General features: G+C 41.0%; 2 protein-coding genes across 2 annotated transcripts; both read left to right on the forward strand.

Annotated features, from left to right (window-relative positions):
• The first annotated feature begins 1,003 nt into the window (after positions 1-1,003).
• Positions 1,004-5,751, forward strand: LOC117400322 (C-X-C chemokine receptor type 1-like). Its single transcript, XM_034000117.3, has 2 exons — positions 1,004-1,087; positions 4,325-5,751. The coding sequence occupies exons 1-2, from the start codon at positions 1,081-1,083 to the stop codon at positions 5,401-5,403; spliced, it is 1,086 nt and encodes a 361-aa protein (XP_033856008.3). The 5' UTR covers positions 1,004-1,080; the 3' UTR covers positions 5,404-5,751.
• Positions 5,752-15,147: 9,396 nt separating this feature from the next.
• LOC117405583 (C-X-C chemokine receptor type 1) lies at positions 15,148-19,258 on the forward strand. The gene is made up of 2 exons (XM_034008754.3): positions 15,148-15,294; positions 16,981-19,258. Exon 2 carries the CDS (start codon positions 17,001-17,003, stop codon positions 18,054-18,056), a length of 1,056 nt encoding a protein of 351 aa, XP_033864645.3. The 5' UTR covers positions 15,148-15,294; positions 16,981-17,000; the 3' UTR covers positions 18,057-19,258.
• Positions 19,259-72,089: the final 52,831 nt, after the last annotated feature.

Here is a 72,089-nt window from a genome sequence, read left to right on the forward strand (position 1 = left end):
AATGGATGGAGACACAGATCGATCACATTAGTTTACTGTAAAGCTGCGTCTTAGTTGGTGCTTATCTTGAATTAAATTAGAATTTAATAAATTACGGAATGTGTGTCTTAATGTAGCCTATTTATTTCATCATATGCATTGTTTTATACTGTATATGTAGCCTACTTAACAAGCTAATCAACAAATCTATACATTGTTTGGATATGGATTTAAACATTACCATTGAGAAGGTGCTAACAAGTGTCCTACACCTTTGTGGATTGTACAGATGATATAATTAAAACAGGAGCACCCCTAATGAGTCCACAAAGCGCTATTAAAAAAAAAAAAAATGTTAATAGCAATAATTCAAGCACACAGACTGACTGACCTTTTTGGTTTGGCTCATTTGCTAAAGAAGGGTATTAGCACTGATATTAAGACAAATGGTACTAACGCCAACAAAGTATATTTTGTGAATCAGGCCCTAAATCTCTTAGTAACCTAAATAGAGAATTGTCTCCTCTTTAAATTTATGCGAACAATGCTAATAAAAAAATCATCCCACAGGCGCATTGGTACCTCAAATTTTATCGGTTTACTACCCATGCAGAATGACTTTCCATTTTACCCAACAAGAAGTGACACACAAAGAAAGTATTCAGAACAAATTATTAATTTCTACATGCAACCTGGTTTCCCTTATAAAAGTTTCCCATAGCACTGTAAAAGCCTAGCAAAGTGTAAAACATCATAGTGAAACCATGGTTAGTGCATAGGTCAGACTGTAAAGCATATTTTAAAACATAGCACTATGCCTAGTATAAACATGTGATTATTTTTACTCCTTTCTGATAATGTGGCTTTGGGTTTATAATATGTCCCAATGTAAAAAATAATAATTTTAAAAAACTCTACGGGGATCACGGATCACTTGTGACAAATTCCTTCATGTGACAGCAATCCTTATAGTTCCTCCTGTGCAATATGTCATGCTCCTGTGGCACAAGACTGAAAATGTCATCAGAGCTTTAACAAACCGTGTGTGCTAAGGACAGGATTGCCTTCAAGAGACAACAGCTTTAACTCCAGGGATCAAGGATGTCAGGTAGGAAAACTGGAAAGGAACCCCACAGTTATTTGACACATTTAAGAAGATTGTAACCTTATCAATTCAAGTTAAACGTGCCAGCTCTACTAGTGTTTGCTGTAACATAGTATGTGTAGTTAAAACACCATTCGGGCAGTCCTACCACTTTTTAAATCCAGGTTTGCTTTCCTGATGTATAGGAGTGTTTGCAGATGTCAGCAGGAGGGGCAGCAGTGACATGCTTTGTATGTCTCTTAGAATAGCAACAAGCACGTTTAACGGGCGGGGTGGGGGTGGCAATGCTTGCCTCTACAGCGCAAAGTATATTTGGGAGATGTAAACTTTTTTTTCTAGTGGTGGGCAACGATATGAAAATGTTATATATATATATATATATATATATATATATATATATATATATATATATATATAATGTAAACCAGCTGCACTCACTCGGGTTCGTGCCCCTTTAAAAATACGACCCAAAAACACAGAAATGGAGTTTTCAGCGCTGTCACGCTATTATTTTAATAAACATAAAAATAAAACAAAATACAAACACCTAACTCCGTTTGGAGCGCTTACTGAACAGGTATTTCCCTGACTAACTTGCAGGACGGCTAAGCCGTTTACCTGACACACAGAACAAACACTAACACGCTTAACAAAGCACTTACTCTCAGGACTGCTCGGAAGCAGAGCACCTTCCTTCCGCCTCCTTCTACTCAGCAGCCTCGAGCAGACTGACTGCTCTCCTTTTAAACACTGCACCTGGATCTAATTTTCCAATAACGCCCAGGTGCGGATGATAATTAATAATAAAACAATTAAACAATTAAACTAAACAATAAAACAATTAACAAAACTGATTAACTGAAAAAGCAAAACAATACAAAAAGGTGCATTTCTCTCTTCAGGGAGGCTTTAACCCCCTCCCTGCTGTCTCTCACAACCCGCTATCTTACAATATATTTTAACATAGATGTTAACAGATATTTACATATCAAAAGCACTAACTTACTTTAACTTAGTGGTGCTTTACTTTGTAATATCCATGGAGAAAAAACAAGGTCTTGTTATCTTTTACCATTCCATCATCATCCACTTCAAATCCGAAATATTTCCATATTCAAAGCGCACAGACTTTGGGAGAACTTCGAATGATCCCTCCATTCCAAACAGATTGCACAATAGTACATGTTGTCTACATAGCGCTACCGCCCACTAATGCAGTGCTTAATGTTCCACTGCCCAAATCAATGAGTCTTTGTCATTTGTCATAAGTTGCAAACCATCAATGTTTTTATTTTATTTTTTTAGTGCAGTTGTAAATGTATTTTTCAAACTTATCAGTATTATTTAAAATTATTTTTGATTGACATCAGAGCCTGATGTCAGTCTGACATCATTTTTAATTAACAGAGCTAGAAATAGCAATATTTTTATTAAGGTAACATGTATTACAGTGTGTCTGTAAACCTTATCAGAACCTGTTTTTTACCTTTTATAAAAATGACCACTAGGGGTGTGCTCTGGTAATTTCTTCCCCCCACCGAAAGAGTAAGTTAAAGATCTGCAATAGAAAATCACTTTCCACACTGAAAAATCATTTCATACATATGAAAAATACCAGGTTCTGTAATGTAATCACATTACATTTCTAGGCTTGCATGGTACACTGTATTAAAATCAGCCGTATGTGCTTGTTGTTGAACTGACAGATCGAGTATCGCTGTTACCTAATGCAGGGAGACAATTAAAATGTAATTTGAAGCTGCTCCTTTTTAATATGATACAATGCATTGCTCCATGTCATTAAGCAAGTTCTTATCTTCATGTGTTGACACGGTGATGTGGCAATGAGAAAGTCTGTAGTAAGTGTACATCACTGGATATGAATGTGGACCTGCCTCTTTGCATCCTCACAGATCCTATTCCTTTACCTAGGATCGGCTGACTGGGATGCAACATCTTGATGCTAGTGTAATTCCATTGCACGTTTATAATGCTCACTTCCTTCTGTAGATTTAATCATATCTCGTATGTTTTGTTTTTATAGTGTATAAACTTTCCGGGAATTTATTAGTGTTAAAAAATATAAATAAATAAATAAATAAATAATGTTTCCCATTTTTCTATATACACATAGTGGGTGATACTATAGGTGTTGTAAAACCCAGTCATTGTTTGGTGAACGTCTGTAATAACTGAGAATAAAGTGCCTTGCTCATGATGTATTGGTTTGACTTTCCTTTGGTTAACCCCTATAAATGCACCCTGCTGAGCATTGTTCATTTTCTTGGGGTGGGGGTTTACATTAGAGTTGCTTTAGAAATATAATTATAATGTACTTTATAGTACTTTTTTTATGTCTCAAGCCTACGATTCTAGGTGATGCAAAACTTTACTTGACAACAGACCATTTTCACCAAGTACCTTGGGGTATTTTCAGACTGAAAGTTTAATTGCATTCTCCCTGTGGTTTCCTTATCTGTTTTCAGTGGCAGCCTTCACTTGTTTAAACAGCTGGCCAACATCCTGATCACTAGTGACAACACAGGAATGCCATGATTATCTACAACATTATCAACTGACTTGAACTGGAAGCTTAGCCGTGACTTTCCTCATCACTCCCCAGTTTACAATGATTTGCTCGGCACCTGGTTTTCACAATGCCTTTAACCAGCCTCCAAGATATGGCTAAATCAACAATGAAATATCCCCTGAGCATCCATATATCCTCTGTCTATAATTTGGACATCCCTCCTCCATGCATTAAGTTGTCAAGTTTGATGTTGTGAACAGCTACCGTTGATCATTGTGGTTTGTATAAAAAATAAGGCCCTAAATCAGCATGAAGCAAGCAGAAACCAGTGGGGTGCAGACTGCATTTTACTATTTCAATCTGAAGTGACCATCCTTCTCTTTATAGCCATAGACTCATTTCGTATTTGGAAAAGAGTATAGTTAATAAAGGGAGTACTATCTACATTTCCTGTAAACTGTAAACATCATACGTTCAGAGAGGAAATTACAGCTGCACATCCATCCAAGACAAAGCATGATTGGACAGGATATTAAAAAGCCTGGAAAATAATAAACTAAGCTGGAGCAAAAATAAAGATATTTAAACAATGAATTTAATTAAATACTTTTTAGAAATTAAGACGTTATCCTTGATAGTTAAAATCCTTAAGATCCAAATTTGCACATTTGATTACATTTACTAATTTCACTTTTATTTTTATTTTACAGAGGACATGAACCTTTCCTTCTCCATCGATGACTTGGACTGGTCAGATTTTGAGAACACATCTGCATCATATGACTCTACCTTCATTCTTGACCCCAAAACAATCACCTGCCAACCACTGCAGATCAAGCAATCAGTGAACTCTGTCATTTGCGTCATCTATGCCCTAATCTTCCTGCTTGCAGTGCCAGGGAACATCATAGTAGGGATCGTGATTGGGTGGAACCACCGTTCACTCTCCCCCTCTGACATCTACCTGTTAAACTTAGCGGTGTCCGACACTCTCTTCGCTGTCACCATCCCCTTTTGGGCGGTCAGTACTGTCCATGAATGGATTTTTGGAGACGTGTTATGTAAAGTTGTCAGCCTGGTCCAGGAGGTCAACTTCTACAGCAGCATCCTGTTTCTAGCTGTCATCAGTGTTGACCGCTACCTTGCCATTGTCCGAGCAGTCCAGATGCGGAAGCAGAGACAGCCATTTTACAGCTGGCTTGCCTGTGCTTCTGTCTGGATTGTGGGAGCACTGCTATCCCTGCCAGTTCTCTTTCACTCAGCCTTTAAGCCATCCAACTCAAAGAAGACAGTGTGCTACGAGGAGTATGACCCGGAAACTGCTGCAGAGTGGCGCTTTGCCACAAGGCTCCTCCGGCACTCTCTGGGATTCCTCCTCCCGCTGACAATCATGCTGGTCTGCTACGGCATCACTATCTGCCGACTCCTGCAGACACGCAGCTTTGAGAAGCAGAAAGCTATGAAGGTGATTGTGGCTGTGGTGCTGGCTTTCCTCATCTGCTGGATGCCCTACCACTTGGTGATAATCGGTGACACTCTGATCAGGTTCAAATTGGTCACTTACACCTGCGAGGTCCGCAACTCCATCAGCCTTGGCATCTTCATCACCCAGAGCCTGGGTCTGCTCCACAGCTGCATCAATCCCATCCTGTACGCCTTTGTGGGGGAGAAATTCCGCCGGAACTCCCTCAAGCTGCTTCATAAATGGAGATTGGTGGAACGGGGTTCCAAGTCAGTGTTCAGCAGGTCAACTTCTCACTCCTCAGAAACGAACAATATGATGATATAAACAGGTGGTCCTCTTCTTATGGATGCGTAATAATACAAACCTGTATATTGCACTGGCTGGCAACCACTAAAGAGGAGTGAGAGTAAACTAATGTATTCTTCTTGTTGTTTTGAATCCATTTGTATCATTTTCTGTATCAGTCATCAAATCATGGTGACTTTTTAAAACACAGAAGTTACAACTTCTCTGTGACTACAGTGATGTCCCCAATTGCTTTTTGCTAAACCAGAACATAACTATTAATTTGTTCCCCAGTACAGTGTCCATTTTAGGACATCCTCAAACATCACCCCTCCTCGAGTCAGGCATTCCTCCTCAAGATAGTTGTCAGGTATCAGGCATCAGTCCTCCTCGAGTTTTTTTTTTTTTGGGGGGGAGGGGGGGAGTGAGGGGTTGGACGGAGCCGTCTGAATCACCCAATCAAACAAGAGCAAAAAAACCTTAGGTGCTTCTATTGGATGACACAGATGTCAGTGTAGCTGCTGATTGGTGCATTTTCCTTTCTTTAGCATTTAATATGTATTTTTTTAAGCATTTTAAAAAATACTTTAAAAGTTACGATGTGCAATTTCATTATTTGAATTTGTTTGGATTTAAATTTTATCTTATCAGCACATGACATCAGACATAACTGTTTTTTTGTTTTTGTTTTTTTAAACAGTTTTAATGTATTTTTTTATTTAATTAAATTTTGTTATGTGAAGCGCTTTGAGATGTCATACATGAAAAATGATTGATTACCCCGTCATTAATCATTTTTTGATGTAATAAAGTGTGTGTTTGTGTAGGGACTGGGTAAACCTTAACGACAGAACTCAGAATAAAAGTTTGCATTTTCCTAAAATAACAAAATCATGTGTTCATATTGTCTTTTTTATATTATTAATTCTTAAAAAAGGGGGTTTTACATGTAACAGAGACAATCTAAATTACACATATAAACCAGGTCTATTGCATTATTGAACATTTCCAAAGCTTTTGCCCCAGCACATAAAATCTACTCCCCGAAATAATTTCCACTTACTTTGATAGCTTGACGCGACCCCTATTAAAAAGCAGTAGTTTTGTCCTGGGGAATAATTCCTGAAAGTGGGATTTTTCAATCAAACTTTCCATATTCACTGTATAAGTATATTACATATTAGCTACTACTGTTCCAAAGCATTTGCCCCAGGTAATATAATCAAGTCCCCAAAATAACTGCAGTCCCTGTTTACCCAGTCCCTAGACAAACACACACTTTATTAAATCAAAAAAATGATTAATGATAGGGTTATCAATCAATCAATTTATTTTTAAACCCCTCACTCTCCCCGAAAAAAAACAAAAAAAAAACTCGAGGACTGATGCCTGATGCCTGACGACTGACTCGAGGAGGACTGAAGTCTGACGACTGACTCGAGGAGGACTGATGCCTGATGCCTGACGACTGACTCGAGGAGGACTGATGCCTGATGCCTGATGACTGACTCGAGGAGGACTGATACCTGATGTCTGATGACTGACTTCAGGAGGACTGATGCCTGACGACTGACTCGAGGAGGACTGATGCCTGATGCCTGACGACTGACTCGAGGAGGATTGATGCCTGATGTCTGACGACTGACTCGAGGAGGACTGATGCCTGACGATTGACTCGAGGAGGACTGATGCCTGATGCCTGATGACTGACTCGAGGAGGACTGATACCTGATGTCTGATGACTGACTTCAGGAGGACTGATGCCTGACGACTGACTCGAGGAGGACTGATGCCTGATGCCTGACGACTGACTCGAGGAGGATTGATGCCTGATGTCTGACGACTGACTCGAGGAGGACTGATGCCTGATGCCTGACTCGAGAAGGACTGATGCCTGATGCCTGATGACTGACTCGAGGAGGACTGATGTCTGATGCCTGATGCCTGACTCGAGGAGCAATGATGCCTGATATCTGATAACTGACTCGAGGAGGACTGATGCCTGACGACTGACTCGAGGAGGACTGATGTCTGACGACTGACTCGAGGAGGACTGATGCCTGATGCCTGACGATTGACTCGAGGAGGGGTGATTCCTGACATGGGAAGGAATGATGTCTGAGGATGTCCTAAAATGGACACCGTACCCCTGCTACACTCTGCCCCTACTGGATGCAAGAAATACATCAGTAAGAAATACTAGATTTTCTAAATGGTTCTGATGATCCCAAGCAAGCAAGGTAGCAATAGAAAAATAATTAGTGACACAACTAAATCCAGAATCCTTTTTTTTTGCAAAATCCTTTTTGTTGCCATCACATTACTTTTCCAAATTTTTATACATCTTAATGTTATTGACACATGTAAGATAGAAACCCTGTAAAAACAGGATTGTTTGCTTCGTAGAAAATATCAGAATGCAGTATTGTATGCATTGCTTGCGATATTGTTACTGTGTTCAAAGGACAGTTACTCAAAACAACAAAATAGCATTCAGAGGAAAATTCTGATAATTTGCCTGGATATGCATGGCAAAATTGTGGTTAGTTACTGTAAATAATACACGCTCTCATTTTTGTATTGCATAATTTCTTTCAATTGGCTGGTGAAAATGTTAAAAAAACTGCCTTACTGCAAGAGATAATATGGGGTTGTGTAAGTTGCCGGAAAAACGTGTTTCCATATTTTAAAAAAGGATGTGATCTGAGGTAGGAACATATTGTGCAACTCGCCTACGTTCTAATGATGAAAGAAAGGCCTGTAAATATTACCGTGCTAAATGAAAAATCCAGAAGTGATGGTTCAGCCAGGGAACTTCCTTTTAACCTTAGCAAATCACATAAACATCAAGCATATTTTAGGTGCTTTCAACACCAGAACAAATCATCAGTCAAATAGCTAATATCTTATTAGTCTTTTGATAAACAATATGTGTATTGATCAGCAAAGAAAGGATTTATATCCTAAATCCATTATGGCCAGAGTTCACCTACTCCTCCCCAGCCACCACCTGCTTTTTGGCTTTGTCTAATGGAGAGGGCAGCTATCCTGCCCTCTCCCCACTTACCTGCCAGCTAATTTATGGGTAGGTGTACCTCGAACGGCGGGGCCAAAGGTCAAAGAATGTTGTGTAAAAATCTGTATAATATAGTAGTGATGTCTAATCTATCGCATGAGTTTCCTGACTGAACCATTATCATTTATATTGATAGATATGAAGTAAGTACAAATGAGAATATCAGTGCAATGTTGACCCATTCAGGATTTTGTGGGGTCCGCAAAATAAATGTCCTTTTAAAACATGTCTAGAAAATAAATCTGAATGTAAAGACAAGTCTTTATTTGTCTGAAGAAACAATTTTGTCCAAATGTGTGTCTAAAATGCTGGAGAAAAAAGGCAGGAACCTGTAGTGTTTTATTGCACTATCTGTTGAGCAATACTGTTATAGCTCTGTAAACATTAAAGAGCCATATTTATCGTTTAAACATTTTAAAACAATACCCATGAGATTTATTAGACCTTGCTGTTGTTTTCCATAGAGGGTATGGTGGTGTTCAAGCTCCCCTGAGCTAGCTGTGCTGGCTGCCTTTGGCACCTGCAGAAGTGAGGCGAACAGCCTGCTACACTACACAGCTTAGTGCTGTGCATTCTGTTGCACATGTAAACATCCAAGGAGTTGCTGTTGCATTTGAACTCACTTTGATTTAAGCATTTTTGTTCTCGTTCGTTTTTTTTCCTGAAAATTAAATTTTTAACCATTATTCAAACCTTTAACAGCTGATCCCAGACCCCCCTCCCTTTTGATATCATGGTTTTTCAAATACAGCATTACAGATTAAAAATGGAAGCTGTTGTTTCCTAGTACCCAATCACTTCCTGTGCTGTATGTCACACAGTGAACAAGTGAACTCAGTGTTTTTGTACAGAATGCATGTGATGGGCAAAGTGCTCATAGTGTAGCAGTGGCCTTCCATGAAAAGTATCTAGACAGGCCTCAGCTAAGTCATACAGCAGTGCCTCCTTGTCATCGTGTGTAGGGTCAAATCAAATCAAATCCAGTTTTATTTATGCCATTCACACCAAAAGCATCTCAAGGCGCTGTACAGCAACAGCAATTTATAATCAATTACAACCCAAAAAACACAAACAATATACAGGAAAACAGTGTTTAAAAAGACAGTAGAGGCACACTAGGATAGAAAGGTTCATGTATAAAAGTAAGACTTAAGTCTAGATTTAAAAGCTGTAACAGTCCCAGCCTCCCTAACAAAGGAAGGAATGGCGTTCCATAGCCGTGGTGCTCTTTGTGAGAAAGCCCTTCCACCCGTTTTAATTTTACTCACCCGCGGGACAATCAAAAGACCTGCGTGCTGTTATCTACTGAATGACTGGGTGCATATGGGGTGGGTAACTCTTATAAATAAACAGGTGCCAGGCCATTCTAGGTTTTATAGGTTAGCTGCAGAATCTTAAAATCAATTCTAAACTCCACCGGGAGCCAATGTAAAGAAGCCAGAACAGGGGTAATGTGTTCCCTTTTCCTAGTTTTAGTTAGGATTTTCCATGTTTTAGTTAGAGAGGAGTGCATCACAGTAATCAATTCTGGATGAGACAAATGCATGCATAAGTCTCTCGGCAACACATATGTAAATGATGTGTAATTTTTTTAATATTTCACAAATGATTGTAAGTAACTTCTCTAATATGTTTCTCAAATGACAGAGCGGGGTGAAAAATAACACCTACACTTTTTATATCTGATCTAAGACCTGAAGAGAAATGACTAAACTCAAGCTCTTGTAATACCACATTATTTAATTGTTTTTTGGAACCCACTAGCATAACCTCTGTTTTTTTTCTGTTCAGCAACAGAAAATTCTGAGACATCCAGCACTTAATATCTGCTAGACTGGACGTAAGTAGCCCGCCAGCACAAGTATAGTCTGGCTTTACGGACAAATAAAGCTGTGTGTCATATGGACATCAGACCTTCCAGCTATGTCCTCCCCATAAGAGACAAACTGTCTGTAAGATAGGATTTAAACCACGAAAGAACAGTGCCAGACAGTCCCACAGTTTATTCAAGGCAGTTAAATAGAATGGAATGGTCTATAGCAGTGGTTCCCAAACTGTGGTCCGTATTTTTTTCTATTAATACCGAAAAGAAGGCGCCGGCGACAGCTGTAGCTGTAGAAAAATAGTGTAGCAAGGCAGTATTGGCCGACTGTCAATCAAACAAAAATTCACAAATCAGAGCTAACAGATTGCCAACCTGTAGGCGGAATGTAAAGCGAGGGCTCTGACAATAGGGCAGTGTTAAGGTCATGTGATCGCTCTGCTGGCAGATGTAAAAAGTGTGTTCAGTATTAATAAGATTACAATATGTCGAATCCGCTACCAAAGAATACATTTTGGGAAAGTATAAAGAACAAAACAGGCAGCGACAGGAGTTTGGATGCATTTGTACCGTGGGCTCAGCTTGAGGTGCTGGAATGGGTTTTTTTCTTTTGTAGAAACGTTTTCATACTAACTTTTGTACTTGATAACATTCATTTAAAAATTCAATTGATGCTATGATATGATAAATACATTTTTGTGACTAATTAGCTATTAACATTTAAAATATTGAGCACTTTGATGTATGTTAAATATTAACTAAATCAAGTTATTAATCAAACTGCTAAATCTTTTTTACATACCGGTAATTTTTTTGTTAAAATGTTTGGATATACTGCTATTTTATTGCTTACTGGCTCGTTCAGTCATCTTAAAATAACGCTAGAATATAATAATAAAAAAATGTTTTTGACCGATTCAAATTTCGCTACAGATAGATTTATTTTCATAAGTTTTTTTTTTTTTTTTTTTGGTTAAGTGATTTTTTTTTTTTGGGGGGGGGGGGGTGTTGCAAGTTGTATTTGGTTCTACAGAGTAGTGGCGAAAAAAGCAACTTATGCAAGGTCCTTGTTTCCTTCTGTTTTGTGCGAATTCGTCTTTTTTGTGCATGACAGTTCAGCGTGAGAGGTAACGGCAGGTCGTTTCAGTTACACAATTAGGAATTAAGAATTATGCTTTTGTGCACGTTGTACTGGTCTTACTCAAGTGATTCCTGTTCAGGTATTTGTGAATGGGAGTAACACTAGACATGCAACAATTGGTCCAAATTTATTTGATTATCCACCAAAACCAACCAATCAATACTTTACAACTACGAAAGCAAACCAAGACCGAGAAACCGATACACTGACACTTCACTAATATTTCTCCATTCATATATCTGCTACTGTCCAGTTCATTTCTGAAAGACCCACAGCAATAAGTGCATATTCACTTTTAAAACACTTCCATTAATTATGAAGTATGACATATATATGTATGCGTTTTTCAGAGCAGCCCTAAAGCTAACGAAGGCATGTTTCATATCACAGTTCACACAGCTACATTATTTATTGTTTAACTAAAATATATAGATAACATACAGTAGAACATTGTTTCTAAAAAAGTGCTGTTCCCTTTCGTAATGGGAGGGGCTCTGCTTGCATTTAAAAAAAGAACAAGTTATGCAGATAGAAAAGGACAGGGCCAAACAAAGCATGTCACCAAAATCGCATTACAAGGGAAAGGGAATTTGTTCATCAAAATCAGGAGTAAATGCATTTTCCCAGCCCCTGTGTGCATTGTATTATTTTGTATTATTATTATTAGTGTGGTAAAATCTGTTTTATTCGTATTACTGTTTACAGCCTGGCTGGGGTTAAAATGCCCCATCCAGATTTAATCATAAGAATACATGGTCAACAATGAGTGATTATTGACAAACTGGCTGTTGACCATGCATATGATTAAACCTGTGCCAAAAGTGGTCGAGGGATAAACTAGATAATTAATAGCCAGTTAACCCCTTGGCTACAATATAAAAACAAGCAACTTTGGCTGAACAAGGTTGGCGTGTTCAGGGTGAAAGAACGGGGGAGAGGAGAGGAAAACTAAACTACAAAAACAACTGCTACCTAGCTGATCATTGTACCGGGTATTTATTTTGTGTGTTGTTTGTAGTGTCTGTCTGTTTTGGCCACCGTGCCATTCTGTTTTGGAAAGTGTTTTGTTTTTGTTTAAATATTTTATTTAATAAAGAAACGGGCGCATTTGCGTCTCGTTTCGCAGGACTTGCATGTTGTGTGTTCCATTCATTTCCGGGTCATCCTACTTATTGGTATGTGTTTTCTGAGCTCTCTATACCAGAGCTGCCGATAGCAGGCCTTGTCCTCCATGGGCTGTATTTTTCCAGACCCGCTGTAGAGTAGACCTCAGAAAAATCAACAACAACAGCAGTGTGCTCCCCTGTAATATTATTATTGTATTATCGTGATGTACTCCGTCCACAGATTCACCCACCGCGGCTTCGGCCTGTGTGTCTCCTCTGTTGCATGCTACGCACTGACCAGGTGGCTGACTACACGCGGTTAGGGCAGGCACCGCTGCATTAGCTGCCCCCAGTGCTTCGGTACCTCGGTGCACTCTCAGCCCATGGTACTTCTGTGCGTACAGTACACAGTACACTCGGTGCGCACGGTGCTCGGTAGGCAGGTGTCTAGTACCTCGGTGCGCATAGTGCTCTCGGATGATCGGTGCACGAGGTGCCTCGATGCCCTCTGCCTGTAGACGGTGCTCCGTCGTGTGACTGCACATAGTCCAGGCTAGACACCCTTGTCCAGTTATTGTGATCGAGACTGTGTGAAACAGCTCTCTCGAGTTTTCTGGAGTTCCCCTGCAATTTCACTGCTGGAAGCCGGCTTGCCACTTCCCTGGAATCAGAAACCCCGCTTCTGTGAACTCAGTTTACTCTTTTTCTTTTCAACAGCCTACATCACTTTGCGATTGTAGTCTGCTTTTCTAGCCTTACAACACTCGCTGTCTTGTGTTTTCATATGCTATTGCAGTTAAAAAAAAAAGAAAGAGATGTGTGATCCGCTGTGGAGCTGACTCCGCTGGATTGCCTCAGCTCGCCCCCTCGGTGAGCTTAAAGATTTCAGTTTACCCGCGTTGCCATGGTGACTGCTATTTTATCCTCACAGCTTTACTGTTGTGTGTGTGTATGTATTTTTTCTTTACTGCCTTGCACTTATAAAAAAAAAAAAAAAAAAAGAAGTGTGGTTTCTCCACTGGGACCCAGCTCTGCTGTGCCCCGCTGTTGAGTTGCATAAGCAGGCTTGTTTCAGCTTTTCTGGTAAAAACAAAACAAAACCAAATCAGTTATATGCGTTGCTGTGGTGACTGTTATTTTTACCCACACAGCTTGCTGTGGTGTGTGTGTGTGTATTTGTTTCTTTACTGCCATGCAGTTTAGAGAAATAAATAAATAAATAAATAATAAGAAGGATCGAGAAAGGAGCTCTCGTTGTTAAAATAAGAGAAATAATTACGTGTTGTGTTTTGCTGTGTTTGTCTGTGTAATTTTCTGTGTTTTTCACCACCAGACAGTTAAAGCACTACTCCGGAGCTGTCGCCAAGGGTCAGCACTGTCCGGAGCACCACTGCACACCGCACTATCTGTGTTTAAACTAAACCACCATCACGACTGCACTCACCCAGGACTGGTGACCGTCTGTTTGTTTTGTTCGGGACTGTGCCCTGTTTATTGTTATCCTCGTGCGTTACACATTGTTGTGTATCGCCGGGGATTTGTTTATTTTTCGGTCACCAGACCTGGAAAAGAAATAAAGCACCTTTTTCACTGGAATACCGTTGTCTGCCTGTCACTCCTGCACCGCATCACCGCTACACCTGTTCCCCTTACCAGCCACTTTGCCACACACACTTACATCTTCATAGCGCCATTATTGTGATATTCAATAGGGATATCTTTGTATAGACAGCCATGGCAATAGTGTGCAATACTGTATCTCACTGACATATTTGTTTGTTTAGGGAAGTTGGGGATGGAAATCTATTATGAAATCTGTTTACTTTTTAGACCTGTTGAAACAAGTTGTTTTGGATACTGAAGCACCTGTCAACCAAGTACCTACAACAAGCACTCTAAAGTCTGTGAGATCTGCCCAATGAGACTGAACCATGCCATTTAGCATGAGGGTATGACAGAGACAGAATGATTCTTGGTGATAAATCTCTCTCCCGACATGTGAGGGCGCTGTGTAAAGGGAACAGAGTACCCTGGACTGGATGGCCAGACAATTAATTCCCAGGGTTAGAAGGAAGTCAGTCATCTAGAAAGGGGGCAGAGCTATGATACACTAAATCATCGACCCGGAAGGGAAACGACTTGGCAGCCGCGGATTGGAGGAGCGGTTGTACTAGTTAACCAAGGGGTCATGATTGACGGTACAAAAGAGGGTGTAGCGAAGTGATCTGTTCCTTTGTATGGTTAAAACTGAACCGGAAGGATAATGTGTATTGTAAATCGTGAGTGTTTTGTTTGTTTGTCGTGTCTAAGAAACTACTGTGTTTGTTGTTATTAGACGGCTGAACACGATCCGGAGCTGTCGCCAAGGTCCAGTGCTTATCCGGGCTACACTGCACTATTGTCCATGATAAACTGTATTTGCACCGCGAGCAAAATCACTCACTGTGGACTTGTGTTTGTGTTTTGTCTTACGTGTGGGTGTTTAGGAAACAGGACTGTTATTATTTCGGGATCAACCCATGGATTACAACAGAGCAATCGTGTGTCTTTGCAGATGAAGTAAGTACCCCAGAAAAGGAAGCAGATGGACATCCCAGGACTGATTACCATTATCTCGTCACTGTCATTACAGCTGCACTCCTGCTAGGAGGGTGGAACCTGCAGCATCGCTTTTATAAAGTAAAGGCAGTGCTAGTAGGATTCAGTTAGCTTAACTTAAGAGTTATGTCTGCTTCTCACCGTCCTTGACTATTGCATTTACTCAGAGAAGAGAAAATAGTAACAGGTAAGACAATTTGTAGTTTATTCTAGTATTTGTCTAGATTGGGTTCACAATATCTTTATTGGTTAAAAGACTAGACTAGAATTATATTTTGCATAGTGTAACAGGATGGGTGCCTCACCACTATCTAAAAGGATACAAAAATCAAGTCACTAGATCCACATAATAACTGATACTAAAGCACTGTGGGGTCTGAATGGACCCCAGGTTACCTTATGAGGGTTAATAAGCTGCATGTTGGAATTGGAACTGGAACTGGTTCTGCCATTTGGTGCTACTTGTGTTTGTACTTAATAAATGCTCAGTTAGTAAATATTCTATATCTTATGCTGAAACACCTGCCCAATTTTGTGGGTTTAGTTTTACAAAAACAGTAACTTGAAAACAAAAAATAATATATATATATATATATATATATATATATATATATATATATATATATATATATATATATATATATAAAGGACATTACATTGAAACTGAATTTTAACTATGAAAATGAAATTTTGAAATGAGTTAGTAATTATGAGAATCAGTACTGGGAAATGCCTGTAGTAGTATATTTGTTGCTTGTGCAATATTTTGTATTTTGTGGCCACATAGTTTCAGAATAAGTTAAAATGAAGTTATGCTATTATAATTGTTAATAGATCCTCTTAACATAAATAACATGTTTAAAAATAAAGAAAAAAAGAAGCATTATGTACTGCTTCATGGTTAGTTGCATTTATGTGAGACATCATTTAGCCTACAGTATGTCTGTCTGTGGAGAGGAATTATGTGCATTATATATACACTATTCTCCAAGAATACTGGGACTGATTACAAATTCACAAAAGGGAATTATCTGCCTATCAACAAAGTGATCTGCCAATAAGGTCAGATTTCTGACAAAGCACACAAAGCAGAGGACAATGCAGTAGTAAGACATGTAACACATAGTATTTATGTCTTGGCAGCATCCTTACCTTTCAGGAGAATAAAAAATATGGTTGAACATTTCCAATGGGGTACAGTTCCATTATAGTACTGCCAAAAAAAAAAAAAGAACCATGCGCGCAGAAAAAAGAAAGTGTTTTTACAAAATGTTTTAATTACTGTAGAAAACTGCAATTAGTGAAAATGAGTGCTCACAAATACCAGAGTTGCAACTGAGATACCTCTGAGTAAATGTGACAAGGTTTTAATTAATGTTTATAACGTGTGGCTTACGTTTTCTTTCATATACATTCTGAAAAACAATTATATTAAACACAATATCAATAAATGAAGAATTGTCCTTTGCAGAAAATCAATTTTCCTCTACATATTTCTGTAGTCCAAGAGTGTGTCTGTTTTACTTTGCTTCTTATTTTTTTTATATATTATCACCTCTTTACACCTGATCTCCTTTTTTTAAATAGTTTGTATCATTACTTTTTAAGTTGCTGTTATTTTCAATTTTTTAAAATGTTTAATAATTAGTAGCGTAATTAAGACCATCTCTTATCTCTTGACCACTAGGCTGCTGTTAGCTTCAGTCACTCAAAACTCCCCTAATGCTGAATTCATTTATACTACTGTATATGAGCCTCTAGGGGCAGTGCTGTATAATCAACGTTTGAACAGATATTAAACAATTGTGATGGTAGAGTGTCCACATTGTGGAGTGTGCCATAACATGTTCCATGTGGTTTTTTTTTGTTACAGAAAGTCAAGATTTTGAAAACATGACCATGGAGGGAGAAGAATTATATGGTACTTTTGAAAATTACAGCTACATTGAATTTATCCCAGGAGACAATGAGACCTCCCCCTGCTCTTCTTCCAGGGATGACTTCAACAAGATCCTGCTGGTCACCATCTACTCCCTTGTATTCATTTTGAGTACCTTCGGGAATTTCCTTGTGGTGCTTGTGATTAGCTACATGCAACGGCAAAAATCTTCCACTGATATCTACCTGTTGAACTTGGCTATTGCAGACCTCCTGTTTGCTCTCACCCTTCCTTTCTGGGCAGTCTTCAGCAACTCAGAGTGGATATTCGGTGACTATATGTGCAAAATTGTATCTGTTATGCAGGAGGTGAACTTCTACAGTGGGATCCTATTGCTGGCTTGCATCAGCGTTGACCGTTACTTAGCCATCGTGCACGCTACACACGCGGTCACACAGAAACGTCACCTGGTGGGTTTTGTGTGCATCGGAGTGTGGCTGGTGGCAGCTTTACTCTCCCTGCCGATCTTGATCTCTCGTAAGGCTTTCAGGTCACATAACATTATGGTCTGTTATGAGGACATGGGAGCAAAGGATAATAACGTATGGCGGATAAGTATCCGCTTCATCCGGCACTTAGTAGGTTTCTTCATCCCTCTGGTCATCATGCTCTTCTGCTATGGCTTCACCATCAACACCCTCTTCCAGACCAGGAGTGGGCAGAAGCACAAGGCCATGCGGGTGATCTTCGCCGTGGTATTGGCATTCATTGTCTGCTGGTTCCCCTACAACTTGACCATCTTTGCCGATACCCTGATGAGGGTGAAGGTCATCAGCGAGACGTGTAAGGTGCGGCTTCACATAGACACCGCCCTGGGAGTCACTCGGATCCTGGCTTTCTTGCACTGCTGCATCAACCCGATCTTGTACGCCTTCATCGGGCAGAAGTTCAGGAACACGTTCTTCAGGGTTCTTGTCCAAAAGGGGTTCATCAAGAAGAATTTCTTGTCAACTTATGGAATGGGCTCCTCTTACAAGTCTTCTTCAGGGAACACTTCCACCACGTTATAGGACACTGGGGTAGGGAGCAGGGACTCTCCTCCATCTGACTGCTTATGAACTGTAACTCATTAATGTATTTCTTTTCAAAAGCAGTTTTTAAATTGCAATTGACTTAAATTTGAAAATGGTGATTGTATGTATTGTTTGTTTTCACATCTTGGTTCAGCTCTCACTAATTATGTAATTAATGTGCACTTGTTTTTGTTATGTATTTGTCCTTTTGAATTTTTTTTTGTTTGGTTTAATTGCCCACTGTTGATGGTGGAGAGTTATTACATTTGATCAGAGATTTGTTTTTTTTGCACTGGGGATTTAATAGGTGAAATTAGTTATACATGCATTTCAGCTGCTTTCCATCTAGACCTATTGTGGTTAATTACCTGCCCTATAAATCCAGACATTCTACACTAGAGCAGACAGGCTGGAACGAGGAACAAGACTCGAACTAGACAGAAGCTGCAGTGGGACGGGAAGCTGGAGACCGACCGAAGGAAAGAACTGGGAAGCAAGGTGCAGCAGGACTTGGGCCGAGACACTGAGAGAAAACAAGAAACAGATTGAGGTGATTTAAAGCAAAGTTACTGCTGGGATGTGAGTTAAATCAAGACTTTGTTATTAAAGTCTCTACCGGCACCCAGGACCAAGGACCACTGGGAAGTTAGAGAGACGAGTGGCTGGGTGTGAAAATCTCTGGTCCCGGAGGACGAAGATGATTGGTAGCCACTTTCCAGGCTAAGGATTAATGTCTCCCGTTCTTGTGTGCTCAGGGCTGGGCTCGGTAACCATTGATTAGGACTGCGAGTTTCCTTGCTATAGTACCCGCCTATATTGGGCTCTGTGAGTGGCAGGCTTGCCCTGTCGTCATTGTATTTTGTATATTGATCTTTATTTTTAAGACTGTGTTTTATAGGATTTTATATTAATAGTCATAAAAAGCTAAAAGTTGTTACTGCCGCTAAGGGTGCTGTTTTGTTAGTTTAAGTATTAGTAAAGATACTGTGTTATTAATGCTCACATTTAACAATTGATTATCGATTCTGAATCATTGCATTTGCATGTTAGTCTCACAAAAATGTATTACTATTGAATATACTTTTCTATATGGGAATAATCCAGCATCGCTTATATTTAATTGTTGAATGTTTATTTTGAATTATGTCTGCCAAATGATTTGAAGTATTGTGTGTATGTGTAATAAAATATTAGACTTACTCACTTGGTTTGTGGTTCCTGTTCATCCATCCTGGGGGTTAGAGGTGGTGACACAGAATCCAAAATTCCTGTGCAGAGAGAGGACAAGGTTTAAATTGAGCAGTCAAGTTGCATCTGTAAGCAAATGATCAAAGCAAAAACAAGAATAGGGATTTTTACAATACACACATATTAGGATACTAAATAAGAAATTAAATATTAGGAACATGTAGATACTATACATTTTAAAGGTGTTATTTAGTGGAACTTCTTTCTTTTCTTGTAAATCATGTATGAATATGTTTTATGTTACATGATAAACAACGCAGTTGAAAGCATGCAGTGCTTGTGTTAAAAGTCTAATAGCGAGAGAGGTATATAATTCGTACCCTGAACTGTGAGCTCACAAAGCAGATGCGTCACCACCACTGCACCAAGCTGTCATATTATGGCACACAGAATCCTACTTTTTTTTTTTAAAAAGCAGTTGCTATCAAATCATCCTTGTCTGCTCAGAGACAGAATTGATTTACAAAAAACAATGTGTGGATATCTTTCACGTATATTCACAGATCATGAATTCTGATCATGCTTGGGTAAGCATATGTATTGAAACAAAAACATTAAAGCGAAAGGCATTTTAGTAAATTACATGTGAAATGCAATTTTAGAAGCAATACTGCACTATATCTATTATAAAATACATCAAAGTGTGTAAAGCTAGAAGGACAGTATGATAAATCTACATGGAAGATATGCAATACATTATAACAAGCATGGGTATAGAATTGTAAATGCATAACTACCAAAATTATGATGGTAATCTTTTTAAAGGTTAAATAACCTAGTATTTCAACACCATTGTTGGTATAATTTCAGTACATATATTCCCCAACTCTGAAGATTGGTTTTTCCAGCAGGACAATGCTCCATGCCACACAGCCAGGTCAATCAAGGTGTGGATGGAGGACCACCAGATCAAGACCCTGTCATGGCCAGCCCAATCTCCAGACCTGAACCCCATTGAAAACCTCTGGAATGTGATCAAGAGGAAGATGGATGGTCACAAGCCATCAAACAAAGCCGAGCTGCTTGAATTTTTGCGCCAGGAGTGGCATAAAGTCACCCAACATCAATGTGAAAGACTGGTGGAGAGCATGCCAAGACGCATGAAAGCTGTGCTTGAAAATCAGGGTTATTCCACCAAATATTGATTTCTGAACTCTTCCTAAGTTAAAACATTAGTATTGTGTTGTTTAAAAATGAATATTAACTTATTTTCTTTGCATTATTCGAGGTCTGACAACACTGCATCTTTTTTGTTATTTTGACCAGTTGTCATTTTCTGCAAATAAATGCTCTAAATGACAATATTTTTATTTGGAATTTGGGAGAAATGTTGTCAGTAGTTTATAGAATAAAGCAAAAATGTTCATTTTACCCAAACACATACCTATAAATAGTAAAACCAGAGAAACTGATAATTTTGCAGTGGTCTCTTAATTGTTTCAAGAGCTGTATATCAGTTTTCCACTCTGTCATGTAAAACCTAAAACAACCCCATTGCACTATACAGCTCCTTTTAGGAATAGTCCTCCCAAAGTGCTTAACAACGTAAATAAATAGTGATTAATAAAAAAAATAAGAGTTAAAAAAGTCAGTGCAGCATGACATCATATCCTAAATGGTCCTGTTGCCTTAAGGCCAAGAACGACTTGCATAATATTGTTAGGCAATCAAAGGCAGCTGTATTTATAGTAATCAGATGTTTTTTATCTGCTATAATGAGTGTAAAAGAAGGAAAATAGGGACTGCACCCAACAGTAGTTAATAAACACAACCGTCTTCACCATCTAGCCTCAGAACAGATGTGCAAACCAGCTGGAAAAAATACATATTTATAAAGGGGAAGAAAAAAAATCAATTTGAGGAAAATGGTGCAACAATGAAAAAAGTTTGAATGTAATTTTAATGTGAAAATTAAAGAAACTAGATACATTTAACAAATGGTTTACAACCAATTGTAATATTTAAGGCTAAAGTGATTAGAGCCTATACACAGTTGGGTGTTCACCATTTGTTGTATAACACAACATGACATTTTCACCACTGAGCCTTTCAGTTATGAAAGAGTCCATTCTGAAGAATTAAAAACAGTGTAATACTCGTGAACTTGTTCTGGACTGATTTTGATTTCTTTAACAAGTCTGGAAAAATATTAAATCTTTCAAGACAGACTTAAAACAGGCAGTATTTTCACTTAAAAAACTGCACAAACTCTCCAGCTTCCTCGCAGGGTCTGGTGTTACATTTAGTCACAAGCTTTTCAAAAGTCTGTCAAGCAGGCAAACGTTCAGCTAATTTCATCGCAATCAGAGTGATGGCTCAGATTCATGCAATCTCAGAATTATGATCAGTTTCTTATTTCTTGAATTTGTCATGTCACTGATCGCAATGGGATTATTTTCAATTTACTAACTTATATACGCTATATTCGTAAATTCGTAATTTTGTGTTATGTTACTTCGAGTACTGCACTACAACTTTTGGAAGTTATTTGTTTATTACATTTGTTTGTCTACAATACTCATTGTTGTTCACTGAAAAATGTTTTGCGAGAAAGGCTTGACTGTCCATGTGAAGCCTTTTTGTCAGAAAGCAGTTGTTTTAGAACAGGTGTCAGAATCCTCTCTCAGCTCTGCTTTATTAGCTGCTCCTTTATTGAGTAATAACAGAACAGATATCCTCTATAGAAAACAATGGAATAGCAGTGTCTGGTTGTTGTATAATCCAATAATGATTAAATAACCAATAACAAAAAATGAACAGCTTTTGTACATTCCAGACTTCATGGATCACGTTCTTAGTTTTTCAGATACAGCAGTTTCATCTACTGTACTATAATTTAAATCTCCTCTGCTTTGAGTGATATTTTTATCATTTTTAAATTCTCAGAAAATTATGTGAGGATTCCTGTAAAATACCTTTACAGAAGTCCTTATTTGTATAATTATATATATATATTTATACACACAGTATATACAGTGCTTTGCATAAGTATTCACCCCCCTTGGACTTTTCCACATTTTGTAGTGTTACAACCTGGAATTAAAATGGATTTAATTAGGATTTTTTGTCACTGATCTACACAAAATAGTCCATAATGTTGAAGTGGGGAAAAAAATCTACATATTTTTCAAAATTATTTAGAAATAAAAAACTGAAAAGTCTTGATTGCATAAGTATTCACCCCCTTTGCTGTGACACCCCTAAATAAGCTCTGGTGCAACCAATTGCCTTCAGAAGTCACATAATTAGTTGAATAATTAGTTGAATCAGTCCACCTGTGTGCAATTAAAGTGTCACATGATCTCAGATTAAATACACCTGTTTCTGGAAGGCCCCAGAGTTTGTTAGAGAGCATATCTAAACAAACAGCATCATGAAGACCAAGGAGCTATCAAAACAAGTCCAGGATAAAGTCCTGGAGAAGCACCAATCAGGGTTGGGTTATAAAAAAATATCCCAAACTTTGAACATCCCCCGGAGCACCATTAAATCCATCATTAAAAAATTGAAAGAATATGGCACAACCGCGACTCTGCCTAGAGGGCTGTCCAACAAAATTCAGTGACCAGGTAAGGAGGGCATTAGTCAGAGAAGCAACCAAGAGGCCAATGGTAACTCTGAAGGAGCTGGAGAGATCCACAGCTGAGATGGGAGAAACCCTCCATGGGACAACTATAACCCGGGTGCTGCACAAAGCTGGGCTTTATGGAAGAGTGGCGAGAAGAAAGCCATTGCTGAAAAAAGCCCATATCAAATCCCATTTGGATTTTGCCAAAGTGCATGTGGGAGACACAGCAAACATGTGGAAAAAGGTTCTCTGGTCTGATGAAACCAAAATTGAACTTTTTGGCCTTAGCGCAAAACGCTGTGTGTGGCGCAAAGCCAACACTGCTCATCACCCTGAGAACACCATCCCCACGGTGAAGCATGGTGGTGGCAGCATCATGTTATGGGGATGCTTTTCATCGGCAGGGACTGGGAAACTGGTCAGGATTGAGGGCAAGATGGATGGAGCCAAATACAGGGAAATTCTAGAGGAAAACCTGTTTCAGTCTGCAAGAGACCTGGGACTGGGGCGGAGGTTCACCTTCCAGCAGGACAATGACCCTAAAGACGCAGCCAAAGCTACACTGGAGTGGTTTAAAAACAAGAACCTGAATGTCTTAGAATGGCCCAGTCAAAGCCCAGACCTCAATCCGATTGAGAATCTGTGGCAAGACTTGAAAATTGCTGTTCACCAACGGTCCCCATCCAACTTGACAGAGCTTGAGCAATTTTGCCAAGAAGAATGGGCAAAAATTGCAGGATCCAGATGTGCAAAGCTGGTAGAGACTTACCCAAAAAGACTCACAGCTGTAATTACTGCCAAAAGTGCTTCTACCAAGTATTGACTTAGGGGGGTGAATACTTATGCAACCAACAAATGTCTTTTTTTTTGTTTAATTAACTTTTGTGTCACAATAAAAAATATTTTGTACCTTCAAAGTGTTAAGTATGATGTGTAAATCAAATGGTAAAAATCCCAATTAAATCCATTTTAATTCCAGGTTGTAACACTACAAAATGTGGAAAAGTCCAAGGGGGGTGAATACTTATGCAAGGCACTGTATATATATATATGCAGTCCGGTCCCTAGCTACAGTATGTCACAATACCTGTACATATAATTTTCCAGTGAATGTTTTATCTTATTAAGGTGTTATGTGAAAAGTTAATATATTTTTTAGGAATATTTTACAATGTAAATGCATGCCACAGTCTATTCAATTGATTTTAACAGCAACAGGTGTAAATGCTGCCCTTCGATGATTAAATAAAGCTATTTGTGAAACAAAGATATGAACATTGAACATCTAATAGTGCATTTGAGTCTCTTTAGCGGACTTCTGTCTGTATACATACACTGCCTTCTCACTTTATTCGAACCGGCTTACCTGATTGGATCTGGCATCACCCTGAATTTGAGCGAACACTATAAAGCTGTGGGAGCAGTCTGCCAGAATCTAACAGCATTCAAAGAGGCATGATAGTGAGTACACATCGAGCAGGTGTTACAGTAGCAAGGACAGTCAACCTATCAGCTGTTCAATTTAATAGACTCCATTATCGCATGTGTGGGGTTCTGATTTTGCCTACATTTAAGGGAGTTTCACAGAGCCCTGTTGAGCCCTGGCACCTCCAGCTATGCTTTACCCTACAGTATATTTCTGAATGGTAAAATATGTTTCATATATTTATGCTTACATTTAATTGGAAGTTAGCCAATGCGAGTAATTTAAAATATTAACTTAGTACTATTAGTATTGATTTGCTGTTTTATGGTTTAATTTGAATGTTTCATTGGAAGGGGAGGGAGCGATGTAATTCACTGATTATTCACTATATTATTTTAGTTAGCTAAATGTACAATATAGCTGTTAATTTTCTGATAGTTTGAAAGAAATACGTTGAATAAAAAGTCAACCAAAATATCAACTTACTTGTGACTAAGATAGTACCATAGACTTATAGTACTGCAGTGAAAGGAAAGAAAGATGAGCAAATGTTGCAAGTTGCAGTCTTTTTTAATTCATTATGAAATACCATGAAATATTAGGTATACCTTCAGTTGCCCTTTTGCCCAAAGTCTTAGAAACCATTTTGTAAGATTTTAGACAAGAAATCTTGAAAAAGGTAGACAAGATTAAATCAACCAATTATGTTTTAATAGATCAAAAACAATTTGCTCAGTACCCTGATGTTGAGGACAACTCTGATAATACGATTTACTGATAAGGCACATTTTTTTGCAGGTCCTTTGCCCCTTTAAAAACAGACCCAGGACACAGGAAATGGAGGTTATTTTTTTTTATTTATTTTTTTTAAATCACCAAAACAAAATAAAGAAAACATCTATCAAAAACCTAGCTCTTTCTTGAGCACTAACTAACCACAATACGGGAACCTAACTATAAAACAGGACAGCTAAGCTGTATACCTGTAACACAAAAACTAAAGATTCAAACAAAACAGGTTTAAACTACCTTTTCTTATCATTCGCTTGTGCACACAAACAAGCAAGCTCTCCACCCCACAGCCCAGAACAGACTGACTGCTTTCCATTTATACCCTGAACCTGGCTCTAATTTACAATAATCACCAGGTGCAGGGGATAATCACTAATAAAACAATTAACAAAACAATAAAACAATTAAATTTAACCCATGTGCAGATTTCATGCAGGGGGGATATTAACCCCCTCCCTGCTATCTTACAATATATATATATATATATATATATATATATATATATATATATATATATATATATATATATATTGTGATGATGTGTATGTACCAGACAGTAATTTGGAGGCTTTAGGACCATGGGGGGTAGCCACACACTGTGTTGAAACAAATGTAACAAGTGTTTAATTGTATAATTAATCGGCAAATGCTGATCAGGTGGAAGTGATCAGGTCGGGGTTAAAAAGGGGTTCAGTTTGTGTGTTCGAGAGAGAGGGTTGAAGTGGTGAAACAGCGTGTTGGACAAAAGGTTTTTCTGGTAACAAAATAAAGGTACGGCGATCCTTGACAACGAAGTTCTGGACGGTGATTTGGCTGAGGTGATTCTGGGAATTAGTTGAAACAGGGGAACAGGCTTACCCTGCCCTGCATTAGTTAGCTTTTCTGTTTCTCAGTTTAGTTAGCGCCTGAAGAAAGGCTAGGTTTTGTTTTGTGTGTTTTTGTTTGAACAGTTTGCTAAATAAACGTACGCCACGGCGTTTAAAGAGCACTACCCTTGTTTCGTGTATAATTAAAGTGACAGACACCTGTTGGAAAGAACAAAGTACTTCACATTTGGTACCAGAAGTGGGGCTTTGTTTTCTTTGAGAACCCCGCAACATGGAAGAATTACTTAAAACAGTTCTACAAGCAACAGCAGCTCAACAGCTCGCCACAGCGGCTTTGCAGGAGCATACCAAAGTCCTGGCAGAACAAGCAGCACAGGATCGTCGAGAGTGGAGAGAACTATGGAGCCAGATGAATTCTGGAGAACGGGGGGGAGCAGCTTCTGCGGGACCACGTCCTATAAGAGCTAGCCATGTCTTACAGAAAATGAACCCAGCAGACGACGTGGAAGCTTACCTGTTGGCGTTCGAAAGGACCGCCGAGCGAGAGGCTTGGCCACTTGAGCAGTGGGCTGGCATTGTTGCGCCTTTTTTAAGTGGAGATGCTCAAAAAGCTTATTTTGATTTGGAGCTAACAGAAGCAGCTAATTATAATCTTCTGAAAGCCGAGATTCTGGCGAGAGCCGGGGTCACCGTAGCTGTGAGGGCTCAACGCTTCCATTCTTGGAGATATGAAGAGGGAAAAGCACCAAGGTCACAGCTGTTTGACTTAATCCACTTAGCCCGTAGGTGGCTTAAACCAGAGACGAATAGCTCAGCGCGGGTTGTGGAACTACTGGTCCTCGATCATTATCTGAGGAACCTTCCAGTGGGCTTACGAAAATGGGTGGCACAGGGCAGTCCAAACACCGCCGATGAACTAATCGCCCTGGTCGAGCGTCAACTCACTGCCCTGGAAATTGCCCAGCCCACATCCCGTTTTGCCAAAAGCAACTGGCGCCCCACAAGCCCGAAACAACGCACCGCCGAGAATCCCGGTAAGAATGACTGGGAAAAAGGGGGCGCTGAAGAGCGGTCTAGAACCGTGAAGGGACCTTGGGCAGGGGAGAATAAATTGTGGAATGAAATGCAGAGTTGGCCATATCACAGGGTGCAATGTTTTAAATGTGATGGTTGGGGGCACATTGCCCGAAATTGTCCCAAGAGGGAGACGGTAGAGTCAATGGACTGTCATGTAGTGACTACGGTTAATAACTTATTTTCCTGCAGGTCACCAAAAACAGAGTATGTGGTTGCTGTTACAATAGGCGATAAAAGCACAGTAGCTTTGTTAGATTCAGGCTGTGGGCAGAGTTTAATATCCTCTGACCTGGTGGGGGAACACTTTTCTACAGACCAGGCGGAGGTACGAATAATGTGCATCCACGGGGATATTAAAACCTACCCAGCTACCACCGTAAATCTAAAAATAGGTTCCCAGGAGGTAAAGTTAAAAGTGGGAGTGTTACCTAGACTTCCTTATCCAGTGATTGTGGGTCGTGACTGTACCGAATTTGCTCGCTTAGTACAGTTGCGAGAGGTTTTTGTTGCTACTAATGAGGCAGGGCCATCTAGTGGCCAGAACCAAGAACTGTCTGAATTGTTTCCGTTTGACGAAGAGGTACTAGCTGAACCGGGAAAAACCAGGAAGACACGAAGTCAAAAGTATAGGACCCAAGCTAAACCGCAAAGGCTCCCTGGGGGGAAATATACAAGCAAAAGTGCAGACCCCCAAACGCGTGTAGGGCAGCCTAACAGGCAATCTGAGTCGTTAGGAAGTTTAGAAGAAAACCTCCCCGAGATGTGGGATGAGCTAGCAGTGTCTTCTTTGGACTTCAAACGAGAACAAATAGAAGATAAAAATCTACAATATGCCTTTAATCAAGCTGTGGTACCGGACGAACGTTATTGGGAAAATAGGGACACGGTGACTATACCACATTTCATTGTTAAAAATGATCTCTTGTATAGGGTCACTAGAACTGAATGTGGCGAGTGGTTAGAACAGTTACTGGTGCCAAGTAAGTTTAAAGGGGTAATACTACAGCTGGCTCACAGTCATCTGTTAGGAGGGCATCTAGGCATACAGAAAACTAGGGACCGGGTAATGATGCGTTTTCATTGGCCAGGAGTCTATAAGGATGTAGAGCGGTTTTGTTTAGCTTGCCCGGAATGTCAGCTGGTCACTGGCAGGAAACCTACTCGAGCCCCGCTTGTCCCGTTACCTGTCATAGACGTGCCATTTGAGAGAGTGGGAATGGACTTAATTGGGCCCTTGGAAAAGTCTAAAACAGGGTTCCAGTACATTCTGGTCATTGTGGATTATGCCACTAGATACCCCGAGGCTATACCGTTAAGGAACACTAATTCAATGAATATAGCACAGGCGTTGATACAGGTTTTTTCTAGGGTCGGTTTCCCTAAAGAGATCCTTACCGATCAAGGGACCCCCTTTATGTCCACAGTTATGAAAGACATGTGTAAGTTGTGCAAAGTAAAAAAAATTACTACCTCTGTTCACCACCCACAAACGGATGGTTTGGTGGAACGGTTTAATAAAACGTTAAAACAAATGATAAAGAAGGTAATGCACGTAGACGGCAGAGACTGGGATAGTTTTCTTCCTTATCTTATGTTCGCTATCAGAGAGGTTCCTCAAGCCTCGACTGGGTTTTCGCCGTTTGAATTATTGTATGGGAGACAGCCGAGGGGAATTTTAGACGTAGTCAAAGAAGTGTGGGAAGGAACGCCACCTAGAGGGGACAATTTAGTTGAGTATGTAATAAAAATGAGAGATAGAATGGACAAGGTTAGCAGCCTGGTAAATGAAAATCTGGTCAGAACGCAAGAGCGACAAAAAACGTCGTATAACGCCGGGGCTCGTCTAAGAGAGTTTAAAGTGGGAGACAAAGTGTTGGTTTTGCTCCCTTCACATGCACACAAGTTTTTGGCTAAATGGCAGGGACCTTTCCAAATAGCGGATAAGTTAAGTAATGTAAACTATAAGGTGTACCAGACAGGGAAAAGGAAACCATACCAGATTTACCATGTCAATCTGCTGAAACCGTGGGTAGACAGGGAACCTTTAGTAGGCACAGTACAGTGCGAAGATTTAGAACTGGGTCCTGAGTTGCCGGGTATGACAAGTGCGACTGAAATGAAAATTGGTGAACACTTGACCGCGGAACAGAGTAATGCAATTAAAGAACTAATTAATAGAAATGATGACGTGTTCTCAGACTTGCCAGGGAGAACTAATCTTATATCACATAGTATCATTACCCCTCCAGGAGCCCGAGTCAGAGTGAAACCATTTCGAATTCCAGAGTCTAAACAGGGGGATCTCGCTAAAGAAATAAAAAAGATGTTGGAATTACAAGTAATTGAGGAATCAAATAGTGACTGGTGCAGCCCGGTGTTGATGGTGCCAAAACCTGATGGAACTATAAGATTTTGTATGGATTTTAGAAAAGTGAACGAAATATCAAAGTTTGATGCATACCCAATGCCGAGGGTGGATGAATTGCTAGAAAGGTTGGGAAAAGCCAAGTATATTACCACACTCGACTTGACCAAAGGCTATTGGCAGGTGCCATTGTCACCAGAGTCAAAAGAAAAAACAGCATTTGTAACTCCACAGGGTTTGTTCCAATTTACAGTGTTGCCCTTTGGTCTGCATGGTGCCCCAGCCACGTTCCAAAGGCTTATGAACAGGGTACTCAGGTCACATAGTCACTATGCAGCAGCTTATCTTGACGATGTGGTCATTTTTAGCGTTGATTGGGAGTCTCATGTATACAAAGTGGAAGCGGTATTGAGATCGTTAAGGGAAGCAGGCTTAACAGCTAATAAAAAGAAGTGTGCATTCGCTCTGCAGGAAACAAAATATCTGGGATTTTCACTCGGACGTGGCTTAATTAGACCACAGCAAAACAAAATTGAAGCTGTTCTGTCTTGTCCCCGTCCAGTGAACAAGAAACAAGTCCGAGCCTTTCTCGGACTTATTGGCTATTATCGCCGGTTCATTGAAAATTTTGCCTCAAGAGCTGTGCCCTTAACAGATCTCACTAAAACATCCACGTCTAACATGGTAAAATGGTCAGCAGAGGCTGAACGGGCATTTTTAGATTTGAAATCAGCACTGTGCTCTGAACCTGTTTTGATAAGTCCTGACTTTGATAAACCGTTTATATTACAAACGGATGCTTCGGAAGTGGGTTTAGGGGCAGTGTTATCACAGTCCTGTGAGGGGGAGGAACATCCTGTTTTATTTTTGAGCAGAAAGCTCCTCCCAAGGGAAAAAGCATATGCTACAATAGAAAAGGAGTGCTTAGCTGTCAAGTGGGCAGTAGACTCTTTGAGGTATTATCTCTGGGGAAGGAGATTTACACTGGTTACAGACCACGCCCCATTACAGTGGATGTATCGTCAGAAAGACAAGAATGCGAGAATAACCAGGTGGTTTTTAACGTTACAGCCTTACTGTTTTGACTTAATACATAGAAAAGGTAAAGAGCACATAAATGCTGATTTCCTGTCTAGGTTTCCGCAGCCAGCAGAAGTCTTGTATGCCCGACCCCACGGGATCGTGCAGAGGGGGAGGGTATGTGATGATGTGTATGTACCAGACAGTAATTTGGAGGCTTTAGGACCATGGGGGGTAGCCACACACTGTGTTGAAACAAATGTAACAAGTGTTTAATTGTATAATTAATCGGCAAATGCTGATCAGGTGGAAGTGATCAGGTCGGGGTTAAAAAGGGGTTCAGTTTGTGTGTTCGAGAGAGAGGGTTGAAGTGGTGAAACAGCGTGTTGGACAAAAGGTTTTTCTGGTAACAAAATAAAGGTACGGCGATCCTTGACAACGAAGTTCTGGACGGTGATTTGGCTGAGGTGATTCTGGGAATTAGTTGAAACAGGGGAACAGGCTTACCCTGCCCTGCATTAGTTAGCTTTTCTGTTTCTCAGTTTAGTTAGCGCCTGAAGAAAGGCTAGGTTTTGTTTTGTGTGTTTTTGTTTGAACAGTTTGCTAAATAAACGTACGCCACGGCGTTTAAAGAGCACTACCCTTGTTTCGTGTATAATTAAAGTGACAGGCACCTGTACTTCACAATATATATATATATATATATATATATATATATATATATATATATATAGCCATCATTTTACTGCCCCAGAAATATGTTATTTTATTTTTTGTATATTATAATGTAATTTTTTTTTTGTAGGATATTCTTTATATGCTTTACTTAATAAATTCGGTTCAACCATTTTAACTTGTATAAGACATTCAACTTATTGCACTATTCAGAGTAGTTTTGCTGAAACAGCTGTGCTTCCACTATTTACAGTTATTGCAAAATAGGGAAGTGTACATATATATATATATATATATATATATATATATATATATATATATATATATATATATATATATATAAAAAAAATCAAAATGTACCCTTTTAGAGCCCTGCACTTCCTAGTTTCTCAGTAGCCAGGTGGGCAATATTTATAGTTTGATTAACCCAAAAAATGCCCACAAAGTAATATGTTTTATTGTTACTATGAAAAAAATAGAATTAAAAATAAAACACACGTTTAACATCACGTGCCTCTTTCATATAGGAAATGTGATATCTATGAAGTGATGGTAATACATAATAGATAAGATTACCTTGAATTATTTGATTTGCACTGTTGAAGCGTTTTTTGATTTCTATGTTATGCATTTGCCGTCGTCCTTGTTTTAAAAAATGTAACTAAAAGTAACTACGTTATTTTTGACATAAAATATAATGTGACACCACATTTTGTTGTCTGTCTGAAAAAGTCTGTTCAAAACATAGAGCATTTAGAGATATCCTGCACAATCCATGGAAACCGTCCTCCTCTGTAACTGACTCTCTCCTCTTTGCTCGGGCTGCCTACCCCTCCTCCATTCTAATTCTCCTTGACCTCTCCTCTGTCTTTGACACTGCCGATCACGCTATTCCCCTCTCCTCTCTCTCTGACCTGGGGATCTCAAGGACTGTCTGGTTTTTCTCTCTAACTGTTCCTTCCAGGTTTGCTGGCGTGGCTCTCTCTCACCTCTTCGCCCCCTCTCTACAGGTCTCACCTTTCCCTCCTTTGACTCCCACATCTTCTCACCCATCACAGAATGCCTCTCGGCTATCTCAACTTGAACGCATTCTCACCACCTAAACTCAACCATTCTAAATCTGACCTCCTCTACTTTCCTTCTGCTTCCTCTCCCTCCTCTGATGTCTCCATCTCAGTATCCCTTGACTCTCTCTCCATCCCCTTCTGCTAAAAACCTAGGTGTTACTCTTGGTGTCTCCCTCTCTTCTCAACATATCTCTTCCCTGACACACACGTACAGCTTCTTTCTTAGCCACGTCGACCGAATCCAACCTTTTCTCACTACTTATTCCACCCAACTCCTCTTACAAGCTCTTGTACTCTCCAGATTGGACAACTGTAACTCTCTCCTTGTTGATCTCCCTGCTTCCAGCTATCCGCCCCCTTCAGCTCATTCAAAATTCTGCTGCCCATCTTGTATTCTCCCAACCTCGCTACTCTCATGCTACCCCTCTGCTTCGCACCCTCCACTAGCTACCTATCTCTGCTTGCATTCAATTCAAGACCCTTGTTCTTGCCTACCGCTCTCTTCACCACACTGCCCTCTCCTACCTCCAATCCCTTGTGTCTCCCTCCACTCCTCTATGGGCTGAGTGGTCATGCCTTCCATCCTCTCCCCATCCTCCCGTGCCCGCTCCTTCTCTTTCCTAGCCCCTCTGTGGTGGAACCAGCTACCGGAGAAATTCAGGACTGTTCCATCTCACTGCCTTCCGTCGCCTCCTCAAGACCCACCTGTTTAGACTGCACTTGTAGATCTCTTGATCTACCCCTCCTACTATGCACTGGACTTGCCTGACCTACGCACCAAGTTACTGGATCCTCAGCTAATGACCCTCCGGTCAGGAGTCCAGAGCCCTAACCACTACTCCACACGGCTATAGTCTACAAACAGCGTGTATTTACAGAATAGGCAGAATGCTCAAAAATAAAAGTTATCATCACACAAGACTTCAATAGTGGTTTGCCTCTGAGACAAAAACAGTATGTGCTAAATACAGTACATACCATTGAACTGAATCAGTTGTTGGTTTTTTTTGTTTTTTAAGATGGTGCTGTGCATTTTTGCTTTGAAATATTAACAGTATATATCTTGATAAAGATATTTAAACAAAAACAACAGAGCCCAGAGATGTGTTTTTTTAATTAGCAATGCAACTTTATTTTATCCATAACAGAACTTCTTACTTTCATAGCCAAGCTCAGACTGCCGCTAGAAGCGCGGTAACCCTTATTTATATCCGCAGGTGAACCAATCACCAGAAGCCTAGCTCTGGCTACTTGTTCTTACAGCCATACAGAATACAACAGTTATTTTAAACTTGTGGCGTTCAGTACAACACAGTTAAGATCCACTGCTAAACAACTAGGCTAAAGGAAATTACAGAGGTCCAGAGGTATTGTTGAACACTTTAGCATTTACAAGAATTAAAGCAAGTGGACTTTACATGACCTCAACAACCCAAAAACCACGTCCTGGTCTTAAAATCCAAAATAAACTTGTAATTAACTTTTTTTTTTATTCAGTGCTGTACTCTGCAGTTCAAGTCCAGATCAGTGTAGGGTTGTAACCCTTTTCAGATACATTAATAGAATGTGCTCCTGCTGTGCCACTGTGAAAACTGAATTTGTACATTGTTCTAAAATCTTTTAATTTGTGTGATTTTTATTTGTGTTTAAATAAATGTGCACTTAAATCACACTTTTATTTTTATTTTATCTATTTTATTTATTTATTTATTTTTTAATTTAGTCGTTGCCAATTGTTTTTATTATTTTCTCCCAATTTGGAATGGCCAATTATTATTTGAAGCTCAGCTCACTGCTACCACCCCTGCGCTGACTCGGGAGGGCGAAGATGAACACACGCTTTTTTTCCACAGTGCGGACTCACCATGCAGCCACCCAAGTGCTACAGTTTCGGAGGACAACGCAGCACTAGGCAGCTTAGGGCTGTGTTGTCCAGTGGTTAGAGAAACGGGCTTGTAACCCAGAGGTCCCCGGTTCAAATCCCACTTCAGCCACTGACTCATTGTGTGACCCTGAGCAAGTCACTTAACCTCCTTGTGCTCCGTCTTTTGGGTGAGACGTAATTGTAAGTGACTCTGCAGCTGATGCATAGTTCACACACCTTAGTATCTGTAAGTCGCCTTGGATAAAGGCATCTGCTAAATAAAATAAAATAAATAAATAAATAAATAAATTAAAATTTAAAAAAGCTTACAGGCAACCCCGCAGGCGCCCGGCCAGACTAAAGGGGTTGCTGGTGTGTGGTGAGCCGAGGAGACCCTGGCCGACATAAGCCTCCCTCCCCCCGGGCAACACTCGGCCAATTGTGCGCCACCCCCTGGGAGCTCCCGTCCACGGTCGGCTGTGGAATAGCCTGGACTCGAACTCGCGACGTCCAGGCTATGGAGCGCATCCTGCACTCCACGTGGAGCGCCTTTACTGGATGCACCACTCAGGAGCCCCCTTTAAATCACACTTTGTGTTCTCATGTTACAGACTAAACTTGACCTGAGAGATACCAGTAAAAAAAATGACTATAATATTTTATTATCCCTCAACATTCAGTAATTAAATTTAATGACTTAATTTTAAGTTTGTTTTTTGATTTTCAAAAGATGAACAAATGCACAAAAAATGCAAAAATAAATAAAAAATAATACAAAATAATAAACGTAATAAAAAAGGAAAACCAAAGCAAGAGATGGAAAAGAGAGGACATTAACATGAAAACAGAGAGAGAAGATTTACATGCAAATCACCAAGAAACTTTGATATGTTTGAGTCCATTGACATACTGTACATTAGGGCTGCCAGGCAGAATCAAATTTATCAGTAGACCCGCACAGTTTAACTTGATTTTCCCCAGCTTTAGGAATGCATTACATCTTTTATCAGCTTGCTTACAATTAAACAAGAGGAAATGTCTTGCCAGAAGCAAAGAAGGTCAGGGTGCCAGACTGCAATCTGGAAAAAGTTGTCTCTCTGGGAACTACACCAAAAAAGTACTATGACTGGTGAGGGATCAATGCTTGAATAGGATCTGTGATCAAAGATGGAGGTTCAGAATGGGACCAGTCTGGGACAGGAGTGGTGCATATGAATAAGGATTACTGGAGCCTGTTTGTAATACGATAAATGGTTATGGTGCAGAATTTTAAATTGTCCGTGATTGGTACTTGATTTTGAAGCTTATGGTGACTGTCTGATTATTTTCTGGTACAACTGTGGTAATTAGATTCATTCTATTTTCTCTTGCATGATAAAGACCCAAGGTATACTTATCTGGTGTTGTTTCAGTATAGGCTATCAGATGTTCTTGTTCCTCAGTGGGAGATAAAGAAGAACTGATGTGGAGATCTCAGTTCTGCAATTTCCTTACAGAAAACTGAGCCGGATGGTTGATAAACAGCTTGCACAATGCAGAAACCTGCTGGGAAACCCTCACCTTTGCATTACCTCTTACAACACTCTCAGGTTTTGATGAAGCTAGAGTACTTCATCCATAACTAAAAACTCAATAGTATATTTTGAAATGCTGTAACCATGGTTTTGTTCAGGGGGCAGGAGTGGAGGTTATTTTGCCCCACCATTCCTCTCCATTATCACCTCATTTTCCTCTGGGTGGCAGGCAGGGCTCGTCACCTTGCCTTGCACCTCACATTCTCCCAAGGCAGAGGAGGACCCCCAGCCAAACCAATATAAACCACCCATGCAATCCTATCTGACATCTGCAGGCATCGCTTCTATCAAATGGGCAAAAAGAAACTTAATAAATTAAATGACAAAAGTTTTGACTAAAATTCTTTCTAAGTGTTTTCAATGTACTTTGCGAATATACTACCTGTGATTATAGTCAAATGGAAATTTGGAGAACTGGTTATGCATTCAAATGTGGAATTGTCAATACAGTATCCGGTATTTTAATTTAAATAGAGAATTTGCAGCTGCCAATATATTTTCTCAGGTGAGTGATATAAATTCCATGCTGTATGCATACATACAGTCATTCACCAAAAAAACATGTCAGATTGTAATATAAAGTGACTAAACGAGCCATAAAGGCTCGCCCTGTCTCTGTCCACAGAAAAAGAGACATGGTGAAAGAAGTAGCCACACCATGGCCTGGATTAAATCCAGTGTGTTGTCTTCTTTGGATGGAGATGGTAACAAACCAACAGTTAGTAGCGCAGTGGTTGAATGAAAAGCAGCAGATGTACCAAAAAGTGACTACCGTGGATTTGCTAATTATTATTCTTTTTTAGTTTGTTCATAATTTCACAGGTGATATTTTGTATTACATGAATAAACACATTCATAAAATGATTTTATATATTATCAGTAATCATCCAAAACATAATAATTACTTGTTGGTGTTTAATTTGTAATAAATACATTTAGAAAAGGTAAACATTTTAAAATGATGTATCAGAATTCAGAACAGTCATTTTACTACAGCGGTCAAATGTGTGGAAATTCTTTCATTTAGGCCATGGGTTCAAAATGCTTAACCTTCTATATCCTATGTCACATTCATAAATCATTTATAAATCAAAATGTTTAATGTTTTTCATTTGTACTGAATTACAACATATTGCTTTAATTAAACTAGTGTTTTAAGCAATCTGGGGAAAAAATTACTTCTGGGTTGCACTGATGCAGTATATGAATTACTGTAATACTGTGTTGCAGATCCACAATGTACCACTAGATGGCAGACTAATCATATTCCACTTCCCAGCATAGAACTTCAAAGTGATGTGTGGTTGGGTTTTCCAAGAGCTGAAAGTTAAGCTCTGGGTTTTGAGTTTTAGAATACAAAACAAACGGCCATGACGGCTGGTTTTGCATTTGACGGCTGGTTTCACAGACCCTAATCTTAGTTAGATCAACATTAGTGTTCATCAGGGTATGTGAAATCAGACATTTATTAAGGTTCTGAAGAATTTGCCACTGGTTTACAGTGCCAGATTAGCACTAATCTTGGTCTGCTTTACTATAGGTAACATTATGAAGTCTGTGTGTTTTAGGCCAAATTGGTTTGAGGCAAATATTTCCCAGAATATTCAAATAAATACCATTGATACAGATTCTGAGTCATGAGGGTTTGTGCTGAACTACTGAAACTAGTAGAAGTACTTTAAACAGCTAAATGATTGATTGAGTATCTGAAAATATAGGATCTCAGTACTTATGGACACCAAATGTAATATATATCCATACACTGTAAATTACAAACTAGAATTGCATTAGACCATTTGTAATGCTCATATAAATACCCCTTTTTTCCTGAAATCTGAAATATTGTGGTGTTTGAATTGGCTGAGTTTGTGTGTGATTAGTACCAGGTGAGTGGCTAAATTGATTAGCAGTTGATTTTGCTATTTGATTGGTTTCCACACAGTTTAGTTGGTTCTTTTGCCAAGCAGGGGTAACAACATTTATTCAAGCAGCTTATTTTAGCGCCAGCACGAAGCGCCAGCCAACAGAAGAGCCTCAACAAAAGAGCCGGGAGTCTAGCTGTGGGAGTCCAGCGAGGGGAGGCCTGCGCTGAGACGCTGTTCGACTAGATCCGAACCTACCAGCGCTCTGGAAGAAGCCATCTACTAGTCAGGTCTGTATCCTCCACCCCACTGCTCCTACTGTGCCTTTTGTCTTGCTTGTCCTGCTATGACTGTCTCTCACATCCCTGTTCTGTCCTCCCGTCCTCGTCCTCTGCCCTCCCTCCGCTGTTGCTCCTCCAACCCCTCTAACCTCATTTCTCTGCCTCTCCCCCCCTCCCGCACACTCTCTGGTGCACTCTGGAACTGTCACTCTTCTGCTAACAAAGCTGATTTCATCTCTGCCTTTGCCTCCCACCTCTCGCTCGATTTCCTTGCTCTCACTGAAACCTGGCTGTCCCCTGATAACACTGTTACTCCTGCTGCCCTGTCCTCTCTCTACGTCCTGTCCCATACCCCGCGTCTCACCGGACGGGGAGGTGGGACGGGTCTTCTCCTCTCTCCCTCCTTACTCTTTTCTGTCCCCTCTGATCTCACCTCCCTCTCTGTCACTACCTTTGAATTTCATGCAGTCCAACTAACCTCTCCCTGTCAACTCCTGCTCATTGTTTTGTACCGCCCCCCTGGGCCTCTCACTCACTTTCTGGATGAACTCGACTATCTACTCTCCTCCCTCCCCTCTCTGTCTACCCCGACTGTCCTGTTGGGTGACTTCAACATCCATCTCTCCAACCCCAGCCACTCTGCTGGATTCCTCCCTCTCCTTCACTCCTTCGACTTCTGTCTCTCTCCGTCCCCTCCTACCCACAAAGCTGGCCGTCAACTGGACCTCACCTTCTCCAGGGCCTGCTGCCCCTCCAACCTCTCTGTCACCCCCCTGGACCTCTCTGATCACTATTTCATCTCTTTTTCTCTGTCTCTCCCCCCTCTCCCTGCTCCTCCTACCCCCACTGTCACCTCTCGCCGTAACCTCCGCTCTCTCTCCCCCTCTGTCCTTGCCTCCACTGCTCTCTCTCACCTCCCTCCTATCGACTCCTTTTCACAACTCTCCGTAGACTCTGCTACCTCCACCCTCTTCTCCTCACTCACCTCCTCCCTCGACTCCCTCTGTCCCCTCACCTCCCGACCCGCTCGCCCCTCCCCTCCCCATCCCTGGCTCTCCTCTGTGCTCCGCTCGGCAAGAATCACACTGCGATCTGCTGAAAAGAAATGGAAGAGAACCAAACTCCCTGCTGCCCTAGACCTTTACCGCACTCTTCTCTCCTCCTTCTCCTCTACTCTCTCCTCTGCTAAATGTGCTTATTTCCAATCTGTAATCCAAGCCTCCACTAACAACCCACGTAAACTATTCTCTACCTTCTCCTCCCTCCTAAACCCTCCCCCCCCTCCTCCTCCCTCCTCTATCTCCCCTGACGACTTTGCCTCCTTCTTCTCTTCTAAAATCTCAGATATCCGCAAACTCTTTAACACCTCTCCCTCCCCCGCACCCCCTCCTGCTCCAACCCCTACACCCACTACATCCCCTACTAACTCGCCCTCCCTCTCCACCTTCTTGCCCCTCTCAGACTCTGACCTCTCCTCCCTGCTCCAGGGTCACAAACCCACCACGTATGCCTTGGACCCCCTCCCCACTCACCTCTTTCAAGCTGCTGCTCCTGCTCTACTCCCCTTCATCTCCTCCCTCCTCAACACCTCTCTACTTTCTGGCATCTTCCCCTCTGCCTTCAAAAAAGCCTCTATCACTCCCCTCCTCAAAAAACCTACCCTCGACCCCACCTCCCTCCAGAGCTACCGTCCTGTCTCCCTCCTACCCTTCCTCTCCAAAACCCTCGAGCGGACTGTACACCGCCAGCTCTCTGCTTTCCTGTCCAACCACTCTCTGCTTGACCCTCTCCAATCTGGCTTCCGCTCTGCTCACTCCACTGAAACCGCCCTTCTCTCTGTCACCAACTCACTTAAGTGTGCCCGAGCTGCCTCTCTCTCCTCTGTCCTAATTCTCCTCGACCTCTCTGCTGCCTTTGACACTGTTGATCACTCTATTCTACTATCATCTCTTGCTGACCTGGGGATCTCTGGCACTGCTCTGGCCTGGTTCTCCTCCTACCTCTCCAACCGCACTTACCAGGTAACCTGGCGTGGAGCAACCTCCACACCTCACCCTCTCTTGACTGGAGTCCCCCAAGGGTCAGTCTTGGGTCCTCTCCTGTTCTCTCTCTACACCCGCTCCCTGGGCCCCCTCATCGCATCCTATGGTTTCTCATACCATTTCTATGCTGATGATGCTCAGATTTTCCTCTCCTTCCCCACCTCTGACTCCACCATCTCCTCCCGTATCTCTACCTGTCTGTCTGCTATTTCCTCCTGGATGCACTCGCATCTCCTCAAACTCAACCTCTCTAAATCTGACCTCCTTTTCTTTCCCTCCTCCTCCCCCTCCTCTGATCTCTCTATCTCTGTTCCTCTGGAATCTACCACACTCTCTCCCTCTTCCTCAGCTAAAAACCTTGGAGTCACCCTGGACCCCTGCCTCTCTTATTCCCAGAACATCTCCACTCTGGCACGCACTTGCAGATTCTTCCTGAGCAACATCCGAAGAATCCGACCCTTCCTCACCAACTATGCTACCCAGCTCCTGGTCCAGGCCCTGGTACTCTCCCGCCTAGACTACTGCAACTCCCTCCTGGCTGGCCTCCCTGCGTCCGCCACCCGTCCGCTCCAGCTCATCCAGAACTCTGCTGCTCGCCTGGTGTTCTCTCTACCTCGCTTCGCCCACGCTACTCCACTACTCAGCTCGCTCCACTGGCTCCCGATCACCGCTCGCATCCAGTTCAAGACTCTTGTACTAGCCTACAGATGCCTTGATCAGACTGCACCCAGCTACCTCCAGACCCTCATCTCTCCCTACACCCCCACTCGACCTCTCCGCTCCGCCTGCACTAGAAGACTGGCTCTACCTCCGCTACGCTCCCCTGCCTCCCGAGCCCGCTCCTTCTCCACCCTTGCTCCGCAGTGGTGGAACGACCTTCCTACAGATGTCAGGACTGCCCAGTCCCTGACCACATTCCGGCGCCTCCTTAAGACTCACCTCTTCAAACAGCACCTGTAGAACTCCTCTGTTGTATCCTGGGACACTATCACCCTTCATTTAAATATGCTTTATTTTGCTCTTATCTGCCCCCTATTTTACTGCATTTAATCCTGTACCTCAGAATATTGTAATCTCCCAAGTGTTTAATCTGTAGTATTTTGTACTTAATCATATCCTGATGTAACTATCACTACTTAATCATATCCTGATGTAACTTTCACTATTATCTGCTGTATTATTGAATTGTGGTTTGTCACACTTGAGAATTATTGTATTTCTTGTTCTTATTGTATGACTTATATTGTAACACTTGAATGTATTTGTATTTGCTTGCGATTGTAAGTCGCCCTGGATAAGGGCGTCTGCTAAGAAATAAATAATAATAATAATAATAATATTGTGGTACAGTTCTCCTATTCAGAGTTTCAGACAAGGTGGCAGGGTGACACAGACTAGTGCGCATTTTGTCTTCCTCTGCTGTGTGCTTTTGACCAAAGGGACAGGTGCCAAGTGCCACAGAGTTTAAGTCTGCATTCCTCTGACCCCCTCCTAGCTCCATCTCCAGACTCCCAGCAGGCAGCCACTTTCGTTGGGAGCACGGCTGGAATGAGTGCAGCCTGACATGCCAAACAGGTGCTCTGTGTGCACCATACAATAACCTGGGAATGCAGCAATTGGATTTGCTAAAACTTTCTATTAATCCTAGCCCTTTAGTTCCGCCTAACCAGGCTACTCTGTCTTCCAGTTAGTCAGCTCTCAGGGCTGTGACACTCTGCCTCTATGTCTCATTGCCTCTCCTGATCATAAAATGTCACCTGCTCCTTATATCTATTCTGTGCTCTTATCCGTGCGGCCTCACAATCCACAGTTCTAGTCAAGCATACAAATATTATCATTAAGTTTCCTATGCTATACTTTATAATCCATGTAAGTTTTTGTTCAAAGTCTTGGCAGGGCAACTTATCATATTCCCAAAGTTCATATAAACAGTTTTAAAATACTGTAAATGTAAATAAAAAAAAATTCTGACCAAGGGTATATCTTTACGTTGTTAGACAGTTTTAATAACAATGGAGGATGTTTCTTCACTTTTTGGAGGTCATGCTTTTACAAGGAGCATCACTTTTTAAATCATATTTATGGTTAAAAATAGTGGGACAACATTGGAGTCAGTTTGTGTGTGTTTTTGGTGATTTGGTCTACCTGACTTTGTTTCTTAGAAGATGTAACTGCCAACACAAGACCAAACAGTGGTGGAATATTCACTAACCAGTCCCAGCCACAAGACCACACCACACTTTGAGGGGGCAGAGTGATGCGCACCTTCAAATATCACAAAGTTAGACAGCAGTTTATACCTCCAATGTCTGCCATTGTAATTTGCAAAACTAGGCCACTTGTAACGCTGCACTTTATCAGTAATAGTTGATTGTTTTATTTTGAAATGGCTTGTTGTTTAATTAATCACTTTTTCTTTTGAGCACTTGTATGTATTACTTTTATTTTATTTTATTATTTAAATGACACATTTATTATTTATTCATGTTTGCTTTGTGCACTTGTTTGTTGCTTTGATTTATATAATTTGCATGTTTGGTAAATTAAAGTAATTTGCACTGTTTGTCACAGCCATTCCTCCCCCTTCCCTAACAAGCATATCTGATTAATGAGATTCACCTGTTGATCGATCGTGGGACGGGTTTAAAAGTCAGATTTGTAGATGCAGCTAGCAGTGCTACATAGATAGTGATGCTGCTGCTGTCTGTTTTATTTTAAGGGTATGGCACTGAATCACTGCCAGAACTACGAAGCTGCACTCATGTTCCAGTCCTATGTAAATCTTCTGCTCTCGCTGAAGCGGCTTGAATCTGGAATGTGGACTATCTTTAACCTTGCCGCTTTGGCTTAGTCTTATGTATGGTAGAAAGATTGTATGATACAGTTTAAACAAGACAAAGTGATTGGATGTAATGTTACCTGGTAGTGTGATTATCCTTAACAGCTTTACTGTGTGTATTAATTATAAGACCAAGTGGGCTTTATATTATGTAATTCTGTGTTGCCGTTTCATTTAGTTTTTAGAATTTCAGTATTATTTGGACCTTTGTTTTTTTAATACTTATTGATCTATGTATCCTGTATTGTTTATTTTTGATCTATTGTTTTATTTTAATATACAAAGCTCCCGTTTATTTTGTACTATCACGCTACAGATTGACTGATAGTGCTTTGTATATTTATTTGGTTTTAAACATTGTTATATTTATTGTATTTTCTTTTAATATGCAAAGCTTCTGTTTTTATACTATTTGATTTTAATCAATCATTTTATGATAGTGCTTTGTATATTTAGAGTATTAACGGTCTGTAATAAATTATTCAGCTCAGCCCATTCAGTTGTCCTGTTTCCCTTGCATGAGTGTTGTTACTAAACCCATTCCAGTGCCAAAGGAAATAACCCGTTACAAGTGGGTAATCAGCCCTGTACTCACTGAGTGGTTCTTCCACTCTAGCGTAGTCAGACTATTATATTATCTCTTCATATTGTAAAACTTGCTACACACTCATCCTTCAATTATAAATACAATACTACAGGGCATTCCAATCCTCAGCTCTAGACACTGAGTTCCACAGCTGGTCTTCAGCGTGACGCACAGACTGTAACTGATGGACAACACTTCCTTCCGGTCCTCAAACTAAACCACAGCTTTGCATTGCCTCTCAGTCACCAGTTTTAACCATTAGACCACAACTCCTTCCAGTCCCTCCGTTCTAACCACTAGGCCACATTGCCTCCCAGTTCTCAGTTCTAATCGTTAGGCCACACTGTCTACCAGTCCCTCAGTTCTAACAACTGTCATTCCCTCCTTTAAACACAGTGCCAAACTGCCTTTTAGTCTCTCACACTCAGCTCTAACCACTAGGCCACACTTCCTCCCCGCTCTAATGCTATACCAAATTGGTCTAAAATAGACCAGAAGTAGAGCAAGAGAATGATAATTGGAAACGACCCTGAGGCAACTGTAGAAAGAAATGAAGTGCTGTCAGCACCAGCAACAATAGATTATTAATCTGCTGCTTAACTTCATTGAGGGCGTCTGTCTGGCTGGTGTTGGTTCAGGAAATGGAAGCCTATGCAGATATCGCTGAGATTAATTGCAGTGATTATGAAAGGCTGTGCCTTGAGGTTGGAGAGCTGGACTAGGTGCAGTATCACAAAACAAGCAGCATAGCACCTTTTAATACTGGCTGTTCTGTAGAGCCTACTTTCATTCATAATATTACAGCAAAGCCAAAGAACGGAATTGTGCACAGGCAAAAAAAGCTTTAAGGTAGATGTTTTTGGTAACCAGGGTAGATTTTTATAGGGGATAGCAGGTGCTTCACATAGTTTTGTATTTGTATATTTTAACTTCAGTACTATTTTAAAAAAAGAGTGTAATTTGTGTCTTGACTAAATTATTATTCTCAACAGACTAATTGAAACCATTGTGAAAATAATATAGGGTTTAAGAACCATGGTACAGTGAGTATCATCATACTTTTACCCTGGTTTCATGGTGTTTCAATTTCTAGTCTGAATGGAATCTTTGATAAGTATTTTTCATTATAAAATACAGGTATGTAAGGATTCTACAATAAGTCCATCACAAACAAGAACACCTATATGTTATTTCACAAATAACCATGACAACCAAGCAATAAAACTGGCAGAAAAAAATGCATCGGTCAGCAATTGAAATCTGCCTAGCAGCAGGTTTGGAAGGAAGCCATCATGAAATGTTAAGGTAAGCACAAATTTGAAATGATTCTTATAGGACAAGGAATCTCACTGCTATTCAGCTGGCACCGAGCCAAATGACAAGTCGTTTGAAGTCAAACTGTTATCTCCTCTTCCATGATGCTCCAAGAAACAATACTGCTTTGTTTTTGCTTTACCAGACAGACAGACACCACAATGTTCCTCGTAAACAATGTGCTGTGTCATTTTTATAGAAAAGCTCCATGTTGTAAGCCAGTTTAAATCAAGGAGCATCACTTTTTAAATATTTTCAGAGGTTAAATAGCAATGAGGATTGGATAACTGGGGCTCACTTGAACACCAAGGTTTGGTTATCTAGTTGAGAGTCACAGGTAGAATAATGGCATCTAATCACATCTAATCCAGTAGTTGAAAGCCATTTTACTTATGTTTCTGTATAGGCATAGGCACTGTTGAGATGATTGAGATGAATTAGGGAATGCAATGTTGAACTGGCACAATAGCGAGGTAATAGTGTCTCTTGGAGGTACTGATTCAAATCCCAGGAGTCTGACCGAAAACATTTCATTGGTATAACAATAGCAAAGTTAGAACAAAGAGATGAACAATATGACCATGTGTGGCAGTGTGACCCCGCCTTGTGTATATTGTTTGTTTATATGTTGCATGTAGTGTGTTAAATGTTGGTGTATGGTCATTGGTACACAGGATATAAATGGGTTTACGTAGCACGAGTGACGAAATGTATATTTGTATTTAGCCACGAGGGTTGCACATCACTTCACATGCTGATTAAATGTAATACTATGTGAGCACGGGGAAGGACACGTAATTAATCCACGTGCAGTTGTACCGAGATTCTAATTGAATGATTGATTAGCAATCGAGTCTTGGTACAACCGCATAAAAGACGCACATTATCACTCAGTCGAGGTTGGGTGTACAGAGAGGAGGTACGGGGAGATAGAGGAGACAATAACAATTGCTATTCGTTCAGCACAATACTTGTTTGTCTGTTTCGTCCCTGTGGTGTTTGTTTACTGTGTTGTTTGGCCCTTGTGCCTGTTTGTTTTGTGTTGGTGTTTTGTTTAACTCTGTTATTTTCATTATTATTTAATAAAGAAACCGAGCGCTTTCGCGTCTCGGTTTTAACCGCAGCTGCTGTGCATTTGCGTCTTCTTCTGGGTGTGACGTCACCACTGCAGCCATCCTACCACACCATGTTATATGTAAATCTGTGTTCTCACTAGGTTAATTTAAGGCATTGGTTCTAAATGCAGTATGGTTTGGTTGATTTGGAGTGTAGTGTTAACAACAAGTTCACTTGGCAAACAAACTGAACCAAACCAAACTGAGTCCTGTTCGTTTAGCAATTAAACTGAGTGAAAAACTGGGAACCCAGTTCATTTGCACATAGGTTGTTTTGTCTGTCGCTGGTTGGTACGTAGCTTTGGACGACTTGTGTCTGGGATTCTGCAAAAATGAAAAGCGTAGGCTGAAGGGAAAGATACCAAGAGGCATCTGATGACTGTGTAAACATCAAGTCCACTAATCATAAAAAAATACAAATTGCAATGCAAACACAAGTGAGTCCTGAAAATGTAACCCCCCCCCCCAATCCCCCCAATCCCCCCAATCCCCCCCCCCCACCAAAATACTCAATTTCACACTCAGACAAACTCCATACATATGCGTCTAGGTAAGTAGGAAGAGCAAGCAAATTCATTCTTTTCTAAACAAAAAACAAAGAACTGTACTGAAAGTGTTTGCACCAAACCTAATGTGAACACATCCCAAAAAAGTTATACAAAAATGGAGCCAACTTCACCCACTGCTTATGTAATGTTTGTTATGGTTGGAGGCTATTTATGTACACGTGGCATGATTTTGTTTAGATATATTTTCCTGCAAGCACTACTAACCCTTTTCTTGTGTTTTTCCGACAGCTTTCTGTCAGTCTAGTGTCTCATGCAATCAGGAACTGATTTAACCTGACACAATGTTTATTTTACTGTAGTGTCACGAGGACCTTGCATTCCTGAACAATAATTAAATACATTTGTTTCCTGCTTCCAAATGTTGCTGTTGTTCATAATGTTTAAAACCCCTCAATGACAGAGAATACCTATGAGAGAATATTCAGACAACACAGAGATTATTGTGTCCACATCTTGTCAATATGTCCTTCCTGAATGACTTCTCTGTGAGGTAAGCACAGGGGATGTTTCTGAGGAAATGCATGTTTCCTAGTGATTCATCACACATTTCTTAATACTTCAACATGATTCACTTTGCTCGCTTATACCTTGTGGTAACTGACTTCTCTATGACCTTGCAAGGCTGAATGATCATTATAATACCAGTGTCCTGAAGAAACATGTGCAGCACTATTAGAAAAACACAGTACAATTAATTAAATTACATGCATGAAAGACTGACTTTTAGATTGCATGACCAATCTAAAGCATTTGAGAAGTTATGGGATCCTTTTTTTTCCTATTGTATTTTGGTAAGGAATCAAATGGCACAGAGTTCTCAAAAACTCTGGGTAACTACGGAACAATCACTTCATAACACCCAGAAATATTTCAGACACCCTGTTGTGTATGGTAATGTTTGGGGAGAGCCTCAGCCGAGTACCTTTGTCATGATATGCAGACATAAATGTTTTTCTGTGCTCAACCCCCCAAAAATAGCATGCAAGAATAAAGCAGTAAAAGGGAAAGGCCAGCCCTGCAGGTATCTGCTTGAGCTCACTGGTCATTTGGCCAGCAGGGACTGCTGTAGCGTGGTGAGATGACCCTGCCAAAAATCAACAACCTGGCACAGCCAGCCTGCGCACTCTGCAGGCAGTTGTGCCATAACCACGTAAGTTTTATTTTTTGGAAAGTTTAAAAGCATTCAATCATTTTAAAAGCTGAAAACAATACTTTCATGACTATCCACTCACTTTAGTAAAACTGCTAACCACTAGAACAAGCTTGCGCCCTGGCCTCAATAACCTAATTCACCAATTCCAAGTCGCCTGGTTAACACGACAGCACGGCATTTATTCCTAAAACATAAATCTGCATATGTTTTCTATACTCAGACCTGCACTTGGTTCATCCTCTGCCGGCTGCTTCAGTTTGCTGGCTTTCTCACTGTGCTGCTCCGTATTCTCATCCTGCTGCCCTTCCTTAATTCTCTGTCTGTCTGTCTGTCTGTCTGTCTGTCTTTTTCTGGTCCGTGATCTCTGATCAGTTATTTTTCTTCTTCGAAAACCGTCTCTCCTTTTATTCTTAAATCTCCCCCTGTTAAACTGCAGCAGACGCAGCTGTACTAATTTCTGTTAATTTTCTCCCTATTAGGTTCATGACGGTACAATAAAGATAAAGGTGGAGGTAAGTGAAACCGCTTAACACTTATATTTATATATGTATATAAAGAAATAGAAAACGTGCCGAAAAAATAATAAGTGGTCACAATAACAAAGTGCTTAATAGAAAAACGTTCAAAAGTGTCTTCAAACAAAAATATAAAAAATATATAATAATAACAAACAAAAAAAAAAACACACCGTGCACACAAAAGCTAATAAGCAAATTAGTCACAAGGGTGACTGTGGCAAAGTGCCCCGCCCCTGTGTGCATTTGTGTGATCTGTGTTGTATGTTGCGTGCGTGTGTGTGTTAATGTTGGTGTATAGATTGGTACACGGGATATAAACGGGTCTGTGTTTCACGTATATTTAAAGTGTAGATTTGTATTTAGGCACGAGGAGAGCACAAATCACTTCACGTGCTGGTTAAATGTAATATGTGAGCACGGGGTTGCACAGAATTAATTCACGTGCTGGGATTCAAGTGAATGATTAATTAGTAATTGAATCCCAGCACAACAGTATATATAGATGCACATTTTCACTCAGTGGTGGTTAGGTGTTCAGAGAGTGGAGAACGGGATTGGAGACGGAGGTAAAGATAATAATAGTAATAGTAATAGTAATAGTTAAATCTGCTCACCGTGTTTTGTCTGTCTAGTCCGTTTTTGTTTGTCCTTTTATTTTGGCTACAAGTGCCGTGTCCTGTGTTTGTGTTGTTTCAAACCTTTTATTTTCTGTCTGTTTATTAAATCCTGAGCGCGATCACGCGTTCAGCCTCACCAAAACCCCATGTCTCTGTCGTTTGTGTTCCTGTTTCTGGTCTGACGCCACCCACTCCGGCCGTCTTTGTGACACGTGGTGTCATCGTGGGATAACAGCGCCTCCAAGCGTCAGACCAGGAGAGGGGGTTTTGTGTTTAAAAAAAAAAAAAAAAAAAAAAAAACCACAGGACTGGTTTCAAAAAAAAAAAAAGTGAAAATGGAAGGCTGGAGAGACGGCTGCCGGGACCTGGAGGACCTCCTCGGGGGCCTCGAGGACCAAGGCTGGTGCATGGCCTGTGGAGTCTACGGACACACGGTGGCGATCTGCCCCTTCCAAGGTGAGGAGGAGGAGGAACCGGATAAAGAGGTGAAGGACAGGGAGGAGGAGTGCCGCCTAAGGGCCAGGCATCCACGGCGATGTAACAAGCCATCGCCGGGGTGCCTCCTCTGCGACCAGGATCACCTGTTCGCCCACTGTCCCTTCCGCAGCTATGGGGAGGAGCCTGAGCGTCCACAGACCAAGCGGGAGGAGCCTGAGCGTCCACAGCCCAAATGGGAGGAGCCTGAACGTCCTACGCCTGAGTGGAAGGAGCCCGAACGTCCTACGCCTGAGTGGGAGGAGCCCGAACGTCCTACGCCTGAGTGGGAGGAGCCCGAACGTCCTACGCCTGAGTGGGAGGAGCCCTAACGTCCTACGCCTGAGTGGGGGGAGCCCGAACGTCCACAGCCCAAGAGGGGGGAGTCGGTGCGTCCACAGCCCAAAAGGGAGGAGTCGGTGCGTCCACAGCCCAAAAGGGAGGAGTCGGTGCGTCCACAGCCCAAAGGGAGGCAAGTCGGGGCTTCCACAGCCCTGGGACCCAAGCCACCAGCAGAGGGAAAATGCCTGCTGGTTCAGCCCCAAGGGCCGGAAGGGGAGGAGTTACAGGCCCAACCCCCTGGAAATTTTTGGGGGGGAGAGGGGCAGGAGGCTGGTGTCCCCCAGCAGCCTCTATTCATGCTGCTGAAGGCAGCACGGCGCGCACCAGCCCAGCCGCCACAGCGGAGGGAGCCAGCGCCGCCAGGAGCAGAGGAGCTGCCTCTGCCTCCGCCACCTCCACCGCTTCCTCCACTAGGAGCAGAGGAGCAGGAGCTGCCTCTGCCTCCACCACCACCAGGAGCAGAGGAGCAGGAGCTGCCTCTGCCTCCGCCACCTCCACCGCTTCCTCCACTAGGAGCAGAGGAGCAGGAGCTGCCTCTGCCTCCACCACCGCCAGGAGCAGAGGAGCAGGAGCTGCCTCTGCCTCCACCACCTCCAGGAGCAGAGGAGCAGGAGCTGCCTCTGCCTCCACCACCTCCAGGAGCAGAGGAGCAGGAGCTGCCTCTGCCTCCACCACCTCCAGGAGCAGAGGAGCAGGAGCTGCCTCTGCCTCCACCACCTCCAGGAGCAGAGGAGCAGGAGCTGCCTCTGCCTCCACCACCTCCAGGAGCAGAGGAGCTGGAGCTGCCTCTGCCTCCACCACCGCCAGGAGCAGAGGAGCTGGAGCTACCTCTGCCTCCGCCAGGAGCAGAGGAGCAGGAGCTGCCTCTGCTGCCCGTACCTCCGCAGGGAGTACGGTGGCCGGAGCCCCAGAAAGGGGAGCTGCCGGCCACGAAGAAGGGGGACGAGGTCTGGAGACCACTTTCCCCAGCAGCAGTTTCGCTGCAGGAGTTCTTGTGGCCGGAGCCCCACAGGAGGGAGCTGCCGGCTACGAAGAAGGGGGAGGTCGGGGGACCACCTGCCCCCGCAGCTTTTTCGCTGCAGGATGGGACCAACAGGCTGTCAGCCGTGCCACTACCGGCAGGGGTGCTGACAGCATTGCCAGCCAAGGGCCCACTGAAGCCTCCCTTCCCAGCCCGAGACTTTGTTCTGGACTGCTGGGTTTTTAAGGGGGGAGGTGGCCGTTGAGGCCATGTGTGCTGCGCACAAGGGGGGGTATATGTGGCAAAGTGCCCCGCCCCTGTGTGCATTTGTGTGATCTGTGTTGTATGTTGCGTGCGTGTGTGTGTTAATGTTGGTGTATAGATTGGTACACGGGATATAAACGGGTCTGTGTTTCACGTATATTTAAAGTGTAGATTTGTATTTAGGCACGAGGAGAGCACAAATCACTTCACGTGCTGGTTAAATGTAATATGTGAGCACGGGGTTGCACAGAATTAATTCACGTGCTGGGATTCAAGTGAATGATTAATTAGTAATTGAATCCCAGCACAACAGTATATATAGATGCACATTTTCACTCAGTGGTGGTTAGGTGTTCAGAGAGTGGAGAACGGGAGAGAGAGAGGAGAGTTAAATCGTTAAGTATAAATATAATAAGTGTATTCTCACCGTGTTTGTTCGTCTCCGTTTCACCTGTGTGTTAGTGTCTAGTCGTTTTGTCTGTCTGTTTATTTTGGCGTCAAGTGCCGTGTCCTGTTTTGTATTCCATTGTTCAAACCTTTTATTTGTTAATAAACGCTGAGTGCAGCCATTGCACTCAGCTCATCACATCACCGTCTCTGTGTTCCTTTTCTGGTCTGACGCCACCCACTCTGGCCGTCTTTGTGACAGTGACACATACACATTAAGGCCAACTCGAATGAGTTTGGGGGCCTGACAAAAGCCAAGCCTTTTCATCCCAAGTGTTGTGTTTGACAAACAACTCAGACACTACGTTTTGATGTTGTGCTGTTTATTAACACTCCACACACTCAGGCAGAACTCCTACCTACTGTCGTAACCCTTCACGCAAAACTATCTCACGTAAAATCCAGTTCCTTCACGCTTTACGGTACCTATCCCAAGTTCCCTTGTTTTTTTTAAACCAGAATGCAATATTAACTGTCGTAATGAACCATAACCCATACATAACACCAAGAGTACAGATTTACATTAGGAAGCCCCAGCAACTCTGCATACTGAAATCACAGAGAAGACACAAGGAAGCAGCAGGTTTGACAGATAAAGAGGAGCAAAACATAAATGCTACAAGCATAATCCTAAAGAGAGACAATGCCAGTGGCCCTCAGTGTCTCTTTGGATTAGAGAGAGAGAGTGAGACAGTGAGTGGGCCTCTTCCAGTGCATTTAGGGAGATTAAGAAGTCAATGGCTGCCGGTCATGTTCAACAGCTCTGTCTTTGACCTTGACTTTAGAAAGATTGAAAGAGGCAGTCAGGCTGTCAGAGGTTCTGTCTCCTGGGGGTCTGCAACCCCCCTCCTCCTTCTGAATGTGCAGAGAAAGAATGAGACACAAATGCACACTTTCAAATTCACTTAATTCTAAAGCATATTTATTACAATATGGAACATTCATCCATATCTTAAAACACCAGAAGATATGCAGGGCCATATTCACACATTTTGATATCATTATTTAGTTAGATAAATTAGATAAATTAAAGTTTGATATTGAGAAAACTTAACTACTTTAAAGTGTCTATCCAGCGAAAATAATTTTTACATTTTACTTTCACCATATGTTCCCCGTGGGTCCCGAGTATGATAAAACCATTGGTAGTTGAAAATTGTAATTGGCTATTTTTTTTATTTAGCTCCATTCAGCCGATTTCTGTACCTTAGCCACTTCCTGGTTTAGAAAACTGCTCTCGGGAGATGCCGGCAGAAGTGATGCGTGAAGGGTAACACAGCTGCCTTGTAACACTGTAAGTGTATGGTAGGAAGAAAATTGCAACATTACATTACCATAAGTGATATTGCTCAGACCCGCTTAAGATCATTTATTTATTTCAAAAGTTTAATATTCTGAGGAAACTTTTCCGGTGTGAGAAATGTCAAACGGGTATGAGTATGATAAAAAAAAAAAAAAAACAGCTACGCAAAATTAGTGGGATATATCCGGCGATGTCCGAATCGTGACTGTCAGGCTTAAAAATCTGTTCTGTCAGAAAGCTACTTTCAAAACACTTGCTTAAGCCTTCAAAAAAAATTGTTTCTGATTTATTTCTGGGCTTGTAAGTCACCAGTTGCCATCACTGCCATGCCTGTCGACATAGACAAAAATAAACAGCAATCGACTGGTACAGCTTTATGAGGGACATTTGCTCATAGAAGCTGATGCAGGCTCCCATGTTGCTCGGTGGCCCGAGTTGTGTGGTTCAAATTGATGAGAGTGACATGGTCCGGATGAAATATACACATGATCACAACCTGGGAAAGCCCGATAGGTGTGTATTTGGCATTTACCAACCTGATATCCAGCTTGGGTACCTTACCTTTGTCGAGTGGCGAGATGCTTTAACACTCCTACCAATCATCACCAAGGTAGTGAGGCCAGGGACTGAAATACACAGTGATCAGTGGCCAGCATGCCAACGCATTGCAGCCCTACCTGGTAATCCCGGCTATATTCATAAAACCGTCAACTCTGACAATTTCAGACCCGGATATGGGAGTCCACACCAGCAATGTGGAGAATTACTGGGCCTGTGCTAAAAAAACAAATTAAAACTATGCAGAGCAGAAACGATGATACCCTCAAACCTGGATGAATTAATGTGGAGTGAAAGGCATGGCAAGAATTGTCGAGATGCATTTCTAAGTATTCTGCATCATCTAGGAGCTCAGACAGCTGTGCAGGGGGCGGGACCAGGAGCAGGCGGGGCAGGAGATGAACCCATTGGAGGAGTGCAGCCATAGACAACACCATGAGGGGAAGCAGCAGCAAAACCACCAAAGGCTCTTTTAAGAGCCACCCAAATCTTTTCTAAAAGAGCTTAAAGTTTTATTTAATTTAAGATATACATATATATATATATATATATTTTTTTTAATGACTCATTTTCAGAATCTGATAGTGAAACGCTTTAATTGGTTCAAGGAGAAGGGACAGAGCGATCAGAACGGCGAATTTTGATCTGATTTAAATTGATTGGATCAGAATTCTCCATAATGCATGGGCCCCTTTATCATTTTCTTGGCATCTTAATTTCCACCTGTGCCTCTTTCTTAAAAGTTGGAATTCATTTTCTATGTTTTTGGGCAGGTTACAATAAGTTAATATTAGTATTAAAACAAAAAAAAAAGAAGTGGTCATGAAATAAAACATTGCTTTTTATTGTGTGGGCTCTACATATTCACAAAACCTTAGTGTTTTGAAAAATGAAAATAAATAAATAATGCTTGTTTATCCCAGGGTGCACTAACTGTGGAAAAAAGCTTTATTTTGGACACTATGCACACCTAATTATTGCAAACCAAGTACAAACCACCTTTCCAGAGCTTTTCTGTGCCACGTAGCCATTAATACTTTTACTGTAGTTCCTGAGCTTTAATAAATAGTGTAATATTTGCACCATTTTAGTAACAAATGTATGGCAAGATGTTATGGATACTTATATGGATGTTATTTCAGTTTCCAGCAAGTAAATCTCTACCTTTTTGGAGTCAGGTATAACTTCTGGGTATGCAAATTCCTCAGGGTGGCTGAATCACAACGATGAAAGTAACTTTAAACTTGGAAGGGTTTATTAAAGTGATTATAAACAATCTTTGTGTGAGCCCCAGCTGACTAAGCAGTCATGGGCTGAATGGCCTCCTCTCGTTTGTAAACAGTCCCTCTGTTACAGGGCTCTCTGACGCAGAGCATATTAAGGGATTATAAAAAAAATGGGGGTCTATTTCTGTCCATACAGAGACATTATCTCAAGGTGCTGGTGGATTTTAAAAGAAGGAACACAGTCTGGCCTCTCAATCACCTAAAGCACATAAACACAGGTTTCTGCAGACAGACACATAAACTATCCCCAATTATGGGCCCATTACAAGCCCTATAGTTAGCTGCAAGCAAGCAAAGACGGAGAGGCGACTGTAAGGTTGAGAAATAAAAGAAAACAAACTTTTTTTTTAGATTTTTTTTAAATGAATAAACACTTCATTGATGAAGGAAAATGCCCTGACATTTAGAAAATGACTGTGGGTTTCGGTTGTCTCTCTTTATGTAAACAGGTCTCCTCTGATCAGCGTTTTAACTTTAAATATCAAGTAAACTTGGATGAGTACAGCAATCAGTGCTCTGCATTTCAGTGCAGCCCTGATGATGCAATATAACAGGGATTTATAAAGCACCTTCCTTGAGACACTTTAAAAAATGCCTTGTAAAACAAATAGGTTTTTATGTTGTATAGAACATAGGGCTCCCACTAGTAAAGGATGATAAACTGGAAGATCATTAAATATGAAATAAATCTGTATTGAATTTTGGAAGGTTCCAGAACAATCCTCTCAGATGTGTCCCCAGTGGCACACCATGGGAGCTTGATGTTTCAAATCCTTGGTCATGCTGAGTTGAGCCTTTGCACTCCAACAGCCTAGTGTGGGAAATTAGCAGAGGTTGGTTCTCCTCACTGTCCAACAACAACCCCTACTGGTCAGAGACGAAACTAGGACAGAAGCAGTTCCCTGAACTTTCACCTCCAGTGTTCAATAGATGGCAACATCTGCCGGCTAGGTTTACCAGGTGAAAAGATGCACTTAGCTAGACAGGTAACAGAGGTCACAGAGGTCACATGGGGTGCAATATGATTGGGCACTGTACATATTTGATAACTATGCAAAAAAGGATAATGTAATACACTAGTAATTGTACGTTCTTGGTTTAAGTTTGGCTGCGACGGCTTAACAACCCCAGCTAAAGAAATCCAGGTGCGGAATGCGGTCAGGTGAAATTAGATAATTGGTTGTTAATATGGCCGCATATATAAAAGCACCTGAATCAGTCTGCAACTCAGTTCAGGGAAGGAACTCATGATGAAAGTACAATGGCTTGTGGTCTTGTGTTGTGCTGCTAGAAACAACTTACCTGCTGAAAAGGTCATTTTTGTTTTGCATTTTGTTTATTAAAATAAATAGTGTGCCATCAGGCACTGAACCGCATTTAATTTGTGTGATGCCTTATTTACCTACCTGGTCATCAGCCCGCCTCTCGCAGTAATCTCCTAAGAAATCTATTGAGGACACAGAAGTAAACATTTGAGATTTAAAATGTCATCAAGATGTGATGAACGGAGATTAAAATGATTTTAAATAACAAGAAGAATACATTATTGTAGATAAGTATGCTATTTCACAAACCTATTCAGGATAACTGTACTATTTCACAAGTAAAGATCAGACTAACAAAGTAACACATTTGGGTCCTTTTGTCTAAACTAAGGAATTTCAGTGTAGCTTATTTGAAATATATTTCTTATATAAAGGATTTAGCAAATATGTGAACTTATCCCCAACGTCTGTCTGTACATCTGAATAAACAGGAGTTCAACTTTAAAGAGCCCTCTGATGGTACATTAGACAGTGAGTCAAGGCACATTTTAGATACTATGGCTAATAGAAACCTATTTATCTAGTACTGTGGAGCTGCCAAGAATCATACACTGATTTTTTGGCACATACACAGCATGCTATTGTTGTAAATTGTTCAGTCATTTTATAATGTTTTCCAAACAGGTGACGTGGTTGAGAAATGGAACATAATCAATTTACTCAGGTAAAACTATATGCAAATATAGCGCTGCTTTATGACCCTGTGTTATTTTTCAGCACTATTGTGAAATTCAAACTTCAAGTCAAAAACTTGTGTTGAAATTCTAGAAACTCTTTAAAATACATGTCTACTGCCACAGAGGAGGGTAATAATGCAGATGCTGCATTTTTTGACTGAATTTGCCCTAATTTAAATTGTAAGTAGACAAATGTTTCTGCTAATGATTTCATCAAGATGACTTACAGTATTACAGTAGTTTGTTGTTAACATTCTTGACCCCGCCCATATTACTAGTGACTACTGATTTACTAATTCTGTACCAGAGTACCGCTAAAGCCCATAGTCAATGTCAAAGACTTACTATTTAATAGTACTATTTCTAAGAATCGCTACTACTATTAAAGGTGCCATGGTCATGGGGGTGGTTTGACCAGGGTGAGGCTGGGCTGTTGCGCTCCGGTTGTGCTGACTCCTGCAAGTTCCCTGGGTGCAGGAGTCTCGACTGCATGGTTTCTTGTGGTGGGGGACTGTACATTTATTATTTGTTGTGTAACCAAGGCACAGTACAAGTATTGGCAGTAAAAGAACATCATTTTTTGGAGAACAAATGTTCCCCAACTTGGTTGACAAAATTTACTAAATAAATGCTGTAAAACATTAATGTCTTAATTCTATTAACTTATGTCCCTTTGGTGGGCAAAGCAGGAACGGAAAGTGACGAAAAGGATCGGAATGCTGTTGAGGTCAGGTGATACTCCGGTCGCTGTGGTAACGAGTTAATATTGGTTAATTTGTTTTGAAATTCTGAGGAGACAGAGACAAGAGGTTTTCCATTAAACTAGTAAACCATAATGTATTAAGTATAGATATTTGTTAACATTATGTATTCTGGCATTTTTTCAACTCCGAGTTTGTTAAATTTCTTGTACTATAAATGCTGGGGTCTTCAACACTGGGCTTATGTTTCTGTAAACTGGTTTTGTGTAACAGGAGGAACTTTTTTGTGTACAAAATATAAGTGTAGTTTTATTATCCCCCTGTGACCGGGTCTTACGTCACTTGCGTGGACAGCCGCTGTTTACAACACAGAGAGACAACTGGGAGATGGATTTGAAACGCCAGCACAGGCGCGCAGGATTTATTAATACAAACAGAAAATAAAGTAAAGGTGGTCATGTGACGTTACCAGCCATGGTAACGCACAGAGGACACATACAGCAAGCTGTACAAAAGGCAAAATAAAACACAGTACAAAAACTACAAGTAAAAGGTGCCCCAGAGGGCGAGCTCTAGCCTTAAAACGAGGCGTCCCGCTCCAGGAACCTGCTACACTACGTAACCCTCGCTATACATCACATGGGATCACTATCCCCTAACTAACCTGCTCACGATCCGGTATTCATACAACGACTCGTGCTGCTTCATACGGCCTTGGCTGGGCATTGCCTTCACAAGCACCGCTTGCAGTCTCAGGGTTGCGTAGCGGTCGTTCCTGTAGAGCTGACCCTCTCCTCCCGAGTATACGCCGCTCCCCTCTGGCATGGCGTTGCAGTCGCCTCGAACCATCTCCCGCGGATGCTTTTGAACTGACGGACACTCGATCAAGACCCGCCCACCTGCTGATTGAGGTCCAGCACAGCTAATCACTTGCTGCCCTTCCCCTCAATCAAGCCTAGCAGGCAGCAAGTCTCAATCGAGCGCCCGTCTGTAAAACAATAATTCAATTAAACAAATCAACTCCACAACGACATACAATAAACCCATTTCCCCATACAAATGATATCAACACTAAATACGCACGTGCAGGGCAATCACCCTGCTACACCCCCATACAATGTAAACATTTTGAGATCTATCTAGTGAACCACATGACAACATACAACATGACCTGAGAGTATTAGAATCTAGGTCATGGAGACCTACTTCTATCGTGAACTATTGAAGGTTACAGTTTCTCTTAAGAAATATATGCCTCAATTAAATGGAACTAGTCCATTTTGTTACAAGAAGTTATCCAATTACTGTGAAGGTAGGTCATGATGCACCTGAGGGTCTGTCCATTTTTTTTTTTATGTTCATAACTGCTCAAATTGTGACAAAGCAGGGTTTGCACATTCTTTACCACACATCATTGAGGTTATTGAACATATATATAGAATAGCCATCATCACAACACAGGAGAATATGTGCGGTTTGACATTTTCCATTACTTTTCCTGTCACTAAAGAAATGCTATCATTTGACTATAATCCTTCTTTTAGAATTATAAATATTTCAATGGAAAGTGTGAAAACAGGTAAAGCATAGATAAGTGTCACGGTACACGGTGGCAAGGCAGTAAAAAAAATATATATACAGTATATGTAATCCAACTACGCCACCTGGTGGTAGTGGGCACCAGGACCCAGTACAACAATAAAACCATTACTTTGCACAGGTTCGTTTAATTTGCAACATAGTTAGGAGAATGGAGACCAACCCACCTATAGACAGACAACACCAGCAATGTAATTAAAACAAGATGTATTAATTATAAAAAAATGGCAAAAACAGTTACAACTTCAGCAAAACAGCCACCATCCGCTAATTGGCTAGGGTGGGAAAGTATCAAAAGAAAGAGCGCCCACCACTAAGCTAAAGCGCAAAGTATCAAAACAACAAGAGGGAAAATATAACTGACGATGCAGAGGCCCCACCCATTAGACTCCGGCCAAGCTGTCCGCTGTTGAGCCCAATCACCCTGGGTGTGTAGCGTCAGCACAATGGTCGGGTCCAGCAGACCCTGAGGCTCCTCCACTGTTTCTCTGCCCCTCCACTATCCGGGAGGGGCAGAGAAACACCACTATAAAAAGCTTTAAAAACGGTAAGTCCCTTGCCACCTTTTCTTCCCTCTTTGCCAAATCAACACTAAAATGGCCATCTAAAACACACTCAGTTAAAATGCCAAGTTTAAAACCTGTGCTAAAATCCCAATAAAAGTGCTTTCTCTCTCTCTAGAGACACTAAAAACTGTTCAAATACTAATAAAACAGTTGGGATAAAACAGGCTAAACTAGCATAAAAACAAAGTGCAAAAATACAACTGGGAATAAAATGGCTGTGCATGCACATAATGGACACTTCCCTTTATGAACCATGGATTTCCTCTTAATCAAGGGTAGTTTCAGTGCCTCTTGCATCTCCAGCCAAGTTCAAGTCCAAAAAGGAAACGGATTTCCCACACTGCTTCCTCCTGCACTCTGCTTCCATTCTGCCTCCTCCTCCTCCTCCTCCTCCTCCTCCTCCTCCTCCTCCTCCTCCTCCTCCTCCTCCTCCTCCTCCTCCTCCTCCTCCTCCTCCTCCTCCTCCTCCTCCTCCTCCTCCGTTGTCTTCTGCTTTGCTCTTCCTGCATACCTGCTTATAAAGGGGGTTAACTCCTCCCCTCAAACCTCCTCACCAATGCACAACCTGGTTCTTCAATGAGAGCTCGTACCTGACCCTAGCAGCGCTTCACCTTGCCTGCCTAAATAAACTACATTTCCCAGCAGCCTTTGCTCCGCGGTACTCCATTTCCCATGGCCTCCCCTCTCACTGCCCTGTGCTCCATACACAAACAATCCTAATAAGTGCTCCGTGTCAAAATACAAGGTGAGTTCCAACACTATAATATATTTATAAAATATGCTCAATAAAGAAAAAAAAGAAATATACAAAAGTGCAAAAAAAGTAAACACAGACATTATTATTTATAACGTGCAGAAAATAATAACAGTGCTCCACTGGGGCTTTACAAGGAGGCCAGTGTCACCGTGTAACATAAGCATTGTAAAGTCCTACAATTACCTTGGTAAACTATAGTAAATGTATTGTATAACCGTGGGTAAAGCATGGGAAAACTGCAAAATGACTATGCAGTTTTACTGAGGTAAACTTTTATAAGAGACCATGTGGCAGGGGTGAGGCCTGCTCCTGCAAAGAATATGTTTTTGTTTGATTTATACATAAAAAAAAAAACATTTTGACAAAGTGTGTCTAATTTAAATGAATGTGCAGCAGGTGGCCACGTGTTAATTGAAGAATTGATAATCAATTAACCCTGGTCACCTGTCTTTAAAAAGGGACTGGAAAACCAGTCCTTTGTTCTATGAGTGAACTAACACCAAGGACCAGTGCATGTTTAACTGGGATCCTTAGGACAATAGGTAGGGATTCATTTAGAGGATTTTAATCCCTCTTCAGTTTATTTAGGTTATGCAGGAAGAAGGTTTCAGAAGCGGGACCTCCCCTTTAGTGAGAGCAGCGCTTGGCCCGAGCTTGGCCACTTTATGTTTTGTTAGCTGTTTTCTCACTGTGTTTTGTTTTTGCCCTTTTGTATTTCGCTATTATGTGTACATTTGTGTATGTTCTTCCACACTATGGCTTCCATTGCTGGTACCCTAGTGGTGGCCACATACTCCTGCACCTGACTGCCTGTGATTCTCAATCAAACCTGGATGCCTGAGCGGTGTTTTAATCACAAACCCCCTGTGTCTCTCTCGTTCTCTCGGAAGATACCCACACTGTAACAGAACACCCCCATTACAGACCATTATAATAACATTGTATTAACACAAAGTAACCCTAACCGTACTATTAGCAGACCAGCAATGGCAACACAAGGGATTTGGAATTGGAACCTACATTGCATAGAGGCCGTGATACAGTGGTACACTAACACCATGACACCATTGGTATGTTACCAGTGACTCTGCCTGATACCATTGTCGCTACCCTTTTCTACCGTAAGTTCAGAACTACTGCATTGCCATTGTAGTGACACTTAGTAAAGGATGGCTTTGGGCTGTTTTGTGTCCTATTTGTCACTTGCTTTGGTACAGATTTGTACAGAAACAGCAGGGATCAAATTCAGTACTGCAGAAATGTGACCCACTCACACTAACTTGATGTGAAAGTAGGTATTGTTTGTACAAGAACTATTATTGAGTTGCAGAAAGAGATGGCCCTGGGGCACGATTTCCAATAAGTACAAGCTTCAGTTTTCAATTGTTTGCAAATTGTGAGTGCCACGGAGATAAGGAGGAAAGTTGAGGGGAGATTTCTATGGAAATTAAATGGTATTCAATGACAGCAGGTGTTAAAATAGTGCTGTCTTCCTTGATTAATTGTACTCTCTTATTCATGCTTGGAATTGAACTTTTTTTAAATGAAATTAGTTGTGCACTTGCATTCACTATGTAGGATTATGCAGCAACAAGTATTTTAATAAAAAGAAAGACATATGATCCCATTATACAGCAGGTTAAAAAATGAGCTTTAACCTACAGCAGGTTAAAATTCTCATTTAATTGTCTTAATTTCAGTTGGACTGTTATAGGTCCCAGGTCATTTCAACTGGAGAGTGAAGTTCTCTCTATCCTTTCAATGCTTTTCTTCCTGTAATTGACCAACTTTTCTTCCTGTAATTGATCAGCATGTTGTAAATCATTGCATGGTGAAATCACCAAGGAAGTACAACAGACTACCCGAAAGTAATGCATGAAAGATGGGAGCTTTGACCTAGTACAGTGCCATAAATGAAAATACATGTTTAGTATAAACTTCTAAAATTTTCCATGTTGACTTACAGTAGCAAGGGAGTCCATGATACATCAGACTTAAGAAATGATTCCATTAGCTATTGTATATGCCCTTCAACATGGATTGGATACAAAGCATAATCAATAATATCCTGTTAACATGCATTTCTATAACCAATAGTCAATGTTTCAATTCAATTGGTTATTTACTCTGGGGTAATTGTATTATTTATTATTATTATTTATTTCTTAGCAGATGCCCTTATCCAGGGCGACTTACAATTGTTACAACATATCTCATTATACATTATTTCACATTTTACAGATATCACATTATTTTTTACATACAATTACCCATTTATACAGTTGGTGCAGTGTCCCCCACTGGGGATTGAACCCACAACCCTCCGGTCAAGAGCCCAGAGCCCTAACCACTACTCCACACTGCTGCCCTAGCTATTGTATATGCCCTTGTAGCACAAGGACAGCTACAACAAATCTATAGTCAGGAGCCATAGTTATGAGACCATGCTATTTGTGTTACACCTCATAAGTAGAATGAAGGTGCTAGTGCTAAGTTAAGTCAATAATTGGTGCAATTAAGTAACTGTGAGCTCAGTTGAAATGAGAACCAGAAGAGCCTGTAGCTCTCCAGGACCAGGGTTGGAGACCCCTGTACTAGTGGAATGGCATTATGGGGCAAATGAGAGCCACGACCATGCCGCCTTATAACGGGTTCCACAGTATTGTATTAACCACCTTATAAACGGGAAGCAGAGTTTGAGCTATATTTGTTCCAAATCAATTGCCATTGATGGTAATGCTGTGTTCTGCTTTTTTTCTTCTTCTTCAAGTAATAGTATTATTAAGGTATACCAATTGTATGATTTTCTACAGTTTTTGATACCAAGGGACTCAGACAATGTTATCAACACTCATACTAATTATCTTTATAACATAACAATACCAACAATAAAATGGGCAACAACTGTGAGGAGAGTTGATAATAAACTCCCCCCCTGCCATGGCTGTAAAAGCAAACAGTATTATGAAACAGGAGATCACAATGACGTGCATTCCAATATTTACATGTAAAAATGAAGGAGTGACATGTGTGGACAGGCTGACGCCTCAATAAACCCCCTGATAATAACTTGTGCCAAAGAATGTCCTCATGAAATGTCATCACAATTGAATAAGCTGTTCTCAAGATGTGTGTAAAAATGCATATGTGACAAACAGAAGAACTGACAGATGCTCTCATATTTGCAGTTTTTCTTTACATTGTATGACTCTTACTTTATTTTATTTGTTTTATGGGACTTTGTAACCTGAGCACCAGGAGTCAGTTGGTGCTCATAGAAAGGCCTGTTGTAAATTGTAAATACATGGAATTCCTGATGGTTTTGAGGCAGAGATGATCTGGACTCAAGTGTTTCATAAACCGACAGGCCTGGCTCCAAAAATAACACCCCTCTCCAAGCCTTCCAAGCCTTCTGTCTGGAGTTAGCTTCTTCAGTACTTGTAGAATATCTTAAGACCATCACACAAGAGGCAAATTTGAAGCAACAGGTTCCTTTTAAATGGTTGTAGACTTTTAAAACTTGTCAAAAATAAAAATATTTTTGCATACCAATTTAACAAACCTTTTCAAAGAGGATACACTAATGTCACAAAGTGATCGATACATATCACATTATGCAGGTCGCAATATGGTATATCAGAATACATGCGATGGTCCTAATGAGCTACTAGTATGATGCATAATAAGATCAATGGACCATTTTGTTAAAAGACAACAAATACATGATATAGAGAGTATACATGTACATTTACCCTTATAAAATGTTACCACAGTAAAAGCTTAGCAAAGTTAATGAACCATAGTGAAAGCATGGCAAAGCATAGCTAAGCATATTACATATTAATGACAAACCATGGTAAACTATTGTAGATGCTTAACACAGTAGATTCCCATTCATTCATGTTTCAATAATTTGTGTTTCGATAATCGGTGCGGTTTAATACAGTACATTATCTGTATTAGTGCAGAAATAATCAGATCTATGAGGAAGTGGGTATTCACGCGCTTTATTAGTGCAGAAATCAGCAGATCTGAAGAAAGAAGACTTGAAACTCTCTTAGCCTGGCACTGAATGTGAAGAGCAGTTATCAGTGACTTTTTTAAACCAGCTCTCTCTGTCTCTATACAACACTGATTATGTACAGTATATATTTTGACCATTGTTGAGTCATTATATTTGATTTGTATCATTGCATTTTTTCGAGTTTAATAACGCAGGGATTTAATCCAAACAGTAAACTCAATTTCGGCTAATCCATGTTTTTCACTAATTTGGGCTCACATTGGTCGCAATCTGCACGGATTAACGGGGATCTACTGTATAACAATGGAAAAAGCAAGGGAAAACTGCAAAATCGTTGTACAAATTTACTGAGGTAAACTTTTATTAGGGAATACAAACACTAAAACACACTTAATCTTCATTCAAGAACCATTTGAACTACAATAAATTATATTGTGCTTTTGGTCTGGTATCATGACACAAACAATATACTTCTTTTACGATGCGATATACTGTTTCATAAGTCATCTATACACAATGAATGGATACACCCCTAGTAGCAAGACAGCCAAATAATATTGTTGATAATCATTTGTTAAATGTTGTTACTGTTGTTACACATTGTTGTCCTGACTGTCACCTAAAGAAACAAACAAGCACATCTAAAAATAAAATACAAAGCACAGTTTATGCAGCAGGTTTAGGAAACTACTTGAAAGGTACATGAGCATCCTCATCGTTGTGTAGAGGCAGTGACTGAAAATCAACCTGACAACTCCATGTTCTGTTGAACTAAAAGAGCCGCAAATGTATATTATTCAGCTCAAGTCAGCTTCCAGAGAGACAGGACTAGTAGGCTACCCTCTGGATGAGCCTGTTGGCCAATTAATATATGACGACTACATCTGGTAAGTGAAACAACAGTGTATTATAATAGTACTAAAATAAAAGTTAATAATAAAAGTGATATATTTAGACAAATGCTTTAACAATTTATATGATTTTTGACATCTACATGCCTAGTCAAGGCCTCCTTTGTACTGCTCAATAACCAAAAAATCTGGTGTAAACACCAAGGGCATAGCAAAGTAGACACCACTTTATGAGGTAAAAAGTCTGTTTGTGAATTGATATATCAATATATGACAATGTTACCAATGTGGTACCATTCTCCCAAAGGCTACCACATCCAGTGCGTACAGAAGATCTGTCAATTCATCCATGAAAAGGTGCAAAATCTTCTTTCATTTACTGATGCATATAATAGCAATTTATATATCTGCAGCCACATATCTTCAATTGTTCCTGAGGCATATAAGAAAGATATTGATACACCTAAGTAAAGAACACATACATGCAACTTTACTTATACTATACTGTATGAGTTGGAAATAGATTTTTCCTTCTGGTGTTGTCATCTGATTTTTATTATGGCACGTTCCATTGAAAACAATAGACGTTCACTAAAGGTATTTAACACCCACAAATATGGAGATTAATTTTTTTCTCAAAGTCACAAAGCCCTGCTAGTTCAAGGGCAACAGAAAGCAGCATGACATTTTAAGGTAAAAAAAAAAGAAAAAATTCTAGTCAAGTCAATTTGGCCAGCTAATGCCTGCATCAGTGAGAAAATGTTTCTTTTCTACGTGAGATTCTTATAAATTTTACCTCAGAATGTAGGCTGGAGCCGGAGTATAGAAAAGGGGCTTTTCAGGCTGGGTGACTCTGGGGGAATCTTCAAAGGCTGGCAAAACCATCAAAGAGTTGCTCCAGGAGTGCGTTCCTCAGCCCTCCCCTGGTGGAAGGACTGGCTGCTGTGGGTACAGCGCAGCATTTCATCCTGGGAACAAATCTCCGGCCTCACCAAGCGTGAGCCCCTTCCCAGGCTGATAAAATCCTCTGTTTATTTCCATGCCCAGCCCTGAAATTTTAATCTGCGCCTGGAGTCTGGCTCTCTAAGCTGTCAAAGCAATCCTGAGTGTTTCCCATGCTGGGTTAAGAGAAGTGAAGGTATGTAACTAGTTAGTACATTGCATGAACACACCAATATAAATGTTTACAAAGGTAAAGGTAGTGTTGTAGTTTTACCTTGCTTGTCCCATGCATTTAATATGCATTTACCATTTATTTGCCATGCTTTCACAAGGTCAGGTAAACAGCTTTTTGAAATTTGTGTTTAAGCCTATTTTGTCTCAAGTCAAGTGGCAGATGCAAATGCAGAGATTGGACAGCTGGACAGGAGAAAAACCAAACACAAAGAAAGGACCTGACTTCAGTATATTTATAACGGGAAATTAATGTGCTAGAAATTAATTAGAGTAGCTAGAGTGTAATGCACCTGTATAGCCAAGTTATTTCTTGCCATTTAGTTTTAATTTAATTTGCCTTAAAAATGCAGGCCAGTGTGTTACTGATTAATAATTGAATACTAATAACACACATTCTAACACTCTGATACAATGCAATCTCTTATTTATCTTTATTGGAACTGGAACTCCATGGTTAAACTTTATGGGTGCCATTCTCCAAAGAGATAAGAATTCTTATCTGAAGTTCAAAGACATTTTGTAGATTAATTACTCAATATAATACAGTTGTTTATATTCGAAGGAATTCTTATAATAGCATTGTTGTCTTGCACTATTGGCTCCCATGCAAAAAGATGAGTGGAGTTCTTGGTAGAGGGATGCAGTATATTCCTTATGTTATCACCAATTTAAAATGAAATGTGATAGGGGGTGTGCATATTCCGCTGACAGATGAGAGGATACAGAGGTTGTGGTTGAAAACACCACTCAGGCGCTCACACTATATATTTGTCAAGCACACAAAAGGACCACGGGCCGGTACCAACAATAGTAAGGGCTGGGCAACAAAAACAGGGTGAAGCAGAGACTCCCTGTCCCTGCAGGAAAATAACAATAATAAAATCTCAACTACGGTTCCACACTCGGTGGTCAGAGGTTTGCTTTCTTTCTTAGTTTGGGTGTTGACGTCCTGTAAACAAAATGACTTGTTGCTCTCCGTAACTCTGACAGTCTTGTCTCTGGTTGTCATGAATAACCAGCCAGTGATATTAATCGAGTTCTTTTATTTGAACACAGTGTTAACTCTCACAGCACTCCACCTCTGTGGTAAGCCACACCCCCACACAGGTACAGTTTCACTACATCTCCCCTTCTTTTTGAGATGTAAACATTTTTTTAATTATTCATTTATTATTATTAATTATTATTATTTTGTTTTTATTTTTCTTATTTTTATTTATTTGAACAAACTTTCAAAACAACACTTAACTTGGACTTTGGGTTAGACTGGCCGCCATCCAACAGCAACTAGAGGATTATTCTGCCCTTAATGTAGCTGCTTTCCCTAATATATTTAACTGTCTCTGTAACGCAACAGTGTCTTGACAATTCTTCCACTTGATGTGGTCCTCACTTTCGGATGTGGTGTTGCTGGCAGTGATGTGCTGTAGCGGAAGATGGTGGATTAGAAGGAGTTGTTGCAGGTTTCACTTCATTAGTCGGCTGTGGGGTTACACAGTTACTGCGGTTTTGGCTTACGTCAATTCCGCCTCGGAACGATGGAACAAGTTGCAGTGTCTCCTGTTCTTACGGAGAGTTGTGCCATTCTCAGTCTGTACCAAAATGACCTTGGTTCCACGGACTTGCTCTTTACAGCAGCTGATGTTCTCCATCTCTTCTCACCATCCAACTTGACTAACACTGTCCTGGCTGTAACTCAGGTAGAGCTCTAGCTGAATGTCTCCAGTTAAAGAAGCGCTTGGAGGTCTCTTTGGCCTTCCTATCTTTATTCTCCACTGACCTGTGACTTATCCATTTTGGCTTCAGCTTTTACTCCAGCATCGGGACAGTGGTTCTGATCTGGCGTCCCATCATAATCTGAGCTGGACTTGCACCGGTGGCATTAAGTGGTGTTGCTCTGTAGTACATTAATGCCAAATGAGGATCCTACTGCTTCAGAATCTGCTTTGCAGTCTGCATAGCCCTCTTAGCAGCTCCATTTGCCTGTGGATAATGAGTACGTGGTGGTGTGGCAGAAGTCATATTTCACCCTGAACTCAGTAAATTGTCTCCCATTGTCAGTAACTAATTCGTTGGAGATGCCCAGTGAGCAAACATGCTTTTGAGCTTGGTCATCACCTGCTGGCTGGAAATCAATGACACATGGGCCAGTTCTATGAACCTAGAATAGTAGTCTACCACTACCAGGTACTTCTGGCCTTTTATTTCACACAGGTCTGCGGCGATTTTCTGCCATGGCCTTTACAGAATTGACATGGTCATCAAAGGTTCCTTCCTTTGAGTTGGTCTGTTAACTCGACACAACTCACATGTCAACACCTTCTCAGCAATGTCAGTACTAATGTCAGGCCACCAAACTGCTATCCTTGCCCTTTCGTGGCACTTGGTCAGCCCCTGAGGACTCTCATGAATTTTATTTTGGATTTCTTCTCTCAGCAAATATGATATGACGATTCTTTCCTGATAGAGCAGCAGGCCATTTGCTACAGAAAGTTCTGTATGTGCAACATAAAGTCCTTTCAAGACATAGGGGACCTTCTGTATGTGCCTAGGCCAACCCTGAGTGATGAAGTTGACTGACATCTGGAGATCTTTGTCACTTTCTGTCGCTTCTCTTATGCACTACAGTTTATGTCCCGACACTGGCTTGCAGGTCACCACAGCTTATAGTATGCTTTATCCTCCTCTTCAGTTTCTGAAACCACAGTGTCCTTAAGGGGGTTTCTTGATGTGTCTGCCATGATTAGCTCTTTCCCTGGAATGTGCTCAGCCTTGACATTGAATCTTATGAGATGCATTAGCAGACACTGACATCTCAGTGGTGCTCTATCCAAATCGTGGTTATTGATCAACGACACCAGTAGTTTGTGATCAGTCTGAAGACAAAAAACTTCTAAACCCTGTAGGTAGCGAACAAATCTCACAGGCCCAAACCCTCCTTCAGTGTTAGTGTGCTGGAGCAGAAAGCTACTGGAAGAAGCCTGTTTGCATGGTGCTGCAACAGTGCTCCTCCAAGGCCAAAGCTGCTTGCATCTGCACTTACTACTGTGGGTTTACTTGCATCATAAAATGCTAGAGCAGGAGCAGTTACTAACATGGCCTTGACTTTGTCTAATGCATGTTGCTGGGAATTACCCCACATCTATGCTGCATCTCTTTTAAGAAGATCAGTCATTGGGTCTATGACGGATGATAAACTCGGCAGAAATTTGCCTAACTAATTTACCATGCGTAACACTTGTCGAAGCTCTGTGACATTTGTCGGACTGGGCAGCTCTGTGATTGCCTTCACTTTGTCTGGGTCAGGTCTGATTCTGTCTCCACTGATGATGTGACCGAAGTACTGTATCTCTTTGTTCCCAAAATGACATTTGTCTTTGTTTAGTTTCAGTCCCAATTCTTTCACATTGTGCAGTACTGCGTGCAGATGTGCATCATGCTCTTCAGGAGTCTTCCCATACATCTGCCAAAAACCACTGGAGGCATCCAGTGTGGAAAATACACAAGCCTCAGACAGCTTGGGTGCAATCTTCCAACGTGGACAGCATAAACCTTTCTCTCTTAACTACTTCATTGAGATGTTTAAGGTCAACACAGATCCTCAGCTTACCATTCTTTTTATCACTGGCACTATTGGGGCACACCAATCAGTGGGCTAGGTAAGTTCTTCTACAATGCCCATTTCTAGCATTCTTTTTAATTCAGCTTTAACTTTTGGAAGAATTGGAAAGGGCACCCTGTGCGGTGTGGTTACACTATAAGGAACTGCATTGGTTTTCAGTTCAATCTTCACTGGCTCGCAGTTTAACAGTCCAATATCTCATATAATACATAAACATTAATTTCATCAGCTCTGTATACTAAGCCCATTTTACATGCAACACTTCGACTTAGCAAATCACTTACATGGCTTCCTTCTGTGACGAAGATCCAGAATCTTCTCCTTTATGCTGCGTCAGAGCCAAGAATCTTCCCAAGCATTTAAGTTTTCCACCAGGACTGTTCACAACAGTTCCCTACACATTATTGAGCCCCAAAAGAACGTCCTTTCATCCCGTACCCTTCCACATGCAACAATTTATTTTGCAATTTTGGTGCGACACTGTGACAGAGAGCGAATGAATCCAAATCACCAATCTCCCTCTCGACCTGTGAGAGCACTGTACAACAGGAACTGTGTGCCTCGTACTGAATGGTTGGGCAGTTCATTCCAGGGTAGTCGGAAGCCGGCCATTCAGGAAGGGGGCGGCGTCACGGTACCAGGAGTCATCGCCCTAGTATGGTGAGCGAAGTTTCATTCATGAATTGGAGGAGACGTGATTGAACTAGCTATCGGAGGGGGCAGGGCTGAGGGTACTTTAGGGGGGCGTGACGCCATAATTGGTTCCTTTGTTGTGGTTAATGAGAAGAAACAAGGACTGTGGAAACGTGAGTGGATTGTTTTGTTTATTTGTAACCTGTGGGTATTTGTCTTTGTCAGACAGCTAATACGAAGCTGGGAGCTGCAGCACGGAGCACACAGAGTCTGGAGACGTGTTTTGGTGTCTGTGTTGAGTGTCTGTGTTTTGTCTTATTATTTCCGGACTGCAAACCCTTTTGTTATTTGCTGGCAATACCCATTGTTGGGTAGAGCCAGCTTTATTATTTAACGGTCTCAAACAAAGGAGGAGCCTGAAATAAAGAACTGTTTGAACCATGACTTTGTGTCTGTCATTGTCTGGAGCACCTGCATCACCCCTACACCTACGCAGTGCAACGCAGCGTCTCCCTTATTACTAAACGCAAAAGCTATGAAAATAGGCTCTGCTTCTCTGCCCATCGCATATACAAGGGAATTTACTTATTCTCACCCTCCTCCTTATCGAGTTTCGTGGCGATCCGGAATCTTGAAAAGCGCTTCCAGATAGGCCAAGAAGACTGCTGGGTGAAATCAAAATGCTCCACTGGGTGGAATTTCGGCATGCTGTTTTTTTTTTTGTTCTAAATGTCAGGCTGCTAAACAAGTCTATTAACTTCTGACACCATGTCATGAATAATCAGCCAGAGATATTAATCAAGTTATTTTATTTGAACACAATGTTAACTCTCACAGCACTCCACCTCGTGGTCACAACCTCTCTCTGCACTCCACACTTCCGATGGCTTAACCCCTGTGGTAAGCCACACCTCCACACAGGTACAGTTTCGCTGGTTAAACAACAGCCCGGGGGTGTGTCAGCGTCTCCCTTTTGTAGTGACACACTCTGCCAGGACACGCTCACCAGCCAGTCTAGGAACCGCAGCCGTCCAATCCTCAGCTGCGATTCCTTGTAAACAAAATCCAGCTGGCAGTGCCTCACAGGTGGAGTTGTCTGAAGACAACTCCTGAAGACAACTCCTGAAGATAACTCCTGAAGACGCATTTGTGCGTTCGAGAAGCCAGTGAGGGTATGTTGTCCCTGTTACATGAAACCTGCTACATAAAATCAGCAATTTTCTGGCTCTTTCCTAGTTACTAACTTAATCAGTATTTTACATTCCCAATTTGTAATGCCTGATTTGAATTTCACCCTTGTGGGGACTGGGGAGAACTGAAGATCAATCCTTCATTCAATTGCCTCTTTTTTCACAGATTTGCACACTCATCTCAATATTTTCATACACTATTGGCAACCTATGCCATTTGTACTGCTTAAGAGTACCAACCATTGCAAATGAAGAGGAAGGCGCCATAAATGTAAAGTCAGCTGATAATATGTTAATAATTAATTATAGTTATCTGATTAAAATACAGACACATACACACACTGGTATGTGCTCACCAGGATTAATTAATACTTTCTTTTCATATCTGTTATAGCTTTCACTAGTTTTAATCTTTGGATACTATTTTAACATCACCTTACAAACCACAGCACTGTCAATAATGACAACACAATGGATTTCAAACAAACTGTCCTGATACTGTCCAATAATGATTACTTTGTACAGATTCTTTGTACAGTGGAAAGTTTCTGTTGTTATAAAGGATACCAGACCTATGGTTTGAGAGCTTGGAAGGTTCAAGCATGCATACTAATGTCCTATAACAATGTATTAATTTATTGGTGTTTAATACTACTGTAATGCTTTAGCAATGTAAACAAGGGTTTGTTTAGTACCGGGTAGCAACAATCACTAAGGTAAGTGAGTGTGACATCATGACTGAAGTTGGGGGTTTTCTCTCTGAGCTCAGCCAACCAGCATGGTATTAGGAGGTGAGAATGTTTAGCTTTAGATCAAATAATGTGCAACACATTTTTTTTTGAGGATTGAGCATTACTTGTAGATTGAATTCTTCA

This window comes from Acipenser ruthenus, chromosome 10 (assembly GCF_902713425.1).
Source record: "Acipenser ruthenus chromosome 10, fAciRut3.2 maternal haplotype, whole genome shotgun sequence".
In the NCBI taxonomy this organism is placed as follows: Eukaryota; Metazoa; Chordata; class Actinopteri; order Acipenseriformes; family Acipenseridae; genus Acipenser; species Acipenser ruthenus.

What these genes read in the sequence shown, in the direction of transcription:
- LOC117405583 (XM_034008754.3), top strand. Translation starts at nt 17,001, where the DNA reads ATGACCATGGAGGGAGAAGAATTATATGGTACTTTTGAAAATTACAGC.